The sequence below is a fragment of the Capra hircus genome (genome assembly GCF_001704415.2).
Source record: "Capra hircus breed San Clemente chromosome X unlocalized genomic scaffold, ASM170441v1, whole genome shotgun sequence".
NCBI classification, from domain to species: domain Eukaryota; kingdom Metazoa; phylum Chordata; class Mammalia; order Artiodactyla; family Bovidae; genus Capra; species Capra hircus.
This window is the reverse complement of record NW_017189516.1, coordinates 19,557,557-19,629,645: the sequence shown is the minus strand read 5'-3', so window position 1 is coordinate 19,629,645 and position 72,089 is coordinate 19,557,557. Positions and strand designations below refer to the sequence as shown.

The window sequence follows — 72,089 nt, the reverse complement described above, 5'->3', positions numbered from 1 at the left end:
TTGGGAGAACATGTGCTTATACTTGGGTTTACCCCTTTTTCCCAGTGGGTCCATCCTGAAAGGCCTCTGATGTTGTGCCACTGCTCTCCAACTTCCTCTACCCAAGAAAGAGGGCTTCTAGGTGCCTGGGTCATTATCAACAGACCAACCAGCCACAGAAGGTAGGAAGGGCCCGCTCAGAGTCTCTTATTGTTCCTGGTTTTCCTAGGATCAGTCCTGAAGGGACTCTGTACCTTCTCTGGAAGACTCCAGGGTCTACCTTTGCTAGTCTCTCCCCTTTCCTTTCTCCTCTGCCTAAGAAATGGTACCATGAAATGTTTGGTTAAGGGCAGGTGGTTAGATAGCTTTGGTGATCACTTGTGGAAGTTGGGACTTAGCCTCTTCACTGAAAATTAGAGACTTCATCTCATGACTAAGAACAAGGACTTAGATCCTGGAGCTGAAATTGGGACTTAGCACTTGGATGGGGAGTAGAGATTTGGCCTCTGGTGGAGAAATTGGGGAACTTATTGATCATGGCACAAGATGGGAGGCAGAGAGCCTGACTTGATTTCTGGCAGGAGAGGTCAGAACGTGGTCTCTGTAGGGAAAGACTGGAATCTAGTCTCTGAAGCATAAAGCAGGAGGTAGATTCTGGAACTATATTTGTGGAATTAGCTTCTGGAGGGGGAATTGGGGCAGTAGTAGCTGGCAGCAGAGGTTGGGAGTTGGTATCTGGCAGGGGGGAGACAGGATCTAGTACCTGGTATGAGGAGCTGGTGTTACTGCCTGGCCTGAGGACCCTGGACTCAGTGTCTGATGAGTGCAGATCAATGTCCAGAACTGTAAAGGGTGGCTCAGATGGTAAAAAATCTGCCTTCAAGGCAGGAGATCCACGTTCTATCCCTGGGTCGGGAAGATCCCCTGGAGAAGGGACTGGCAACCCACTCTAGTATTCTTGCCTGGAGAATTCTATGGACAGAGGAGCCTGGTGGGCTATAGTCCGTGGGGTCACAAAAGAGTTGAACATGACTAAGAGCGACTAACTCTTTCACACTGAGATTTTACCCTACTTGCAAGCTAACATGCTATCCTGTTTCAAGCAGAAGACATGAGACTCCTGGGTCAGAGATAAAGGACTTTACTATTCACAGCAAAAGCAGTAGCCAAAGAGCTAGCATAGTGTTTGAACTGGTTCTCCAAGCGGGTGATACAGGTGAGCCTAGATACATGCCTGTGCATATAGTGGAAAGGAACACTGAATTTGGGGTATTAATTGCTCCAAAAAGCAGCAACAAGCCTGCTTTTTGTCTGGAAGGAAATATTACCTCATTTCTTAAGGGAGCTTGCTGCAAACACAGCTCTGAAAAATACACTGAGTAAAGAGTGACTAGGGTCTTGCATTCTTGGCATGCCCAGCAAGAAATGTGCAGGTACCCTCAGGGATAGTAAAAAATTTCCCTTTGATAAGTCAAGGTGACCAGATGATCTGCTTTGGGGTTTGACAAGATGTTTTGATTCAGGGGTTGATCTGAACTGTGCATTTGTGAGTTAAACAGATATCTTGATTCACTGCCAAGTAGATGTTATTTTAGAAGTTTGGTTGACTAGATGGCCATCTGGGCAGCTAGCCAGAAAAGACTCAGATAGTGCAAGGCGGTTGTTTGTCATGGGAAAGACTTCCACTGCCAGGGAAGGGGGCTACAGCCTGGGTCCCACTAGGTTGAGTTTCTGGGTCTAGGGGTCTTGGAGAGAGGAGAGTCACTCTGGAAGCTTGGGATCACCTGAAATTCTAGATTTGCTCCTCAAAGTCCTTAGACAAGCCACCTTCATCCCTGGGGATCTTCTGATATTTCACCACTCTCTGATCTACCTTGAATGATGTGCCTCCTCAGCCATTCCACAGCTGCCACTCTTTGGAAGTGAATGGGTTTAGAGGTGAGCCAGCTGAATTAAGGGAAGGAGAAGGTGCCCTATTTTGTGTGTCAGATCATCCCTGGTCTCCTGATGGTCTACAATAAAGCTTTCCATACCCTTCAGGAGTGCTGGGAGTCTCCTCACCCCAGCCTAGTTGCTCTCTGAACTCCCTTGAGAAATGGAGGTAGGACAGGACCAAGCAGAGATCAGACAACTTGAGGACTGCAGTGAAGACTGGGGCAGAAGGCTGGCTGAGGCTTCAGATCCACCATGCTTGCGTGAGATCTCCAATGAAAAGGCCTTTGCAGATTGAGCTTGAGCCCAGGTATTCATAAACAACTTTATGGAGTTTCTTTCCCCAGCAACTGACCTGCACGTGCATGGATTGGATCTTGATTAAAGATCCAAAGACTAAGAACTGAGCTAATGCTGTACCTCTCCCCTGGTCCCAGACTCACCACTGGGGAGTACACACATGAGGCAGACTTGAATAACACTGAAAAGCTTGTGAAAACTGAACTGACACTGGAACCACACTTGCAGAAGATAGGATGGAACCTGTGGACTGAGCTTAACTATGAAGATTGTCTGTTAAAACAAATGTATCAACATTCTTCTGGCTTCCCTGGTGGCTCAATGGTAAAAAATCTGCCTGCCAATGCACGAGATGTGGGTTCGATTCCTGGGTTGGGAAGATATTCTGGAGAAGGAAATGGCAACCCACTCCAGTCTTCTTGGCTGGGAAATCCCATGACAGAGGAGCCTGGTGGGCTACAGTCCATGGTGTCACAAAGAGTTGGATGCAACTTAGTGACTAAAACAGAAACAGCAATCAACAGTCTTTATAGGATTTAAACAAGACCTAGAGTCTCATAATGTAATATTCAAAATGTCCAGGATACAATCCAAAATTACTCAGCATATAAAGAACAATGAAATATTTGATTCAAGTGGGGAATGACAATCAACAGGTGCCAAGAATGAGATAATGCAGATGTTGGAATTATCTGCTAAGCACTTTGTAAAAATGATTGAATGAGCAATCATGAAAATTCTCAAAACAAATATGAAAATGGAAAGCATTAGAATATAAAAAAGACATAAAATTAACCATTTTCATTTGTTTCTATGCATTTTAAAAATTTCCTCTGTTATTTATTGTTTATTCAGAAGCATGTTGCTTTGGAGAAGGCAATGGCATCCCACTCCAGTACACTTGCCTGGAAAATCCCATGGACAGAGGAACCTGGTAGGCTACAGTCCATGGGGTCACTAAGAGTCAGACACAGCTGAGCAACCTCACTTTCACCTTTCACTTTCATGCATTGGAGAAGGAAATGGCAACCCACTCCAGTATTCTTGCCTGGAGAATCCCAGGGACAGGGAAGCCTGGTGGGTTGCCATCTATGGGGTCGCACAGAGTCGGACATGACTGAAGCAACTTAGCAGCAGCAGAAGCATGTTGTTTAGCCTCCATATATTTGTACCTATGGGATTCAGTAAAAGCAGTGCTAAGGGGAAGGTTCATGGCAATGCAAGCTTACCTTAAGAAACAAGAGAAAAATCAAATAAATAATCTAACTTTACACCTAAAGCAACTAGAAAAAGAAGAAATGAAGAACCCCAGGGTTAATAGAAGGAAAGAAATCATAAAAATTAGGGCAGAAATAAATGAAAAAGAAACAAAGGAAACTATAGCAAAAATCAACAAAACTAAAAGCTGGTTCTCTGAGAAGATAAATAAAATAGACAAACCATTAGCCAGACTCATCAAGAAACAAAGGGAGAAGAGTCAAATCAACAAAATTAGAAATGAAAATGGAGAAATCACAACAGACAACACAAAAACACAAAGGATCATAAGAGACTACTATCAGCAACTATATGCCAATAAAATGGACAACTTGGAAGAAACGGACAAATTCTTAGAAAAGTATAACTTTCCAAAACTGAACTAGGAAGAAATAGAAAATCTTAATAGACCCATCGCAAGCATGGAAATTGAAACTGTAATCAGAAATCTTCCAACAAACAAAAGCCCAGGACCAGACAGTTTCACAGCTGAATTCTATCAAAAATTTAGGGAAGAGCTAACACCTATCCCACTCAAACTCTTACAGAAAATTGCAGAGGAAGGTAAACTTCCAAACTCATTCTATGAGGCCACCATCACCCTAATACCAAAACCAGACAAAGATGTCACAAAAAAAGAAAACTACAGGCCAGTATCACTGATGAACATAGATGCAAAAATCTTCAACAAAATTCTAGCAAACAGAATCCAACAACATAATAAAAAGATCATACATCATGACCAAGTGCGCTTTATTCCAGGGATGCAACGATTCTTCAATATTTGCAAATCAATCAAGGTGATACACCACATTAACAAATTGAAAGATAAAAACCATATGATTATCTCAATAGATGCAGAGAAAGCCTTTGACAAAATTCAACATCCATTTATGATTTAAAAAAAAAAACCCTCCAGAAAGCAGGCATAGAAGGAACCCTCAATATAATAAAAGCCATATATGATAAACCCACAATAAACATTATATTCAATGGTGAAAAATTGAAAGCATTTCCCCTAAAGTCAGGAATAAGATGAGGGTGCCCACTCTCGCCACTACTGTTCAACATAGTTTTGGAAGTTTTAGCCATAGCAATCAGAAGAAAAAGAAATAAAAGGAATCCATATCGGAAAAGAAGTAAAACTCTCACTGTTTGCTGATGACATGATCCTTTACATGGAAAACCCTAAAGACACCACCAGAAAATTGCTAGAGCTAATCAATGAATATAGTAAAGTTGCAGGATATAAAATTAATACACAGAAATCCCTTGCATTCTTATACACTAACAATGAGAAAACAGAAAGAGAAATCAAGGAAACAAGTCCTTTCACCATTGTGATGAAAAGAATAAAATACTTAGGAATAAATCTACCTAAAGAAACAAAAAAACTATATATAGAAAACTATAAAACACTGATGAGAGAAATCAAAATGACACAAATAGATGGAGAAATAGACCATATTCATGATTCAGAAGAATCAATATAGTGAAAATGAGTATACTACCCAAAGCAATCTATAGATTCAATGCAATCCCTATCAGGCTACCAATGGTATTTTTCAGAGAACTAGAACAAATAATTTCACAATTTTTATGAAAATACAGAAAACCTCAAACAGCCAAAGCAATCTTGAGAAAGAAGAATGGAACTGGAGGAATCAACCTGCCTGACTTCAGACTATACTACAAAGCTACAGTCATCAAGACAGTATGGTACGGGCACAAAAACAGACATATACACCACTGGAACAAGATAGAAAGCCTAGAGATAAATCCACACATCTGTGGACACCTTATCCTTGATAAAGGAGGAAAGAATATACAATGGAGAAAAGACAATCTCTTTAACAAGTGGTGCTGGGAAAACTGGTCAACCACGTGTAAAAGAATGAAACTAGAACACTTTCTAACACCATACACAAAAATAAACTCAACATGGATTAAAGATCTAAATGTAAGACCAGAAACTATAAAACTCCTAGAGGAAAACATGGGCAAAACACTCTCGGACATAAATCACAGCAGGATCCTCTATGACCCGTCTCCCAGAGTAATGGAAATAAAAACAAAAATAAACAAATGGGACCTAATTAAGCTTAAAAGCTTTTGCACAACGAAGGAAACTATAAGCAAGGTGAAAAGACAGCCTTCAGAATGGGAGAAAATAATAGCAAATGAAGCAACTGACAAAGAATTAATCTTAAAAATAAACAGGAGGAATGTCAACTATTCAACATGGAGGCGGAGGTCGATAAGCTGGAACTGATGTTCCAGAAAGCTGACTCTGACCTGGACTACATTCAGTACAGGCTGGAATATGAAATCAAGACTAATTATCCTGATTCAGCAGGCAAGAAAAATCCAGTTACACTTTTAAAGGAATTGTCAGCAATAAAGTCTCGATATCAAACTTTGCAAGTTCGCTTTAAACCAATTGCTGGGGCGCAGAAAGAGACTAAGAGCCGCATTTGTGCTACTTTCAGTAAGACTATGACCTTGATACAGGAACTGCAGAAGCAAACAGACCTGGAGTTGTTACCACTGACTGAAGAAGAGAAAACTGCGGCAGAGCAATTAAGAGCTCACCTGTCAGACTTATGAGGAAGAAATGGACTTGCAAAAAGGAACTCTGATGGGGAAGAAATCAATCCCATAAATTTAGGAAGATGTCTTGTTAACATTGATGACTATTGGTCGGGAGATGACAAAGGAGATTTGGTTTGGGTGACTGGATAGTGATGCCTTCCACAGAAGAGGGGGATACAAGAGAAGGGCAGATATTGTATTAATAAAGTTCAGCCAAAGGGGCAGAATGGAAATAAAGAGATTTTAAAAATATATGCACACATGCTTAGTAATTTCAGGCAAGGAAATCCCAACACCATTTTGTATCTGTTTTTGTATAACTGGGATAACACAGATGTCCTGACTGACCTATTGCAAAAGAATATTACATACTGTCAGTCAGTCAGATGTGAATGAACATGCTTGGGAAATTAAAGGTTAGAAAAATATTTGTACTATATTATACGTATGTAAATAATTTTATTGTTGAAGATTCTGATTGCAGATGTGGTCATCCTTATGGTGAGACTGCTAATATGTGACTTAACAGTCTCCCACAATACCTAACTTAGTAGAAAGCTGGCTTTTCTGTGACAGCTTCACTTTTATTTTTGTCCTTTTCCTTCTGCCTGCCAATGTTGAGCATGAGCTCTGCTTTCTAATGCTGTTTCTGATTGTCCCTGTCACATTTCAGGGACCTGAAATATACCTTTGTTCTCCTCTGGTCTGCATTACTGTACTTGTTCAGTTCATTCATTGGAGAAGGAAATGGCAGTCAACTCCAGTACTATTGCCTGGAGAATCCCATGGACAGAGGAGCCTGGTAGGCTACAGTCCCTGGGGTCACAAAGAGTTGGACACGACTGAGCGACTTCACTCAGTTCATTCTACTGTAAATCTCTATATATGAACCTTCAAGCTGTGAACGTTCGAAGACGTAAGCATGCGTTTTCCCCTCATCACATAAGTTAGCTCTGTTTGAGAAGGCACTGTTAGGTTTGGAGGCACAGGACCCGAATGTAGGATGGAACATGAAGGCTGCAGCAGCCATTCAGAATGTAATCCAGTGCTACTGTGGCGTCTATGATGAGAAAAAAAGAGCCGCCACTCAGACATTACTGGATTGTTCTTTCAAGAAGGTAGACAGAATTGAATCCAGCAAGGAACCAGAACCTGTGCCATTAACTGCAGGTATGAAATCGCAGCTTGCCCTGTCTCCTGTTGCTGATGCCCCTTCAGCTCTACCATCTCCCACCTCCCCTCCCTCTCTAGTCAGTAACTCTTGCCTGTTCACTCGATGCCAGCCCCTGTTGTCCTGTCCTACTGTGCTTTTCAAGATACTGTACTTTCAGATTAAAAATGTTTTATTTCTTAAAAAAAAAAAAAAATAAACAAGCAGCTCCTGCAGCTCAATTCCATAAAAATAAACGACCCAATCAAAAAATGGGCCAAAGAACTAAACAGACATTTCTTTAAAGAAGACATACAGATGGCTAACAAACACATGAAAAGATGCTCAACATCACTCATTATCAGAGAAACGCAAATCGAAACCACAATGAGGTACCTGTCAGAATAGCTATCAAAAAGTCGACAAACAATAAATGCTGGAGAGGGTGTGGAGGAAAGGGAACCCTCTTACACTGTTGGTGGGAATGCAAATTAGTACAGTCACTATGGGGAACAGTGTGGAGATTCCTTTAAAAACTGGAAATTGAACTGCCATACGACCCAGCAATCCCACTGCTTGGCATGTACACAGAGGAAACCAGAATTGAAAGAGACACGTGTACCTCAGTGTTCATCGCAGCACTGTTTACAATAGCTAGGACATGGAAGCAACCTAGATGTCCATCAGCAGATGAATGGATAAGAAAGCTGTGGTACACATACCCAATGGAATATTACTCAACTACTACAACACATTTGAATCAGTTCTAATGAGGTAGACGAAACTGGAGCCGATTATACAGAGTGAAGTAAGTCAGAAAGAAAAACACTAATATAGTATATTCACATATATATGTGGAATTTAGAAAGATGGTAACGATGACCCTATATGTGAGACAGCAAAAGAGACACAGATATAAAGAACAGACTTTTGGACTCTGTGGGAGAAGGCGAGGGTGGGATGATTTGAGAGAATAGCATTGAAACATGTATATTACCATATGTGAAATAGATGACCAGTCCAAGTTCAATGCAAGAAACAGGGCACTAAAAGCTGGTGCAGTGGGACAACGCTGAGGGATGGGATGGGGAGGGAGGTGGGAGTGGGGTTCAGGATGGGGGACACATGTACACCCATGGCTGATTCATGTCAATGTACAGCAAAAACCACAATATTGTAAAGTAATTAGCCTCCAATTAAAATAAATAAATTAATTTTTAAAATTAACCAAATGGATATTTTAGAACTGAAAAGTAAAACAACAGCAAGAACAAAAAAAATCACTGGATGGACTCAACAGCAGAATAGAGATAACAGAGAAACAAAAGCTAGTGAATTTGAAGCTAGATCAGTAAAAATTATCCAACCTGAACAAGAAAGAAAGAATATTTAAAAAATTAACTGAACTTCAGGAACTTGTGGTAAAACAATAAAAAGTCTAATATTCAGGTAATTGAAATCCCACAAAGAGGAATATGAGGCAAAAAAAATATATTTTAAGAAACAATGGATCCCCCGAACTTCTCAAGTTAGGTAAAAGACATAAACCTATAGATTTAAGATGCTGACCAAACCTTAAACAAGATCAACCCAAAGAATTCATCTTCACACACATTATAATCAAATTGCTCAAAACTAAAGACAGATTGAATAATCTTGAAATCAGTTAGAGAAAAATGACTCTTTGCCTGTAGTGGAACAATGATTTCAACAACTGCAGATTTCTCATCAGAAACCATGAAAACCAGAAGGAGATGGCACATTTTTAAACTGCTAGAAGGCTGAAAGAAAAGAACTATCAACCATGAAGTCCATATCCAGTGCAAATAGCCTTCAAGAGTGAGGGTGAAATAGACATTCTCCTACAAAGAAAAATTAAGAGAGTTCATAGCCAGCATATCTACTCTAAAAGAACTGCTAACGGAAGTTCTTCAGACAATAAAAATAATATAGGAAGGAAACTTGGAATATCAGAAATGAAGAACAACAAAAATGGTAAGTATCTTGGTAAATATAGCATTCTTCTCTTGAGGTCTTTCAAACATGCTTGAGAGTTCCCTGCTGGCCCAGTGGTTAGGATTCTGGGCTTTCATCACCGTGGCCTGAGTTCAGTTCTTGACTGGGGAACTGTGATCTCACAAGCCACGTGGCATGGCCAAAAAAAAAAGAATTGAATATGCTTGATAGTCGAAAGCAAAAAATTTAACACTGATGATATAAATATGGTATGTAGATATAGTATGTATACAGATATAGTATATAATACACTTATAACATGAAGGAAGAAGGGTAAAGGGACATCTATGGTGGTAAAGTTTATACATTCCAATTAAAGTGACAAAACATTGATTCTAAATAGACTATGAAGAATTAACTATGTATTTTATAATCCCCAAAATAGTCATAAAATTAACGTAAATAGATACAATCAAAATCATGATAGACACAAGAATAAGTTCAACTAACCCAAAAGAAGGCAGGGAGGAGCAAACAGAGGAGTGTTAAACAGGAAAAAAGAGAGAGAGAGAAAGCACATAATAAAATGACAGACTGAATTCCTACATATCAGAAACTATACCAAGTGTAAATAGTTTAAACACATCAGTTAAAATATGAGATTATTAGAAGATTTTTTAAAATGTCTCAACTTACGCCTGAAACTAACACAATATTGTAAATCAGTTATTCTTCATTTTTTAAATACTCAATTATATGCTATCTAGAAGAAACTCATTTCAAATATGATATAGGTACTTGAAAAATAAAAGTTTGGAAAAAGATATACCATGCAAATATGAACCAAAAGAAACTGACAAGGGAGACTTTGGAACCAAGAAAATTACCAGGGATAAAGAGAGACCTTACATATTGAAGAAGAGCCAATTCACCAAGAAGACATACAATTCTAAAGGTATATGCACCTAACAACAGAGTTCCAAAATACACAAGCCCAAAACTGTCAGAACTGAATAGGGAAACAAATTCAAAATTATATTTGGAGATTTCAACACTCCTTTCTCATTAACAGAATTAGAAGATAGAAGCTCAGGAAGGATGTAAAACTGAACAACACCATCAACTGAATCTAACTGACATCTGTAGAACACTCCACTCACAACAGCAGGATATACATTTTCCTCAATGCACATATAATACTTAGCAAGATAGCAATACTTACCTAGGTCCCAAATCAAACATCAATGAATTTCAAGACCTGAAATTATAGAACGTATGCTCTCTGACCATAATGAAATTAAACCTGACATCACTGCCAAAAAGATAACAATAAAGCTCTACAATCATTTGGAAATTAAGCAGCACTCTTAAAGAAAGTCTCCAAGGAAATTAAAATATTTTGAACTTAACAAAATGGAAATACAACATATCAATCTTTGTGGGCTGCAGAAAAAGCAGTGCTGAGGGAAAAATTATAGCATTAAATGCTTGTTTTAGAAAAGAAGAAATGTCTCAAGTTCATAATCTAAGATTCTAATTTAAGAAGCTAGAAAAAGAAATAGACATATATACAAATAAACATAAATAGAAATAAAGCAGAAGGAATAAAATAATGAAGACAGGATAAACCAATGAAATAAAAAATTGGTTCTTTTAAAAGATTAATAACCAGATAAACTTCTGGAAAGATAAAGAATAAAGAGAAGACACAAATAATTAGTACCAAAGGAAAAGGGGGATGTTATTACAAACCTCATAGACATTATTAAAAAATATGGAAACACTATGAACAACACATAAAAATTTGACAATTTATATGAAAATGAACAGTTCCTTGAAAGCCAGAAACTAGCAAACCTCACCAAGATTAAATAAATAATCTGAGTAGCCTTATAATTACTTAGGAAAGTTTGAAAAACCTTCTGAACAAGAAATTTCCAGGTCCAAATGGCTTCACTGGTGCATCTGCTAAGTATTTATAGAATAAATGACCATAGATAAACACCATCTTCTCCAGAGAATAGAAGAGGAAAAACTACTTTCTAACTCATTTTCTGAGGCTAGTATTATCTTGATATCAACACCAGACAAAGACAGTAGAAATAAACTAGAGACAAATATTCCTGATGAGCACAGATACAAAAATCCTAAACAAAATTTTAAAAGGTTGAATCCAGTAATATATAAAAGAATAATCCAGGGCAGGGTTTATCCCAGGAATAAAAATCTATCATAGCAATGTCTAAAATAGAAAAGCCATATGATCATATCAACAAATGCAGAAAAAATGGATAAAATCTATCCATAATAATAATAATAATAACTCTCAGCAAAGTAAACTAGAACAGAAATTCCTCAACCTGAGAAAGGCCATCTACAAATTACTACAGCTAGATAATCACGATGGTGTGATCACTCACCTAGAGCCAGACATCCTGGAATGTGAAGTCGAGGGGGCCTTAGAAAGCATCACTACGAACAAAGCTAGTGGAGGGGATGGAATTCCAGTTGAGCTGTTTCAAATCCTGAAAGATGATCCTGTGAAAGTGCTGCACTCAATATGCCAGCACATTTGGAAAACTCAGCAGTGGCCACAGGACTGGAAAAGGTCAGTTTTCATTCCAATCCCAAAGAAAGGCAATGCCAAAGAATCCTCAAACTACTGCACAATTGCACTCATCTCACACGTTAGTAAAGTAATGTTCAAAATTCTCCAAGCCAGGCTTCAGCAATACGTGAACCATGAACTTCCAGATGTTCAAGCTGGTTTTAGAAAAGGCAGAGGAACCAGAGATCAAATTGCCAACATCCGCTGGATCATGGAAAAAGCAAGAGAGTTCCAGAAAAACATCTATTTCTGCTTTATTGACTATGCCAAAGCCTTTGACTGTGTGGATCACAATAAACTGTGGAAAATTCTGAGAGAGATGGGGATACCAGACCACCTGACCTGCCTCTTGAGAAACCTATATGCAGGTCAGGAAGCAACAGTTAGAACTGAACATGGAACAACAGACTGGTTCCAAATAGGAAAAGGAGTACGTCAAGGCTGTATATTGTCACCCTGCTTATTTAACTTATATGCAGAGTACATCATGAGAAATGCTGGGCTGGAAGAAGCACAAGTTGGAATCAAGATTGCCAGGAGAAATATCAATAACCTCAGATATGCAGATGACACCACCCTTATGGCAGAAAGTGAAGAGGAACTAAAAAGCCTCTTGATGAAAGTGAAAGAGGAGAGTGAAAAAGTTGGCTTAAAGCTCAACATTCAGAAAATGAAGATCATGGCATCTGGTCCCATCACTTCATGGGAAATAGATGGGGAAACAGTGGAAACAGTGTCAGACTTTATTTTTTGGGGCTCCAAAATCACTGCAGATGGTGACTGCAGCCATGAAATTAAAAGACACTTACTCCTTGGAAGAAAACTTATGACCAACCTAGATAGCATATTGAAAAGCAGAGACATTACTTTGCCAACAAAGGTCCGTCTAGTCAAGGCTATGGTTTTTCCAGTGGTCATGTATGGATGTGAGAGTTGGACTGTGAAGAAAGCTGAGCACCGAAGAATTGATGCATTTGAACTGTGGTGTTGGAGAAGACTCTTGAGAGTTCCTTGGACTGCAAGGAGATCCAACCAGTCCATTCTGAAGGAGATCAGCCCTGGGTGTTCTTTGGAGGGAATGATGCTAAAGCTGAAACTCCAGTACTTTGGCCATCTCATGAGAAGAGTTGACTCATTGGAAAAGACTGATGCTGGGAGGGATTGGAGGCAGGAGGAGACAGGGACGACAGATGATGAGATGGCTGGATAGCATCACTGACTCAATGGACGTGAGTCTGAGTGAACTCCGGGAGTTGGTGATGGACAGGGAGGCCTGGCGTGCTGCAATTCACGGGGTTGCAAAGAGTCGGATATGACTGAGTGACTGAACTGAACTGAACATCATATTTAATGAACAAAGATTGCATGCTTTTTTCCTAAGACTGGGAATAAGGCAATGATACCCACTCTTACTATTCTTATTTAAAATAATACCAGCGGTTGTAGTCAGTGCAATAAGGCAAGAAAAAGAAGTTAAAATGTACATATTATAAAGGACAAAATAAGACTGCCTACTCACAGAGGACATGATTATATATTCAAGGAATCTCAGAAAACCTCTAGAGATAGTCAAGGAAGTAATAAAGAACTAATAAGTGAGTTTAGTAAAGTCATCGCTTGCAGGGTCAACCTACAAACACCAATCATAATCCCATAAGTGAGCAATGAACAACTGGAAACAAAAAATTTAAATAATAATGATACTTATGACAGCTCCAGAAAATGAAATACTTGGATATAAATCTAACAAAACATGTATAAGATTCGTATGCTGTAAACTACAAAATGCTGATAAAAGAAGTCAGACAGGATTAAATAATTGGAAAGACATGCCATGTTCATGGATTTGAAGAATCAAAATAGTAAAAATGCCATTTCTCTTCAAATTGTTCTACAGATTTAAAGCAATTTCAATTAAAATTGCTCCAGGATTTTTCATAGATATAGTCAAGCTGATTCTAAAATTTATATGGAAGGCCAAAGGAACTAAAAGAGCTAAAGCAATATTGAAAAAAAAAAAGGAAGTTGAAAAATCACAGTATTCAATTTTAAGGCTAATTTATAGTGACAGAAATCAGATCAGTGGTTTCCTGGGGATGGGGGCAGGCATACAGAAGGACCAAAGGAAAGACACAAAGGGACACAGGGAAGGTCTTGGGGTAGTGGATAGATTCATTATCTTATTTGAGGTGTTGGTTCCATGAATACACACACACACACACACACACACACACACACATACATGTCAAACTTATCAAACTGTACACTTTAAATATGTAATATGTGTAGGTCAATTATAACTCAATAAAGCTATTTTTTTAAGTGTTCTTTCCAAAGTGATACATTACTTTTACATCTACATCTAAGTGGCAGTTGGAACCATGCATTTTGCCAAAATGTTTTATTCTTATCCTCTAGCAATGTTTTAGTTTGTAAAATAACATATAGGAAGAGTAATATGAAGATAGGCTGGCTTTGCAGCATTTAAAACATTTTTCTGCAGCATTTTTTATATGATTATGATGAAAATAAAAAGGAACATAATCACAATAAGTCATTGCCAGACTACTGTTTATTAGTGTTTTGAAGCTTTAGGTATAGTAAGTATGGAATGCAGAGTAAAGAACAGATACAGTCTCTTCTCCCTCCCTCAACTCCACCCGCAATTTGCAAAGAATCAAGAAGCTTCATTGATAGTTAAACACCCCTATATTTCTATAGTACCTTTGCAGAAGGCCTTATAGTAGGTTATCAAGACCACCTGTCACCCCTTGTTAGAAATGCTCTACCTTTTAAAAATTGTAAATAAAAATTTAATCCTGTTAATGTTATTGCTTCGTTTTTGGTAACTAGATGGAAATTTCAGCTCCAGAATTTTCTAATTGTCCTCTACGTCTCCTCCACTAGGAAGAGGATGTCACTCATCCTGTGTAAGGATAGGGAGGAATTCCTTTGACTCCTAGGCCAGTTATCTGTTAAAAAAAGAAAAGAGAGAAACTCTGATACAAGGTAATTCACAAGTATTCTCCAAAAGCCTTTTTATGATTCACAATAGTATATTTAGCCAACTATTATCCTTGTTTTATTTCCTATAATAAAAAAGAATTATTTGATTAGGTATTTATGGTCCAACCAATTATTCACATGATAATAATTCAACTAGCAACCATTTACAATTGGGATTGAAAGCTGAATTTATTACTATCTTCTTCCTATCTGTTTAGCAAGGGATTTCTACATTTCTTTTCAACTCAAAAGGTCTATAATTTTTACCAGTGTTTATTTCACTGCCAAAAAGTTAAGAACGTGAAAATATTCTTGTAACATCAAAGCAATCGACTAATCTTATCAGCACGTTTTAAACATTGATTTTCTAAGCCTATTCTACTGATTTATAGAATTTAGACAAACACTACTGAAGCAAAAAATATTTTAAAGTACTGTCCAAAGTAAGCTAAACACATTGTCCTGGACTTCAGATAACTTAAGGTCTGTGGTGGTGGTAGTTTAGTCTCTAAGTTGTGTCCGATTCTGTTGACCCCATGGACTGTAGCCCGCCAGACTCCTCTGTCTATGGGATTTCCTAGGCAAGAATACTGGAATAGGTTACCATTTCCTTCTCCAGGGGATCTTTCCAACTCAGGGATCTAACAGGGATCTTGAACCCACGTCTCTTGCATTTCAGGCAGATTCTTTACCACTGAGCCACCAGGAAAGCCTAACTTGAAGTCTAGAAAATCTAAATAAAATGTTTTTAAGTCTAGCACGATGAGCTTAAAATGCCAAGTAGAATTATGTTTGGAAAGTACGGAAAAGCACTAATTACTGAGTTACTTAACTGAAAATCTCACACCTCACCCTCAAAATATAAGAGATAGCCAGATCACCTTGAAAATTCCACCAGCCTCAGGTTGCTGCAGAAGACCCTTGGAGTCCAACCCATCCCGGGCACAGGTCACGTACATTTCAGAGTAATCCTTCCCTCCGAAGCAGCATGAGGTTGTTTTATCAACAGGCAACTTCACAGTTTGGAGTCTTTTCCCTAGATCACCAAATATTTCATTCAAAGTCTAGCTCTAGCAAATCTCCAACTACACAACCTTTTGGGACCCCTTGTGGAGCAATAGGAAAGTTCAAAGAAGATTTGAAGGTCAATTCTCCCAGGAGTTTCACCTATCTTTCCTGACAATTTCTTTTGAGAAAAAAGATTTACCTCTACAGATAAAGGAGTTCTGACCATAACATTTGCTTTATCTTTGGCCTTTATTTACAAAATCATCCAACTGAGACCTTTGAATATATTTCTCTATAACTTCATTAGTAAGGAAGTTTCTCTGGCCCCTAGTGTCTGGTGTTTTCTAGACATGGTGGGAATTTATCATTTTGCTGTGGGCCTACCTGTCTCAGGATCCAAACGGATCACTCTTCCTCCATTGTAACAGGCCACCCAGAGCTTCCCCTCAACATCAATACACATTCCATCTGGGATTTGTTCTTCCTTCTCCAGCTTGTAAACACTTCTGCGGTTGGCTATGGTAAAAAAGAAAACAAACCAAAACAACACCAAACCACACTCACACATACACGCCCCCCCCCCGCCCCCGCAAAACCACAGGTCACTCACTAGTGAGCATCAAACAATGAGCAATCAAGTTGATTATAAATACCGATTACTTCTGCTTATCCAGGGTCTGACAAGTGGGTGCCACAGGCAGGATGATTCAGGAGGATTCCTAACTCTAAAAAACTTTAGAAACATGAGTGGGCATCCTTCAATGAAGGATTTTTCACTATAGGATTTGGGGTGGATTTGCTCCCTTCAGTCTGCATACAGACACGGCTCTCTTAAGCTTTCAGAGGAGGAGAGAAAAAGGAAAGCAGAATTCTTAATAAAATACCAAAAGACCTTTTTGAGACTTACCTGAACTGAAGCCCTGCCTGCCCACCTCAGATACACTTCAGTCTATGGTTAAACCTTTGCCGTTTTACTTCCAAAATTGCCTGCTTTGTGGAATTCCCTGGCCGTCCAGTGGTTAGGACTCCATGCTCTCACTGCCGAGGGCCTGGGTCTGATTTGCAAATAGTTCATGCACAAAAACTGGCAAGACGTAAAGGCTCTGTTTCTGCCCAATTAAATGCTCCAAAATCACCTTATTGAAACTAAATATTAGAAGGGCTTGTTTCTGAAAAAAGGGGGTATTTTGAAACCAGCTGGCTGGCCTTAAAGAAAATAATAATATACAAAATAAAACAAACATCAAAATTCAGAGGAACTTTACACTATACAATCCAAGTCATTACAGTAATCAGATTGAGGTATAATGGAAGGAATGTTGAAACCATGTGTAAGTAAAATGGGTAAAAACAGTCATGAAATAGGGCACTACATATTTCAAAGCAAAACATCTATGCTGGAAATTTTCTGATTAAATCTGTATAGACTCTTAGGATATTTTTCAAGTCATTTTTATGATTGGTTTTGCTCTTGTGGTCTGGCACCTTTCATGAAAGTTTCAAGCATGCCCTTTTAAATTCCTCCCAATAATTCCTTCCATCCCAGCTTCCAACTATGGCTCATTTAGAGCCCAGTGGTAGAGTTGAACAATCTGTAACTACCTTTTTAATTTTTCCATTTTGAACGGTTGTTAATTTGTCTTTGAGTATTTGCCTTTAGTTAACTAAAGTACAAATAAGAAATATCAACCCCAAACTCTGATTTTCTGTTCTTTTGTCCCATTCGGCTGTATATTATTTGACTTTAAACACTGGCCGGCAGAACAGGATCCGTTTTACAAGACAGCCTCTTTCTAGTGATGGTTGCAAGAAAAAAGATTGAGGACCCAGCCATCTTATGACAATAGCGGCCATACTGAGTTGAGAGCTAAAGCCATGAAAGCCGTGGCTGAGAGCCAGGGACTGAACCCAGGTCTCCTGCTGACAGCCATGGCTTGACGGGCAGCATAGTCAAGTCTGGTAATCATTACAGTATTGGAATTATAACATTGGGCAATTCTCTGAAAAGTAAGGACCTTTTCAAATGGATTAAGGGAGCAGCAGCTGACTAGTCATATGCATGTGAAAAAGATACCACGAAAAAGAATGAAAAGGCACATACAGATCTTTCCCGTCTGCAGGTCATAGTCAAAGGCATCCACGGAGTAGGACAGGCTATCTATGTAATAGAAGATTTTGTGGTCCATAGACCAATCCAAACCGTTGGAGATGTCCACCTGGTCAAAGTACTTTTCCACATGGTGGTCAGGAAAGAGGGAGTACAGGGACCCTTGGCGGCGCTCCAAAACTGCCGGAGCTGTTTCCTCAGCCATGGTACCTACAAAACCCAAAGAGCATGGAGCTCAGCCACACAGCATCCTGCCTGTGCACGGTGTCATCTTCTCTCACCAGGGCTCCTTCCTCATGATGAAATCAAGGAAATGAAGATACAGTCCCAATCTGGGTCCTGTGCTTTGTTTTTTTAATGGCAACTACCTTGCTTGCCATGCTAATTAAAACTACCCGGAGAGGTTTTAGTTCAAGACATCTGCACCAACCTCATTTTCTCCCACTGAGCAAACTCCAATGTTAGGTGCTCAGTCATGTTGCTCAGTCAGTCATGTTGCGAACCCATGGACTGCAGCCCACCAGACTCCTCCATCCATGGGATTTTCCAGGCAAGAATACTGGAGTGGGTTGCCATTTCCTCCTCTAGGGGATCTTCCCAACCCAGGGTCGAACCTGGGTCTCCTGCGTTGCAGACAGACTCTTTACCGTCTGAACCACCGAAGCAAACTCTAAGACTTGGACAAAACACACAGCGTAGTTTTTTGAGAACTCTGTGATGTAAGTCGGCTCAGAGAAGAACACAGAATTTGAAGTATCACCTAACCAGTGGCGAGGTTTCAAGTTCTCCATTTTATCCTCCAGTGAGGGACTAAACACAGCACAGCACATGTCCCGGCCTGAACTCAACCCAGCCTGAAACGTGGAAGTGAGCGTTGTGGTGCAGGCAGAACGAGGTCCAAGAGAAACCTCCGAATCTGGCACAAGGAGCAGAAAACACTCCTGCGGCTCAGAGAGAGAGAGAGTGGAAGAAATCCCCTGCTTATATTCCACTCCCTTTTTTCCATTTTCTCATGCATCAGCCCCCAGGCAATTTTGCAGCTAGGGCAGCAAAGGCAGAGAGCCGTCAGCAACAGGAAACTACAGGAATCAAAGGTGCCATTCCTCTCCATTTAGTGAAGCTTCAGGGACAAAAGGGCAGCTCCAATGCTGTTGCTTTCAAGTTCTCTCTCTCTCTGCCTGCCACTTGACCCTGGAGGCAGAATAATCATAGAAGTGGGTGGTTTCTGGCTGGAGGAATGAAAAGGAGAGCTCCAGGAAGCTGGAAAGTACTAGAAGCTAGTGAAGAGGGATGATGCTCAGGAATGCAATCTCATAAAGTTGTTTGTGATCTGCTTGTCCATGCACGCATCTAATTCTAATTAGCATACTAAAAGACTTGGAGAATGGAGCTAATGGATGGAACTCTTTCTGATTCTCAGACTGACCACTGAGGGGCACACTTAATGCCGCCTAATAGAAAGCAGGTTGGAACTGGTGGGTGCGTGTTTGCTCAGTCGCTTCAGTTGTGTCTGACTCATATTGCAACCCTGTGGACTGTAGCCCACCAGGCTCCTCTGTCCATGGGATTCTCCAGGCAAGAATACCAGAGTGGGTTGCCATGCCTTCCTCCAAGGGGTTTGATTGATTTCCTCCTCCAAGGAATTGATGCTTTTGAACCGTGGTGTTGGAGAAGACTCTTGAGAGTCCCTGGGACTGCAGGGAGATCAAATCAGTCCATCCTAAAGGAAATCAGTCCTGAATATTCATTGGAAATACTGATGCTGAAGCTGAAACTCCAAATCTTTGGCCACCTGATGAGAAGAGCTGACTCATTGGAAAAGACCCTGATGCTGGAAAAGATTGAAGGCGGGAAGGAGAAGGGGATGATAGAGGATGAGATGGTTGGATGGCCATGACTTTGAGCAAACTCTGGGAGATGATAAAGGACAGGGAGGCCTGGTGTGCTGCAGTCCATGGGGTTTCAAAGAGTTGGACACAACTGAGCGACTGAACTATGAACTACCTCCAAGGAATCTTCCGGACCCAGGGATTGAACTCGCGTCTTTTATGTCTCCTGCATTGGCAGGAGGGTTCTTTACCACTTGCGCCAACCTAGGAAGCCCTTTGAGAAGCTGAATAAACCTCAACAGGATCAGCCCAAGGAACCTATACCTAGACACATCATAATTAAATTTCCAAAAACTTAGGTTAAATAGAAATCCTTAAGATTAATAAAAGAAAAATTACATACTACCTATAGGAGAATAATGATTTCAATGACTATTGATTTTTCATGAGAAACTGGAGGTCAGAAGGAAGTGATGAATATTTAATTTGTCAACCTAGGTAGGATTCTATATTAAGTGAAAATACCCTTGAAGAAGAGAGGAGAAATAGACATTCTCATGTGAAGTAAAACTAAGAGAATTCATAGCCAGCAGACTTGCTCTAAAAGAATCACTAAAGGAAGTTCTTCAGATAGAAAGGAAATATTGAAAGAAAAAAATACCAAAAGGAATATCAGGAATGAAGAAAGAGCTATAGAAATAGTAAATGTATGAGTAAATATAATAGAAAGCAAAAATTACATTTTCTGATGGGATTTTTAACCTATGTATATAAAGACAACTATAACATAAATGGGTGATTATCAACTGAAGTGGTAAAATATTGGTTCTAGATAGACTGAAAAATTAACTATATATTTGCAACCCCTTCAGGAGCCCTTAAAAAATTACACACAGAAAGATATGATGAAAATCACAATAAATAAATTGAATTCTATAAAATACTCAAATAACCTAAAAGAAGGCAGGAAAAGGGAAACAGAATAACAAAAAAATACAGCGGGAAAGAAGAGAAAATAACAAAATGGTAGCTCTAAGTCAAAGCGTGTGCTTGTGTACTTAGTCGCTCAGCTGTGTCTGACTCTTTTGTGACCCCATGGACTGCCAGGCTCCTCTGTCCATGGGATTCTCCAAGCACGAATACTGGAGTGGGTTGCCATTTCCAACTCCAGGTGATTTCCCCACCCAGGGATCGAACCTGCGTCTCTTGCATCTCCAGCATCGGCAGGCGTGTTCTTTACCACTAGCGCCACTTGGGAAGCCCAAGATACATACTATGCAAATACTAACTTAAAAAACTGCAGAGGCTATGTTAATATCAGATAAGATATACTTAGAGCAAAGGAAGTTACCAGGGATAAATAGGAGTACTATATACTGTGAAAATGGTCACTTTACTAAGCCGACATAATAATCCTAAATGTTCCTGCTCTTAACAACAGAGCTTTAAAATACACAAAGGAAAAGCCAGAACTGAAGAGAGAAACAGACAAATCCATAAATCTGGCTGGAGATGTCAGCATCCCTTTCTCAATAATAGATCCATGTAGATAGAAAATCAGCAAAAAAAATAGAACTGAACACCATCATCCAACTGGGCCTAAGTGACATTTATAGAAAACACTCCACTAACTCAAGTGCCCATGGACAATTCACTTAGATTTGAGTGTGATCTCCAGGGACAGAGTAGAATTTCACATAATGTAGAAATTGGAAAGCTCATTTACTGTGATACACTACATCTGAAAGAAGAGTAAGTGAGAGCAAAATGGACTGAAACTGGGAAGCCTGAATAGGAAGCTGGACAGGGTAAATCCTTCCTCCCTATTTTCTGGCTATAAGACAATTGGGCTTGTTTCGTTACTCTTCCACTGCACCCCCTCCCCAACTCATCTCTTTCCCCCACTACCTGCCTCACAGAAAGAGATGTCTGTAACATGAAAGGGAATCCCCCACTGCTTGGAAAGGGCTCTTCTTTAGTGGGAAAGAACAACCTGGAGCCCTGGTTTATGCATCACTGTCTAGTAGTGAGACCCAACAGGTGAGAACATGGGTGTTGGGATACCTTCAGGGTACTACCCACCACTAAGAGACCCCATCCAGATTATCAGATGATCTCACCCTTTTCTGGGCCAGGGACAGCTCTCAACACCTGCCGAAAGCTATGAACTCTCTGTAGAAAAAGGTTCTTCGATGCTACTGAGAGATGCACACGACCAGTGTGTATACTCACACTGATGCCTACAACTTTATGGGGTCTCCAGAGGGCAAAGGTTAAGAGCTAGGGACTGGGGACTCCAGGCTAAGAAATCAGGCCTCTGAGGACATTATAATTTTGTCTCACCAAATGCCACAGAGCTGTACACTTATAGCTAAGAGGGAGAGAGAAAATCAATTTCAACAGGAGGCAGGGTATCTGATCATATTTCTTCATCCCACAGAAATTACTGGCTGAAGGGCTTCCAATGGATTCTCAGCTTTAATCTTTCAACCTGTCTTGGACTAAATCTGTGGTTGTATAAAGTCCAGGTAGATGGGAAACTATTCACACCACCTGCTCAGGTCTTACCTACCTTCAATGTTGAAAGTGAATGAAGCCAGACAGCATGGCTGATGATGTGAGGGGCTGAGTGGGGAGTGGAAACAGCAGGCATTTAGAATCAACTTTGGCTAATTATTGGGCTTCCCTAGTAACTTAGACATAAAGAATCTGCCTGCAATGCAGGAGACCTGGGTTCAATCCCTGGGTCGGGAAGATCTCCTGGAAGAGGAAATAGCTATCCACTCTAGTATTCTTTCCTGGAGAATCCCATGGATGGAGGAGCCTGGTGGGCTATATAGTTCAGGGGTTTGCAAGGAGTCTGACACAACTGAGCACCTAACACTTGGCTAACTATAGGGTTGTTATGTTGGGATGAAAATGAGAACTAAATATGAAACGCATTATTAATTTCAACATAGACTTAAAATTCATTTTAAGCTGTGTATAAGTCATTCTGCAGCCATCTTCTTAAAGATGGCTTCAAGCAAAAATCATCAAGTAACATAAAACCTAAGGGAGAAATTTTGAAGAGGACCAGGATATTTTCTTGGACTTAAAGTGTCTCCTCATGTTGTAGCCAGTCTCTAGGATGGCCCTGAATGATCCCTGCCTCCCAGTATTCACACCCTTGTCTAGTCCCCTCCATAATTATGTGGCCAATAGCACTGGCAGAAGTGATGCTATGTTATTTCTGAGATTGCTTATAATAGGACTGTAGCTTCCACCTTGAGTGTTTTCTCTCTTTCTCTCTCTCCCTCCCTCCCTCCCTCCCTCTCATCACCGGATCTAGGGAAGCCAGGTCCTGAGCAATCTTATGGAGAGGCCCACGTAGTAAGAAACTGAAACCTCTTGCCAACTGCCATGTGAGTGAGCTCTGAAGCAGATCCTCCAGACCCCTTTAGAGACTCTAGCCTCCTCCAAGGCTATAGCCCCAAACAACAACTTGACTGCAATTTCATGACATAGCCTTGAACCATCCAGCTAAGCCAGATTCAGGTTTTGACCTTCAGAAGATAATAGATGTTTGTTATTTTAATTACCAAATTTCAGGGTAATTTGTTACACAGTAATATATCACTAACAAACCCCACAAGCTGCTTATAAATCTCAATGAAAAATAGTAACTATGCAGTAGAGAAATCTAAGACCTCAACTGGGTGATCAAAACTAATATCATTGATGGAGGACAGATGGCACCCAGATGGGAACCCTGAGAAGGAGAGAACTATGCAGTGATTCCAGCCATGAATGTATGCTGCTGCTAAATCGCTTCAGTCGTGTCCGACTCTGTGCAAACCCATAGACGGCAGCCCACCAGGCTCCCCCGTCCCTGGGATTCTCCAGGCAAGAACACTGGAGTGGGTTGCCATTTCCTTCTCCAATGCATGAAAGTGAAAAGTGAAAGTAAAGTCGCTCAGTCGTGTCTGACTCTTCACGATCTCATGGACTGCAGCCCACCAGGCTCCTCCATCCATGGGATTTTCCAGGCAAGAGTACTGGAGTGGGGTGCCATCGCCTTCTCTGCATGAATGTATATATAGCATCAATCTAATCACAAGGAAACAGTAGACAAATGCAACAACATGAGGAATGTTCTATCAAAACAGAGGAGAGTTGGGTAGGACTATAGTCTTCAGTACTTTATGGCAATGTCATAAAAAAAAAGAAAGGGTATGTTCTGTTCTAGAAGAAAAAAAATGAAAGAGAAATGACAACTAAATGCAGTACATAATCTTAGACTGGATTCTGTACTAGAAGGAAAAATACTACTCTTAAAAACATTTTTATATAAAATGTTTATATAAACTATATAAATATAATATTATACAATTATATATTTTAATATATATAGCATACATTTTATATAATATGTTATATATTTAATGATAAACTATATTATATATAAATAATATATATGTAAAAAGGTTGGTGAATTTGGTGAATTGACAATTGGAATGTAGGCAGTGCATCAGCTAAAATTGTTATATAATGTTAAACTTGTTTGAATTGATTACTGTACTGTGGCTATGTAAGAATATATCATTTTTTTCTTGGGAAACTCACAGGGAAGTATTTTAGAAGTAAAGATACATGATATATACAACTTACTTTCAATGATCCTGGAGAAAAATGTTTATATGTACTAAGAACAGACAGAACAAAATGCTGTTAATAGGTGAGTCTTCTGCTGTGCTGCTGCTGAGTCGCTTCAGTCGTGTCCGACTCTGTGTGTGTGAGTCTAGGTAAGGGCTATCGCAATGGCACCCCACTCCAGTATTCTTGCCTGGAAAATCCCATGGACAGAGGAGCCTGGTGGGCTGCAGTCCATGGGATCACTAAGAGTGGGACACGACTGAGCGACTTCACTTTCACTTTTCACTTTCATGCATTGGAGAAGGAAATGGCAACCCACTCCAGTGTTCTTGCCTGGAGAATCCCAGGGACGGGGCAGCCTGGTGGTCTGCCATCTATGGGGTCCCACAGAGTTGGACACGACTGAAGTGACTTAGCAGCAGCAGCAGGTAAAGGCTATACGGGTGTTGTTTGTGCTGTTCTTACTTTTTTTTTCCTGTAAATTTGAAATTATTTCCAATTTAAACAGCAATCACAGTATAACCCTGTCTTAAAACTTATTTAAACTACACAATACCACACAAATTTAGGCTGCCTCAGACAGCAATTGAATGGAATATCTATGAAGTTTTTCTCATGGGATTTTTTTTTTTTTTGGATACAAGTGACTTAAGTAATAAGAAAAGAAGAACCCAAGACCCATTATGGATACTTCTTTTACCACTGCAGCTGTGAGACTTTTATAAGTCATATTCTTCTGTTTTTTTTTTTAAGTCATTCAGTCATGTCTGACTCTTTGCTACCCCCATGGAGTGTAACCCTCCAGTCTCTTTTGTCCATGGCATTTCCCAGGCAAGAATACTGGAGTGGGTTGCCATGCCCTTCTCCAGGGGATCTTCTCAACCCAGGGATCGAACCCTCATCTCTTGCATCTCCTGCTTTGGCAGGGGGGTTCTTTACCACTGAGCCACCTGGGAAGCTCCAAATCTCAGTAAGTAGGTTTTAACAATAAATCATACCGGCAAAGTATCTCCCAGCGGGATCCACCTTCCCATCATTGAATCGATTGTTTTTCTTCTCTTTATCTACTGTGGCCAAGACAACTGCTGACTGATCTTCCCAGTTCAAAGCACAGAACTTTGTTCCAACTGTGGCAACATAGCCTCCCGACTGGCGAAGGGCCACAGAGCTGACAGGGGCATCTGCAGAGGCAAAAGCAGCAGTTAGAAGGTAGCCAGCAGTCACACTGCAGCCATCACACTATCCCGCACATCCAGGTGTGTGCAGCTCTTTGACAATAGGAGTGCTCCCTCCTTTCTGTTGAACAGTGAAGGCTACATAACCGAGTATATTCATTGAGCATGAACTCTGTGTGCTGCTCTGGGCATCAGGGATGGAAAGATGGATGAAGTCCAGCTCCCAGCCTAGTGGGCGAAGCAGAGAAGTCAAACCACAGCAGTCACCATACACTGGGGCAGGCACCAAAGCAGGTTCAGAGGAGAGGTTCCTAAGTGTGTGTGTGTGTGTGTGTGTGTGTGTGTGTATGTGTGTGTGTGTGTGTGTGTGTGTACCAGGACAGTTGACACAGAAGAAGTGATACTCAATTTGCTTGATCTTCAGGAAATTCAGAGACAAAAATTGTGTTTTGTTCTAGCAAGAGGGTTTTGCATCATCTCTCTCTCCAAAAAAGGGCTTGTCTTGTTTTTCTTTTTAATTAGGACTTATCTTTTTTTAAGGGACATATTTTGTATACTTTTAATTGAAATTTTCTTTTCAAATCCTTTTTGGTAGTAAGCATAGTAAAAAAAAAAGAAATGTAGATACAGTGATTTAAAACTCACATTGTCTTTATAGTACTCTATTTTGTATATTTAAATTTTAGGTTTCCTGGGTTTAATATTTTTCCATGGAAACTTTTTTTTAAGTGGATAAATTGATTACTGTGGTGACTGCTCAAGGGAAACAAATTGACAGAATTTATGGTGAAAACATTTTGCAAGCAGCTATTCTGTACAAATTGGTGCTTGGGAGCATCTGGGTGTTTGGGAAGGGCTCTTAGCTAAAAGCCCTGCAAAGTAGTGGATTCCAGCCGTGAATTGTCCCAGGGAACGTGTGTGCGCGTGGTCAGTGATGTCCGACTCTTTGTGACCCCATGGACTGTAGCCCGCCAGGCTCCTCTGTCCACAGGATTCTCTAGGAAAGAATACTGGACTGGTTTGCCATTTCCTCCTCCAGGGGATCTTCCCAACTCAGGGATCGAACCTGTGTCTCTTACATCTTCTGCATTGGCAGATGGATTCTTTACCACCTGGTGGCGCTAGCGGATTCTTTACCATCTGATGGTGCTAACGGATTCTTTACCACCTGGTGGCGCTAGTGGTCACTATTGCCTTTAGCCACAGTCATGTCCCTGAGTGTATTAAAAGCTGTTCCCTCTCATTAAAAAGAAAAAAAGTCCCCAGTTCTGAATTGAGAGAGTGTCCTAAGGTCACAGGACCCTGGTATCTCTTTCCCACCAGCACAATAAGGAAAAGAAACTTCTTTATTACTTCTGAAGCCCATACCCTTGGGCCATAGAAGGTGTTAAACCCCTCCTTGGGAAATCACAGGGCCATTAAAAGGCGCTTGAAACTCTCTTGTGAATCCCATTTAAAACAACAAACAGAAAGTCCAGGTTTGTGCTTTCTAAGTCCAAAAGCTCTTCTTTGCACATTCAAAGAGAGGATATATCTGCTGTTTATTTGTTTGCAAACTGAGGCTTTGGACTGACCCAAGGTAGATAACCTTTGCTGTGCCACAAACTGGGTCTCTAACTTTCAATGCTGGTGTTTGAAGGTATTAAGGAAAGAGCCTACTTTCTTGGACTGTGACTCACCATCCCAAACAAGATAGGGAATGTGGCACAGCACCCACAGGGGAAGAAGAAAGTATTGACTATCCAGATTTTACTCTTGGGTCAAAGTGGGGGATCCAGAAAGGGTGACAATGCAATAGTTTTCAAGCATAAGCTTTAACAATCAAGTCTCAGAGGAAAAACACACTAGGTGACTGCCCCTCCCCAGGGAAGAAATGGCTGTGTGGGCAGATCCAGGCCCATCCTTCATCCTTACCCATGGTCACTCGCTGCACTTGCTTGCTGAGAGAATCCCACCGGCAAACCTTTTTGGCAGGAATATCTACGAAGAGCAGAGAGTTGGACGCCTCCTCCCACACTGGAGACTCACCACAGCGGCAATTCTCCCGCAAAACACACTCAATCTTCATGGAAGACATTGTCATGGGGGAGACCTACTGAAGGCAACAGAGATATGTCATCGCATAGAGCAAATTCAGTAAAACACCTGACTTAAGACCCTGGTAAGATCCCAATAGAGGCTGTTTTTAAAATCGGAACTGGAAAGGCTGGACACAGTTTCTCCAGGTAAGAACAAAATATGCAATGTGGCAGGAGGAGATACATAAAAAAGAAAAAAAGCCATAACACAAGACATCTTCAATCAACTTACCAGTGTTTTTTTTTTTCAAGGTTTCTGTAAAACAGAGAACAAAAACAACACTCCAACATCCACACCTTGGCTCTAGCTGACTCCCAGAGAGAGCTGGCTGGTTGGACAAGGCAAGGCTGCTTTTATGCCAGCACCCAAGCCCCCAAGGCTGGTCAGGGGGCGGAAAGTTCCCTCATTGGGCGTCTGCAGGTCACCTTCTTCTCTGCCCTTCAGATCCGCCCATGGTGTCGATTGCCTTCTCTCACTGCCCAAAGGCCAATCTTCCTTCTCTGCATTTTTAGAAATGCACTAAATACACTAAATTAGAACTAACATCCATTTTCTTTTTTAAAATTGAAATACAGTTGACTTACAATGTTAATTACTGCTGTACAGAAAAGTGATTCAGTTATACATATATATGTACATTCTTTTTAAAATATATTATTTAACACTATGGTTACTCTTAGGATATTGAATACAGTTCTCTGTGCTGTACAGTAGGGCCTTGTCTATCCATTCTATATATAAAAACTTACATCTGTTAACGCCAATGTCCCACTTCATCCCTCCTCCAAACCTTCCCCCTTGGTAACCACCAGTCTTTTCTCTATAACATTCATTTTCAAATTCAGACACCAGAAAAGGGGGGAGAAAAAGACCTCTCTGGGGTACCCTTGTAGGAAATGACAGGCCCTTAGCTATTCCTTGCTATCTAGGAAGACACCCTGCCAGTTTGGCAAGGATTCTTGAATTCCACAGGCAGGAACATTTTTTTAAATTTATTTATTTTAAATGGAGGTTAATTACTTTACAATATTGTATGTAAGCCAGGAAGAAAAACACCAATACAGTATACTAATGCATATATGTGGAATTTAGGCAGGAACATTCTATGCTGGGACTTTTAGGCCAGAGGCTGTGACTGGTGAACTGGTAGAAGAAAAAGAAAAATTATCGGAAAAGAAAAAAATCCTTACTTAAGCAACTCATGTGGGAGAGGAAAGACAACTTTTCAGAGCCTTCTCTCTTTCCCAAACTCTGTCCTAATGATAATCAAAATTGCCTGCATCTTTATCCTTTTTCCTGACAGCTATCTGATTTGAAGTCAGTGGTTCCACACACAGATGGGCAAATTGACAGGGGGAAAAAAAAGAAAAGTAATCTTTGGTTTAATATTTCCTTCTATAAAGTTTTTTTTTTTTTTTAAGAAACATACAGCTCAAATCGTCCTCACGGCCTGTCAGCGCTGTAGCATCTCACCGGTTGTTCAAAATTGGCAGAGGTTCCAAAGGCCTTCCTGCTATCAATTTGAGATAAGGCCCAAGATCAGACGCGGGACTTTTGCAATCGCAACTTTCAGCCCCACGCTCCGTGGCGCAAGCTGGGTGATGCTAATAACCCCTTTCCGCTCGGGCTTCAGAGAGCAGGGCGTGAGAGGCCATGGCTGTGAATGGGTGGCCCGCCCGGCGGGGACACGACGTCATATGGCCGCGCTGCGCGGGGCCATCTGTGCGGGCGAGGGGGCCTCGCCCCCGCGCACCAGCTGGCGGCGCGGCTGCGGCCTCGCGTGACCGCGGGAACGCTGAACGTTGCGCCTGCCTCGTCCCCAGCCCCCGTCGGCCCCGTGGGGTGCGCGCGGGGCGCGGGTCCCCGGCGTGGCAGAGGCGATCGGTCTTCTTCCGGCCGCGCGGGTTTGTGGGTGGGGGTGGCTGTTGCCAGATGGTGCCTCTCCAGGGAGGGGGCCGGGAGGCCGGCCCGACCCGGGGAACTCACCAGGCTGATGACTAGGAGGAGGCTGGAGGTCAGATGGACAGTCGCCAGGCCGGGGCTGCGGGTGGGGGTGGGGATCGGCTCCCTCCACGCCGTCCTCTACTCTTTGGCTGCAAGAATCTGGCAGAGCTACCGGGGGCAGGGAGGTGGGGCAAAGGCTTGGGGCCCAGTGAACCCAAGCTTTGGAGTTTGGACGGATAGCTAAAGGTTATCTCTGACTTAACAGAAAAAAAGATATTGAAATGCCTCAATGAGAGATTGGGTCGAGGGTCTGATTAAACACAAATAGGTTCAAAAGGAAAGTTCAAAGCGGTTAAACAAACCTTCAGTTTTCCTAGTGGAGGCCAACTCTTGCAAAATGGTGGTTTTTTTTTTTTTTTTGGTTGGGGAAGAGGAGAGGCTTTAGTTGATGTGAAGTGAAATAAGCCAGACCGAGAAAGACAGATACTGTGGGATCTCACTTATAGATGGAATCTAAAAAATACAACAAACTAGTAACAAAAAGAAGCAGACTCACATATAGAGAACAAGCTAGTGGTTATCAGTGAGGAGAGGGAAGGGGAATGGGGTAAGAGACAGGGGTAGGGGATAAAGAGGCACAAACTATTATACTATGTATATATGTATAATATACTATGTATAAAATAAATAAGAGACAAAAAATATTGTACAGCACAGAATATAGCCAATATTTTATAATATCTATAAGTGGAATATAACCTTTAAAAATTGTGAATCAATGTGCTGTACACCTCTCCAGATGTTGAGGTTCTCTTGTGTCTTCTTCCTACCCAGCAGCTTCCTCTAACTCGTCACTGCTGATGACTCCCCCAAATATATCTCACCTCAGATGCCTCCCCTAAACTACCGTCTTGTGTCTCAAACCCTCTACTTAACAGCATCATTGAGCTGTCCAAAATCAAGCCCTTTCTCTGCACAAACCGCCTGGGCACTCTCTTGGTGACTGGGACCATGGTCCAACCAATGGTGTGTCTAAGAAACTCGGACACTAGACCTCGCTTGTTCCTTGCCTCAAGTCCAGTTAGTCACCAGGTCATAAATATTGTCCCTTCAGTGTCCTTCTAATTATGTTGGCACTGCCCTAGTTCACTCAGGCCTTCCCCGCTTCTTGCCCAAATTGTTGTAATCTTCTTGGAGATCCTGTCTCACACCTTTGGATCTGCGGCCAAGATGGCCTCCTAGACTGTGAGTCCAGTAGGGTATGGGAGCATCTTATTCACTCTCACCTCCCCAGGTCCCACCACAGTGCTAACACATAGAACCTTTCAACTACATGCTTTTATTTATTTATTTTTTGGTAGTTCAGTTCAGTTGCTCAGTCGTGTCCAACTCTTTGTGAATCCATGAATCGCGGCACGCCAGGCCTCCCTATCCATCACCAACTCCCGGAGTTCACTCAGACTCGCGTCCATCGAGTCAGTGATGCTATCCAGCCATCTCATCCTCTGTCGTCCCCTTCTCCTCCTGCCCCCAATCCCTCCCAGAATCAGTCTTTTCCAATGAATCAACTCTTCGCATGAGGTGGCCAAAGTACTGGAGTTTCAGCTTTAGCATCATTCCTTCCAAAGAAATCCTAGGGTTGAGCTCCTTCAGAATGGACTGGGTGGATCTCCTTGCAGTCCAAGGGACTCTCAAGAATCTTCTCCAACACCACAGTTCAAAAGCATCAATTCTTCAGTCCTCAGCCTTCTTCACAGTCCAACTCTCACATCCATACATGACCACTGGAAAAACTATAGCCTTGACTAGATGGACCTTAGTCAGCAAAGTAATATCTCTGCTTTTGAATATACTATCTAGGTTGGTCATAACTTTTCTTCCAAGGAGTAAGCGTCTTTTAATTTCATGGCTGCAGTCACCATCTGCAGTGATTTTGGAGCCCCCAAAAATAAAGTCTGACACTGTTTCCACTGTTTCCCCATCTATTTCCCATGAAGTGATGGGACCAGATGCCATGATCTTCATTTTCTGAATGTTGAGCTTTAAGCCAACTTTTTCACTCTCCTCTTTCACTTTCATCAAGAGGCTTTTTAGATCCTCTTCACTTTCTGCCATAACGGTGGTGTCATCTGCATATCTGAGGTTATTGATATTTCTCCCGGCAATCTTGATTCCAGCTTGTGCTTCTTCCATCCCAGCATTTCTCATGATGTACTCTGCATAGAAGTTAAAGAAACAGGGTGACAATATACAGCCTTGACATACTCCTTTTCCTATTTAGAACCAGTCTGTTGTTCCATGTCCAGTTCTAACTGTTGCTTCCTGACCTGCATACAGATTTCTCAAGAGGCAGGTCAGGTGGTCTGGTATCCCCATCTCTCTCAGAATTTTCCACAGTTTATTGTGATCCACACAGTCAAAGGCTTTGGCATAGTTAATAAAGCAGAAATAGATGTTTTTCTGGAACTCTCTTGCTTTTTCCATGATCCAGCGGATGTTGGCAATTTGATCTCTGGTTCCTCTGCCTTTTCTAAAACCAGCTTGAACATCTGGAAGTTCATGGTTCACGTATTGCTGAAGCCTGGCTTGGAGAATTTTGAGCATTACTTTACTAGCATGTGAGATGAGTGCAATTGTGCGGTAGTTTGGGCATTCTTTGGCATTGTCTTTCTTTGGGATTGGAATGAAAACTGACCTTTTCCAGTCCTGTGGCCACTGCTGAGTTTTCCAAATGTGCTGGCATATTGAGTGCAGCACTTTCACAGCATCAACTTCCAGGATTTAAAGTAGCTCAACTGGAATTCCATCACCTCCACCAGCTTTGTTCGTAGTGATGCTTTCTAAGGCCCACTTGACTTCACATTCCAGGATGTCTGGCTCTAGGTGAGTGATCACACCATTGTGATTATCTGGGTAGTGAAGATATTTTTTTGTACAGTTCTTCTGTGTATTCTTGCCATCTCTTCTTAACATCTTCTGCTTCTGTTAGGTCCATACCATTTCTGTCCTTTATCAAGCCCATCTTTGCATGAAATATTCCCTTGGTATCTCCGATTTTCTTGAAGAGATCTCTAGTCTTTCCCATTCTGTTCTTTTCCTCTATTTCTTTGCATTGATCGCTGAGGAAGGCTTTCTTATCTCTTCTTGCTATTCTTTGGAACTCTGCATTCAGATGCTTATATCTTTCCTTTTCTCCTTGGCTTTTCACTTCTCTCCTTTTCACAGCTATTTGTAAGGCCTCCCCAGACAGCCATTTTGCTTTTTTGCATTTCTTTTCCATGGGGATGGTCTTGATCCCTGTCTCCTGTACAGTGTCACGAACCTCATTCCATAGTTCATCAGGCACTCTATCTATCAGATCTAGGCCCTTAAATCTATTTCTCACTTCCACTGTATAATCATAAGGGATTTGATTTAGGTCATACCTGAATGGTCTAGCGGTTTTCCCTGCTTTCTTCAATTTCAGTCTGAATTTGGTAATAAGGAGTTCATGATCTGAGCCCCAGTCAGCTCCCGGTCTTGTTTTTGTTGACTGTATAGAGCTTCTCCATCTTTTGCTGAAGGGGTAATTGTATTTTGACAAAGTTGCAGTCTTACAGAATAGTTACAGAAATAATATAAGGAATTCATGACTATCCTTCACCTAGATTCCCCAAATATTAACAGTTAACCACATTTGCTTTATGCTTCTTTCATTTACATATATATATATATATATATTTTTCTGAGCAGTTTTCTAAACAGTTTGAGAGTTAGTTATGGACATGATTTTCCTTTTCCTAAATGTGGTGCACATTTCCAGAAGACAAGGACATTTTCTTATATAACCACAGTACAATTATCAAAATCAGGCAATTTTTTTTGGGGGGGGGGCTGTGCCACATGGCTCCTGGGAATCTTGACCAGGGATTGAAACTGAGCCCTCAGCAGCAGTGAGAATGCAGAGTCCTAACCACTGGAACACCAGGGAATTCCCAAGATCAGGCAATTAACATGGACATAGTATTATCTAGCTGAGTTACATCAGTTGTCCCATTGACATCCTCTCTAACAAAAGAAGAAAAGTATTTCATTCCCAAATCCAGTCCAGGGTAAAGCATGGTGTTTAGTCATGTTTAGTTTCCTTGAACCTGGAACAGCTTCTCAGCGTTTTTTGTTTGTTTGTTTCATGACATTGATATTTTTGAAGTTCAAAATGTAGAATGTTCCTTAATTTGCAATCATTTAATTTTTCCTCAAGGTTAATTCAATTTATGCCTTTTTTGCAATACAACAAAAGTGATGCTGTATCCATCTTAACATCTGGAGGTAAATGATTTTTTAACTTTGATCACAGTATGTGGTTATTGAATCTTCATAAAATACAATTTAATCCTACCACCCTTCAGTGGACCTAAAAGCATATAAGGCCCAGAAGACTTGTTGGTAGTCCCTGCTTGACCTCAGCCATGGTCTAGTTATATACTCTCTCTGCTTCTTGCCTTTGAGCTTATTACTCTCTCTGACTAAAACATTATTTTCCTCCCACTGAATCCAACCCCTGCCTCTGTACTGGGCTAACTTCTACCTAAGATTCACCCTAGTTTCCCCTGTCCCAGAAAGCCTTCACTGACACCCCTGGCTCTGATATGTCACTTGTACAGCATCCTGTCTTTATGTTTTATTATGATATTCATCACACTGACTGAGAACTGTTTCTTTGTCTCTCTTGCTACATCATGAGCTCTTAGGGGGCAAGTCCTGGATCTTTTATTATGATATAAGTCCTTTCATTCATTAATTTGTTCATCCAGTCATGCAAATCTGAGTTCATTGATTCCTTGTCATGAGGGAGAACATACATACCACGGGATGTCTCAATAAGAAGGTGTTAGATTCTTTTATGGGATGTGGCCTCATATAAGGCGATTTGTGGGGGAGATTCCAAGGATTGGAGGTTCTTAGAAAGTGAGAGTGATTTTATGATTGGGTATATTAATTCTTATCTAGAAAGGTGAGGCAAAGGGAGTGATTGACAAAGAAGCAGCACCCATTTATTTATATGAGCTAGGAGAGGGTAATGTTTAGTCATTTTGGGAATTTGGACAATGTTTATTAGTCTAGTTTTGGTCTTGATCCATTAGTCACAGAGTGGCCTTGTCTGATGTTGGGACTCTGTTCAACAGGAGAGCACCAAGGCCTTGTGGTGAGTGCCAGGCCAGCTCCTGCATGTCAGGGGCTGCATGTCTCTCTTGCTCCTCCCTTTCATCCAAGGCCAGATGAGGTCAGGCCACAGGACATGAATCTATGTATTCTAATCATCACCATTACTGAGATTTTGCTGATCTAGAGGTAGCACTGAGAGAGCTGTCTGCAAAAGGACTTGGGCAAGTCTCTCATGCTCCTTTTATTGCAGGATGAAGTGCTGAATCTTGTGATGTGACAAGGGCTGCTCAATGGCATTTAAGACTCTGGACAGGCTCTGCCCCAAAGCATCACAGGCAGTTACCAGAAACAAAATGATGATCATTCATCCTTGTAATAGACCCTGGACATAGAAGCCTAGGTGACCTAACCCAGGCCATGGAAACATGCCCTATGGTTCAGCTGGTCTCTTGTAGACAGCCCGGTGCCTTTTTCTTTTAGCCTCGTCAGAAAATTGTTCTATTGACCTGTAGTATTTATGTAAATGCATCAAGAGGTGTTTGCTAAAGGAGAACCCTTTCCTCTGCTAGCCAAGGAAATCAAGGGCTATAAGACTGCTAGTGACAATCTGGCTAATTAATTTAGACATTTTTTTGGGGGGTGAGGGGGTCTTCTTGAGTGGAAGTTGTGTCGTTTATGGCATCTGTTAAGATAAGAGACAGGTTTGGGGCCACATTTTCACCAGTGTGGGAACTGCAGCTCACAGAGAATGCATGAAGAGTCAGTTACTTTTCTGGGAGCTGTCCAGATTCTGCTGTTTCCCTCTACTTTTCATGAGAATTTGATCCATTGGAAGACAGGTAGTTTTAAATATCTGAAAATTTCTAACAATTACCTCAAATATATTGGATAAGTTAGTGTGTGGCGGGTGGGCATAAGTCTGATGATCACAAAAGAAATGGTATCCTAATGGAGCACAGACCTTATTGGAAGTATAAGTATCATTTTGCGTGAGCTAATTATATGTCCCTTAAAATGGGTGGATAATGTGAGTGGAAGTAAACAGTTCCCCAAAAGAACGTTTCTGAAGAGAAAAGTATTTGTACCCTTGGTTGTCCAATGGTTAGAACTCCGTGCTTCCACTGCAGGGGGCCTGGGTTTGATCCCTGGTTGGGGAACTAAGATCCTGCAAGCCTTGTGGCGAGGTTAAAAAAAAAAAGGGAAGCCTGGTGTGCTGCAGTCCATGGGGTCACAAAGAGTCGGACATGACTGAGCAACTGAACAGCAAGCCTCAGTAGAAGTATTTTGTTGATGTGAGGTCAGTTTTTTTAGTGGCCTTGATTCTTATTTTTCTTTATCTGGAATTCTACAGATTCTAAAATTTATCAATTGATGCATCCTTTAAATAAACAACACCAGTCTTGCCCATTGATCAATTAAAATTTGACTTTCTCAGTTCTTAGTTCACAAGTTTATTATGAAAAAACACTGCAGTGCTCTTGTGCAGTAACATCATTTTATAGGAGGGAGAAAAAAAAAACTCCATTCAAAACAAATCACCAGGTTCTGACAGTAACAAAGAACAATATGAGGCCAAGATTTTAGAAGCGGAGATAAATTGAGGGCAGACAAATCATATGATTAAATCAAATGGTATCCCTAAAAATAAACAAAATGATTTCAAAACTCACAAATAGAAGGGATGCTTTGGTACTTATTTTTAAAAATGTTCATTAAGCTCCAATGATTGCTGCTATTCTTATCTACAGGCATACTGAGTAAAGCTATAGCTAAATGGAATTTAAATTGTATTCACAAGGTGTTAATGTTTACATCTTATATCTGCAGTTTCTCAGAGAAAGCAAAGTAACTACAAACAGCGCTAGGACAGAAACTGGTCTCTTGACCAACAATGTCGCTTCAGCATGCAATGAATTGGTTCATTCTAAAGTGGTCATGGCTGTTGATGACAAGTTCAGTTCAGCCTCTCAGTCGTGTCCAACTCTTTGTGACCCCATGGGCTGCAGCACACCAGGCTTCCCTGTCCTTCATCTCCCAGAGCTTGCTCAAACTCATGTCCATTGAATCAGTGATACCATCCAACCATCTCATCCTCTGTTGCCCCCTCCTTCTCCTGCCTTCAATCTCTCCCAGAATCATGGTCTTTTCCAATGAGTTGGCTCTTCGCATCAGGTGGCCAAAGTATTGGAGCTTCAGCTTCAGCTTCAGTCCTTCAGCTGAGTCCTTCATCAGTCCTTCCAAGAGGCTTTGTATTTTTATATGGAACATCTTTTTGGTCCATGTGAAAACAAGTTTTTTTGAGTGTTGACTGTTCTCTGACACTTGTGGAGTTGCTCTTCCCATATCCATTGTATGGCATGGAAAGAGCAAAACTGTACAAGTTTAAAATTTCATTACAGGAAGCAGTCTAGGGTACCATGAGTAACATGTGGCTCAGTTCTGCAAGGTGCTGGGAGTATTTTCAAACTGCAAGAAAGAGTATTTTAGAATATCAAGTTCCATGATTGCAGCTTGGTTACCACAAGGATAACAACAGTCTGGAGCACTGAAAATCGTTACTCCATTTAGGTCATGGCACCAGTTATATTCCTCCATCACCAGCTGATGAGCTCTAGACACCAAAGTGAGGCCATTGACATGATTAAATGTCTCAGAAATATCTTGCCCCAAGGTGTAACCAGCTCCTCGAGGAGATATAACCCAACCTCCACCGTTCATCTGGATCTGACCACACCAAGTCACACACTGGACCCTAATGGAGAACTTCTTGTAGATGACCAAGTGCTCTGATGTGATCCAGTGTTATCTATGGCTGCTGAGTGGCCACCATGTAGACAGATCTGCCCATCCAGTAATAGGAAGTGATAGCCTATTCAGTGAGAGGAAGATAGTCAAAAAGATCTGTAAAATATTTCTAAACATTTGCATTTCTGTAGTTTCTTAAACACTCATCATAGAAACCATATACTTGTGTGATCTGTCTGCACTCATGATTTCCCTGAAGAAAGGTGATACTTTCATGGTAATGAACCTTAAGAGCTACAAGCAGAGTAACTGTTTTCACTGAATGATATCCTCTGTCAAAATAATTGCCCATAAACAAGTAATTCGTATCTGGTGATGTGCCGCCGATTCTAAACAATTCCATGAGATGGTGAAATTTCCCGTGCACATCTTTACAGACAGTGACTAGACATCGAACGACTTGCACGTTGGATTCTTTTGTCACGATTTCTTTAGCCTCCTGGTGGAGGCTCCTGACCTAGGACTCGGACAGCTGATTGCACTTGTTCAGCTGCTTGGTCCACTGGTCAGCTCCTTGGTGAACACCTTCTCGTCCATGATGCCACCAGCCCGAACCGCGCTCCTTCCACACCGCCACCCACACACGGGCCACAAGCACATGCCGTCGCCAGTTCCCAGGGTACTTGTGCAGGTACTGGTGGTTGCTTGGTGCTAGCGCTGGCCCTCTAGCTCGACCCTCTGTGCTTGGCCACCAGCCGCTGCCCTCCTCCACTTGCTCTAGCTCCAGAGCTCTGCTCTCTGTAATGGTGGCTGCTGGTGTAGTGACGCCATGCACAGTGTCAGGAGGTGGTGGGATGCGGAGGAGTAGAAAGGCCGGAACCAGAGCTGCAGAACTGGAGGCCAGTTACTATATGACCAAAGTTTGGGATTAATGATGCAAGGGAAACTTAAGAACCAGACAAGTGTGTTAGTGGCTTAGTCGTGTCCGACTCTTTGCGACCCCATGGACTGTAACCCACCAAGCTCCTCTGTCCATGGGATTCTCTAGGCAAGAATACTGGTGTGGGTAGCCATTTCCTTCTCCAGGGGATCTTTCCAACCCAGGCATCAAACCCAGGTCTCCTGCATTGCAGGCAAATTCTTTACCATCTGAGCCACCAGGGAAGCCCAGAAGAACCAGAATGGGCCTTAATAGGAAATGTATCTTCTCAAGTGTTTAAAAGAAAAATGATTAAAATTTTGTTAGCAAACAGTTAAGTTCAGAGCAGTAGTTTTGGTTTGAGAAAGACCTGTCAGGACGTTTTACTTTTTAAGTGGCAGAAGGTCGTATAGGGTCAAAAGTCGCAGGATGAAGGTAAGGGAGAACATATTGAGAAGACTTACTGGGGAGTGTAAAGTACAATAACAGGCATGATGAGTGGTAAAGGGAAAGAAAAAGGCCGCTGAAGAATGAGATTAACCTTGGGCAGAAGCTGTCCACTTCTGCAGTCAGCAGTTCCTGGAGGGATCCTAAGAATAGTGTTAAATTGTGCCAATGGAATGGCCATCCAGTATTCAGGATGAAGTGATATATGTCTTTTAAGTCGGAAAACATAACTTCAATACTTTGGAGTTTTGTTGGGTCAATTGCTAACAGTACCTGAAAATCTCTTTTCCACTGAGGCTCAAGGGCAGTTTTTCTTTGATGCCTCTTCAGGAAGCCAAGGCTTCAGGTTTGGGATCATGCAGAGGCTGCTTAGGTGGGTGTTTCAAAAAACACAGCTGTACTTGTTGGTGATAAACTGAAGGTATGCGTCCCCTGCTGTAATTAGTGATATCAGTATGTCATAGGGTAGAGTCTAAGATGGAGAGTACTTTCCAAATCCGTGGGGCAACCCGTTATTTACTCAGAAGGAGGTAACTTGTGGATCCTAGAGGAGACAGATCTTACTGCTATTAAGGATAATGACAAGACTTTAGGCCATGGACATTCAAGGAGTTTCTGAGAGCTTTAAAATTTTTGGTTTTGAAATCTCATTAGTTCTCTTCACTTTTCCTGAATTTATGGAAGATAAGGACAGTGCTGTTCCAGGGGATAAGAATAAAAAATTGTGTTCAATGACCAGTGTTTTGTATCTGTTTCTTACATAGTAACTGTCCAGACAGCCAAAGATTATTTATTAATTAACTTAACCTTTTATCTAAGGCCTTAAAGGTAGTCAGGATGTGGAAATTTCAATTTTAGCTAATATGTTAAATTTTTGTGATTTGTAGCAACTTAAGAATTTCATAAAATTAAACTCTTTAAAATGCATTTGTTATTGTCATTTGTTTGTATATATATTTTCTCATAAAATTATGGAGACAATGGTAACTTACTTAACTCATAAAACCAGTGTAAGAAATTTAGAAAGTTTAAATAATTTAACCTTGGTTTTGTACAAACCAAAATATTGTGGTGACATTATTTTTAAATGGTAAACTAATTTATAAAGACTGTCAATTGTATCAAAATCTCTCCTTCATCTTGGAATTAAGTTCTTTTCTCATAATCAGAATAACAAAGGCTATTATGTAAGTACACTTTTCAGTGTCGACAAAAAGAAGCATCATTAATAACAGTTTCTTTTCTTGTTTTTAGACATTTTGATGGCTTAATTTGGACTAGAAAAGTGTACATACACATAACAACTGAATGTTTTTTGATCAGTTAATCTTTAAAAATTTCCTAAAGAGGTAAAACAGAGAGAGGGACAAAAAAAATTTAGGAGGACCCAGCTTCAGACACAGAGAAGGCAATGGCACCCCACTCCAGTACTCTTGCCTGGAAAATCCCATGGATGGAGGAGCCTGGTGGGCTGCAGTCTATGGGGTCGCTAAGAGTCGGACACGACTGAGTGACTTCATTTTCACTTCCATGCATTGGAGAAGGAAATGGCAACCCACTCCAGTATTCTTGCCTGGAGAATCCCAGGGATGGGGGAGCCTGGCGGGCTGCCGTCTGTGGGGTTGCACAGAGTCAGACACGACTGAAGCGACTTAGCAGCAGCAGCAGCAGCAGCAGCTTCAGACAAGATTTCCCAGGTGGTACAGTGGTAAATAATATGCCTGTCAATGCAGGAGAAGCAAGAGATTCAGGTTCAATCCCTGGGTCAGGAAGATCCTCTACAGTAGGAAATGGCAACCCACTCCAGTATTCTTACCCTGAAAATTCCATGGACAGAGGAGCCTGGTGGGCAACAGCCCCTGGGGTTGCAAGGTGTTGGACATGACTGAGTGACAGCATGCACAGCTTCAGATAAATGTGAAATTTTACTTTTTAAAGGCTATTTATGTTGCTTTTTTGAAGGAGAAGAAAGAATGTATTGATACAGAAACCACATTTTGACAAACAAAAGAAAGAGAAGGAGATAAACAGATATATAGATATTGAGATTACAGCTGGTTGGACAATAACTCAGGCCACTGACAATTTTACCAATCTAAATAAATCTAAAGCTACCATTCATTAATCCTTGAAGTATAGAAACAAAGCTAATATAGTCTCTTATGTTAAAAATATTCTCTTTTTAAACAATTTCCTCATGAGAGTTTCTTCCCTTTTTGTTCTAATGTACTTTTTTTTTTTTTTTGGCCATGCCACAAAGCTTGTGGGATCTTAGTTCCCTGACCAGGGATTGAACCTGGGGCCCTCTTAAGTGAACAGTCTTCATGTCAAAAATTCCCCAATGTGGCCATGGTAATTTCAAATTGACCCTAGAGAAATTATGCCAGGTAGAGAGTATGCTAGTAGGAAAATATGAAGGAGCGGGTGTGTAGCATGGAAGAGTTGCAGTTTTAGATTCAGAAGACCCCCATGAGAACTTCATGAGCCGTCAGGTCGGTGCTTGTGCAATCTTGTGTCTTTAGAGCCTGGCTGAAGCCCAACCATTACCCATCAGAAGCTAAATAAAACCTCCTGATTCCAGGCCAATGGAACAAAGTTCTTAGGGGCACAGAGACATAATTTAAGAAGTCTTTTTTTTTTAAGTCTTTCTAAGGTTTTATTTTAATAGCTTTATTGATGTATAAGAGACATACAATAAACTGACATATACAAAGAGTATAATTTGGTTAATCTCAACATATGCCTGAAGCCATTACCACCATCAAGATGAGGAATATATCCATCACTCTCCAGAGTTTCTTCTTGCCCCTTTATTATCTCTCTGTCCTACCTCCCTGTGCTCCTAACTCCCAGGCGACCACCGATCCACTGTTACTCTAGATCGGTTTTCATTTTCTAGGTTTATATACATATGGAATTATACAGTATGTTTTCTGTTTTGTCTGGCTTCTTTTACTCAGTATAGTTATTTTGAGAATCAAACTATCCACCCTGCTGTGTGTGTAGTTCATTTCATTTTGTTACTAAGAGATATTTCACTGTATGTAAATACTACAATTGTTTTTCCATTTAAGTGTTGGTGGACATTTGTGTTGTTTCTAGTTTGGGCAATCATAAACAAAGCTACTATGAACATTTGTGTTCTAATTTTTATATGAACATTTGCTTTCATTTCTCTTGAGTAAATATTTATGAGCAGAATGGCTGAATCTTACGGTAGATGTATGTTTAACTTTGTAAGAAGCTTCCAAACTGTTTTCCAAAGTGGCTGTGCCATTTTACATTTCCTTCTCCCATTATATGAGAGTTTTAGTTCACGGGGTCTGGTGAGTCTTTTCAATTTTAGCCATTCTATTAGAAGTGTAATGGTATCTCATTGTGGTTTTAATTTTCATTTCCCTAATGACTAATGGGGTTGAGCATCTTATTATGTGAGCATTTGCCATTTACTGTCTTCACTAAAGTGCCTGTTTAGATGGCTTGCTCATTTTTTTAAATTTATTTTTAATTGAGGGATAATTGCTTTACACTATTGTGTTGGTTTCTGCCATACATCAGCATGAATCAGCCATAGGTATACATATATCACCTCCCTCTTGAACCTCCCTCCAACATCCCATCCTATTCCACCCCTCTAGGTTGTCACTGAGCACTGGGTTTCCCTACATCATATAGCAAATTCCTGTTTGTTTTTAAAATTTTTTGTAAGTCTTGATTGAATTTGTTACAGTATTGTTTCTGTTGTTTTCTATGTTCTGGTTTTTTGGCCACAAGGCATGTGGGGTTTAGCCCTCTGACCAGCGATCAAACACACACACCCTGCATTGGAAAGGCAAACTCTTAACCACTGGACTGCCAGGGAAGTCCCCTTGCTCATTTTTTAATTAGATTATTTTCTTTTCCTTTTTTGGCTGTTCCAGGTCTCCGTTGCTTTCTGAGGGCATTCTCTATTGTGGCGAGTGGGGCCTGCTCTTCATTGCAGTGCGCAGGCTTCTCATTGTGGCTTCTCTTGTTGTGGAGCACAAGCTCTAGGAGCTTGGGCTTCAGCAGTTGCAGCATGTGGTCTCAGTAGTTGCAGTGGAGGAGCGTAGTTGTTCTGTGGCATGTGGAATCTTCTCAGACCAGGGATCAAACCTGTGTCCCCTTCACTGGCAGGAGGATTCTTACCCACCGTGCCACCAGGGAAGTCCACAGTTAGGTTATTTTCCTGTTATTAAGTTGTAAGTATCCTTGACACATTCTGGATACCACTCTTTTATCAGATAAGTGATTTGCAAACCTTTTTTCCCCCAATCTGACTTCATTTTTCATCCTTATAACAATGTCTTTCAAAAAGTAGTTTTAATTTTGATGAAGTGTAATATAAGTATGTTCTTTTAAGGAAAGCACTTCTGGTGTCATATCTAAGACATTTTTACCTAACCAAGATCCTAAAGGTTTTATTTTTGTCTAGAAGTTTTATAATTTTAGATCTGGCTGTTTGACTCATTCTGAAATTAATTTTATGTATCATATGAGGCATTCATAAGAACTGTTTTACTTTTTACATATGGATATCTAATTTTTCCAGCACATTTTTTTTGTGTGTGTGGCACTGAACTGGGTCTTCATTGCTGCACTCGGGATTTTTCCAATTGTGGCAGCGAGGGCTACTATCTAGTTGTGGCACTCAGCCTCCAGAGTGTCTAGCACACTTCTAGGGAAGAGGATTGTTGAAGACTTCTCTTTTCACTAAATTGCTCCACACCTTTGTTGAAAAACAGTTGCTCACATATATGAGCCTACTTATAAATTTATTCTGTTTCACTGAGCTATATGTGTATCTTTACCGCAATCCCACATTGTTTTGATTTGTTGTTGTTCAGTTGATCAGTCATGTCCGACTCTTTGCAACCCCATGGACTGCAGCACGCCAGGCTTCCCTGTCCTTCACCATATTGTAGCTTTATAATTAAGACTTGAAATCAGGTGGTGTCAGTCCTCTATAACTTCATTCTTTTTGTTCTAAGCAGTTTTGCCTATCCTAGGTCCTTGCAATTTCATGTAAATTTTAAAACGAGTGTATCAATTCTCCCCTCCCTCAAAAATCCTGGTGTGAGTTTTAAAAATTTATTTATTTTAAATGGAGGATAATTACTTTACAATATTGTAGTGGTTTTCGCCATACATCGATATGAATCAGCCATGGGTGCACATGTGTCCCCCCATCCTGAACTCGCTCCCACCTCCCTCCTCACCCCATCCCTCTGGGTTGTCCCAGAGCACCAGCTTTGGGTGCCCTGCTTCATGCATCGAACTTACACTGGTTATCTATTTTACATATGGTAATATACATGTTTCAGTGCTATTCTCTCAAGTCATACCACCCTCGCCTTCTCCCACATAGATCAAAAGTCTGTTCTTTACATTTGTGTGTCTTTTGCTGTGTTGCATGTATGATTGTTGTTACTATCTTTCTAAATTCCATATATATGTGTTAATATTCTATTGGTGTTTCTCTTTTTTACTTACTTCACTCTGTATAATAGGCTCCAGTTTCATCCACCTCATTAGAACTGACTCAAATGTGTTCATTTTTATAGCTGAGTAATACTCCATTGTGTATATGTACCACAACTTCCTTATCCATTCATCTGCTGATGGATATCTAGGTTGCTTCCATGTTCTAACTATTGTAAACAGTGCTGCAATGAACATTGGGGTACATATGTCTCTTTCAATTCTGATTTCCTCAGTGTGTATGCCCAGAAGTAGGATTGCTGGGTCGTATGGCAGTTCTCTTTCCAGTTTTTTAAGGAATCTTCATATTGGTCTCCATAGTGGCTGTACTAGTTTGCATTCCCACCAACAGTGTAAGAGGGTTCCCTTTTCTCTACACCCTTTCCAGCATTTATCGTTTGTGGACTTTTTCATAGCGGCCATTCTGACTGGTGTGAGATGATACCTCATTATGGTTTTGTTTTGCATTTCTCTAATAATGAGTGATTTTGAGCATCTTTTGCATGTGTTTATTAGCCATCTGTATGTCTCCTTTGGAGAGATGTCTGTTTAGTTTGGCCAACATTTTGATTGGGTTGTTTATTTTTCTGGAATTGAGCTGCATGAGCTGCTTGTATATTTTTGAGATTGTCAGTGGTTTCATTTGCTGTTATTTTCTCCCATTCTGAAAGCTGTCTTTTCACCCATTCTGAAGGCTGTCTTTTCACCTTGCTTATAGTTTCCTTCATTGTGCAAAAGCTTTGAAGTTTAATTAGGTCCCATTTGTTTATTTTTGTTTTTATTTCCATTTCTCTGGGAGGTGGGTCATAGAGGATCTTGCTGTGATTTGTCAGAGAGTGTTCTGCCTATGTTTTCCTCCAAGAGTTTTAAAGTTTCTGGTCTTAACATTTATATCTTTAATCCATTTTGAGTTTGTTTTTGTGTATGGTGTTAGAAAGTGTTCTAGTTTCATTCTTTTACAAGTGGTTGACCAGTTTTCCCAGCACCACTTGTTAAAGAGATTGTCTTTTCTCCATTGCCTATTCTTGCCTCCTTTGTCAAAGATAAGATGTCCATAGGTGCGTGGATTTATCTCTGGGCTTTCTATTTTGTTCCATTGATCTATATTTCTGTCTTTGTGCCAGTATCATACTGTCTTGATGACTGTAGCTTTGTAGTATAGTATGAAGTCAGGCAGGTTGATTCTTCCAGTTCCATTCTTCTTTCTTAAGATTGCTTTGGCTCTTTGCGACCCATGAATTGCAGGCCTCCCTGTCCATCACCAACTGCCAGAGTTCACTCAAACTCATGTCCATCGAGTCAGTGATGCCATCCAGCCATCTCATTCTGGGTGGTCCCCTTCTCCTCCTGCATCCAATCCCTCCCAACATCACATTCTTTTCCAATGAGTCAACTCTTCGCATGAGGTGGCCAAAGTACTGGAGTTTCAGCTTCAGCATCAGTCCTTTCAGTGAACACCCAGGACTGATCTCCTTCAGAATGGACTGGTTGGATCTCCTTGCAGTCCAAGGGACTCTCAAGAGTCTTCTCCAACACCACAGTTCAAAAGCATCAATTCTTCAGCACTCAGCTTTCTTCACAGTCCAACTCTCACATCCATACATGACCACTGGAAAAACCATAGCCTTGACTAGACGGACCTTTGTTGGCAACGTAATGTCTCTGCTTTTGAATATGCTATCTAGGTTGGTCATAACTTTCCTTCCAAGGAGTAAGCACCTTTTAATTTCATGGCTGCAATCACCATCTGCAGTGATTTTGGAGCCCCCCAAAAATAAAGTCTGACACTGTTTCTACTGTTTCCCCATCTATTTCCCATGAAATGATGGGACCAGATGCCATGATCTTCATTTTCTGAATGTTGAGCTTTAAGCCAACTTTTTCAGTCTCCTCTTTCACTTTCATCAAGAGGCTTTTTAGTTCTTTTTCATTTTCTGCCATAAGGGTTGTGTCATCTATGTATCTGAGGTTATTGATAATTCTCCTGGCAATCTTGATTCCAGCTTGTGTTTCTTCCAGTCCAGCGTTTCTCATGATGTACTCTGCATAGAAGTTAAAGAAGCAGGGTGACAATATACAGCCTTGACGTACTCCTTTTCCTATTTGGAACCAGTCTGTTGTTCCATGTCCAGTTCTAACTGTTGCTTCCTGACCTGCATACAGATTTCTCAAGAGGCAGGTCAGGTGGTCTGGGATTCCCATCTCTTTCAGAATTTTCCACAGTTTATTGTGATCCACACAGTCAAAGGCTTTGGCATAGTCAATAAAGCAGAAATAGATGTTTTTCTGGAATTCTCTTGTGTTTTCCATGATACAGCGGATGTTGCCAATTTGATCTCTGGTTCCTCTGCCTTTTCTAAAACCAGCTTGAACATCTGGAAGTTCATGGTTCACGTATTGCTGAAGCCTGGCTTGGAGAATTTTGAGCATTACTTTACTAACGTGTGAGATGAGTGCAATTGTGCGGTACTTTGAGCATTCTTTGGTATTGCCTTCCTTTGAGATTGGAATGAAAGCTGATCTTTTCCAGTCCTGTGGCTGCTGCTGAGTTTTCCAAATGTGCTGGCATATTGAGTGCAGCACTTTCAGGGCATCATCTTTTAGGATTTGAAATAGCTCAACTGGAATTCTGTCACCTCCACTAGCTTTGTTCGTAGTGATGCTAAGGTCCACTTGACTTCACATTCCAGGATGTCTGGCTCTAGGTGAGTGATCACACCATCATGATTATCTTGGTAGTGAAGATCTTTTTTGTACAGTTCTTCTGTGTATTCTTGCCATCTCTTCTTAATATCTTCTGCTTCTGTTAGATCCATACCATTTCTGTCCTTTATCAAGCCCATCTTTGCATGAAATGTCTCCTTGGTATCTCTAATTTTCTTGAAGAGATCTCTAGTCTTTCCCATTCTGTTCTTTTCCTCTATTTCTTTGCACTGATCGCTGAAGAAGGCTTTCTTATCTCTTCTTGCTATTCTTTGGAACTCTGCATTCAGATGCTTGTATCTTTCCTTTTCTCCTTGGCTTTTCACTTCTCTCCTTTTCACAGCTATTTGTAAGGCCTCCCCAGACAGCCATTTTGCTTTTTTGCATTTCTTTTCCATGGGGATGGTCTTGATCCCTGTCTCCTGTACAATGTCATGATCCTCCATCCATAGTTCGTCAGGCACTCTATCTATCAGATCTAGGCCCTTAAATCTATTTCTCACTTCCACTGTATAATCATAAGGGATTTGATTTAAGTCATACCTGAATGGTCTAGTGGTTTTTCCCACTTTCTTCAATTTAAGTCTGAATTTGGTAATAAGGAGCTCATGATCTGAGCCACAGTCAGCTCCTGGTCTTGTTTTAGCTGACTGTATAAAGCTTCTTCATCTTTGGCTGCAAAGAATATAATCAATCTGATTTTGGTGTTGACCATCTGGTGATGTCCATGTGTAGTCTTCTCTTGTGTTGTTGGAAGAGGGTGTTTGCTATGACCAGTGTGTTCTCTTGGCAAAACTCTATTAGCCTTTGCCCTGCTTCATTCCGTATTCCAAGGCCAAATTTGCCTGTTATTCCAGGTGTTTCTTGACTTTCTACTTTTGCATTCCAGTCTCCTATAATGAAAAGGACATCTTTTTTGGGTGTTAGTTCTAAAAGGTCTTGTAGATCTTCATAGAACTGTTCAACTTCAGCTTCTTTAGCATTACTGGTTGGGGCATAGACTTGGATTACTGTGATATTGAATGGTTTGCCTTGGAGATGAACAGAGGTCATTCTGTCATTTTTGAGATTGCATCCAAGTACTGCATTTCAGACTCTTTTGTTGACCATGATGGCTACTCCATTTCTTCTGAGGGATTCCTGCCTACAGTAGTAGATATAATGGTCATCTGAGTTAAATTCACCCATTCCAGTCCAGTTCGCTGATTCTTAGAATGTCGACATTCACTGTTGCCATCTCCTGTTTGACCACTTCTAATTTGCCTTGATTCATGGACCTAACATTCCAAGTTCCTATGCAATATTGCTCTTTAGAGCATTGGGCCTTGCTCCTATCACCAGTCACATCCACAACTGGGTATTGTTTTTGCTTTGGCTCCCTCCCTTCATTCTTTCTGATGTTATTTCTCCACTGATCTCCAGTAGCATATTGGGCACCTACCGACCTGGGGAGTTCCTTTTTCAGTATCCTATCATTTTGCCTTTTTATACCATATTGTTTTGGGTAGTATACTCACTTTCACTATATTGATTCTTCCAATACATGAGCATGATATATTTCTTCATCTATTTGTGTCATATTTGATTTCTTTCATCAGCATTTTATAGTTTTCTATATATAGATCTTTTGTTTCTTTAGGTAAATTTATTCCTAAGTATTTTATTCTTTTCATTGCAATGGTGAATGGCATTGTTTCCTTAATTTCTCCTTCTGTTTTCTCATTGTTAGTATATAGGGATGCAAGGGATTTCTGTGTTAATTTCATATCCTGCAACTTTATTATATTCATTGGTTAGTGCTAGTAATTTTCTGGTGGTATCTTTAGGGTTTCTATATAGAGGATCATGTCATCTGCAAACAGTGAGACTTTTAGTTCTTTTTTTCCAATCTGGATTCCTTTTATTTTTTTTTCTTCTGTGATTGCTGTGGCTAGGACTTCCAAAACTATGTTGAATAGTAGTGGTGAGAGTGGGAACCCTTGTCTTGTCATGTTCCTGATGTTAGAGGAAGTGGTTTCAATTTTTCACTGTTAAGGATAATGTTTGCTGTGGGTTCATCATATATGGCTTTTCTTATGTTGAGGTATATTCTTCTATGCTTCCTTTCCTGGTGTGATTTTGATTGGAATTGTATTGAATCTGTAGATCAACTTGGGGATGAATGAAACTGTAATAATATTGAGCCTTCTGATCCATCAACATGGTGTCTTTCTCCATTTATTTAGGTCTCTTATTTTTCTCAGTAATGTTTTAAAAAATTTTAATTGGAGGATAATTGCTTTACAACGTTCTGTTGGTTTCTGCCATACAATACAAATCAGCCATAAGTGTATGTATGTATGTATATGTATATATCCCCTCCCTCTTGAACTGCCCTCACCCTCCCATCCCACCCCTCTAGGGAGCACCAGGCTGAGCTCCCTGTGTTGTATAGCAACTTCCCACCTCTGTAATGTTTTAATGATTGTAAAGGTCTTTCACATCTCTTGTCAGATTTATACATAAGAATTTCACTTTTTTGGATGCTGTCATAAATGGTATTATTTTTATTATTTTATGTTGCATTTGTTTTTAAATTGGAATATAATTGCTTTACAATGTTGTGCTAGTTTCTGCTGTACAACAACGTGAATCAGCTGTATGTATACACATATTCCCTCCCTCTTTAGCCTCCTTCCCACTCTCCCATTCCACCCATCTAGGTCATCACAGAGCACCGAGCTGAGCTCCCTGTATTATACTGCAGCTTCCCACTAGCTATCTATTTTACACATGGTAGTGTTTTTATATCAATTCATCCCCCTTTCCATCCCCCACTGTTTCTACAATCTGTTCTCTATGTCTGTGCCTCTATTCCTGCCCTAAAAATAGGTTCATTGGTACCATTTTTCCATGTGTGTGTGCGTTCAGTTGCTCAGTCATGTCTGACTCTTTGTGACCCCATGTACTGTACCCACCAGACTCCTCTGTCCATGGAATTTTCCAGGTAGGAATCCTAGAGTGGGTTGCCATTTCCTCCTCCAGGGGATTTTCCTGACCCAGGGATCAAACCCATGTCTAGATTCTATATATGTGCTGTGCTGTGCTTAATCTCACAGTCATGTCTGACTCTTTGCGACCCCATGGACTGTAGCCAGGCTCCTCTGTCCATGGTGATTCTCCATGCAAGAATACTGAAGTGGATTGCCATGTCCTCCTCCAGAGGATCTTCCCAATCCAGGAATCGAATTGGGGTTTCCTGCATTGCAGGCGGATTCTTTACCAGCTGAGCTACCAGATCCATACATATGTGTTAATATATGATACTTTTCTCTTTCATAAATGGTATTATTTTAAAAATTTCAACTTCTGATTGTTCTTTGTTAATATATAATAGATTTTTGTATATTGACCTTTTATCCTCCAGCCTTGCTAGACTGACTTACTAGTTTTGGTAGCTTTTTTTGGGCGAATTCCATGTGATTTTCTACATAGAAAATCATGTCATCTGAGAATAAAGTAACAGTTCTTCCTTTCTAATAAGGATGCCTTTTATTTCTTTTTCTTGCCTTAATTCACTGACTAGAAATTCCAGTATAGTGTTGAATTCTTACTCTCTGTATTGAGTACAGATACTCTTGTCTTATTCCTGATCGTAGAGGTTAAACATGAAGTCTTTCACTATTAAATATGATGTTAGCTGTAGGTTTTTCATACATGTCCTTTATCAGGTTCAGAAAGTTCCCTTCTATCCTTAGTTTGCTAAGCATTATCAGGAGTGAATATTGAAGTTTGTCAAATGCTTTTTATGTATCTTTGTGATACAGCAAATTACATTTTTTTTTGAATGTTAACTCAATCTTGCACTTCTGGAATAAACCTCACTTGGCCATTGTTTGTTTGACATTGACTGAAATGTTTGTGTGTCCCCAAATTCATTTGTTGAAGCCTTAGCCCACAGTGATTTGGTAATTGGAGGTGGAGTCTTTGGGGGAAAACTAGGTTTAGATTAGGCTAGAAGGGTGGCCTCATGAGGGGATTAGTGCCCTTATAAGAGAAAGAGATGTCTTTCTCCATGAGTAGGCACCCAGGAAAGGCCATGTGAGTACACAGTGAGAAAGCAGTTGTCTACAAGCCAGGAAATGGGCCCTCACCAGACATGAATCTGATGGCAACTTGATCATAAACTTTCCAGCTTCCAGACTGTGAGAAATAAATTCCTGTTTAACCCACCCAGTCTATAGTCTATAGGTTTTTTTGTTAACTTTATTCTATTTTGGTCAGAGAAAACATACTTTGTTTTTGAATTGTTTTAAATTTATTAAGACTTGTTTAATGGCCCCAAATATGGTCCATCTTGGTGAGTGCTCCACTTGCATTTGAAAAAAGATGTATATTTTCCTATTGCGGGGTGGAGTGGTATCAATTAAACCTAGGTAGTTGATAGTTTTGTTCAAATCTTCTATATCCTGTTTTTGTGTACTTGTTCTATTAATTAGACATAAACTGTAATTGCAGGTTTGTCCACTTCTCCCTGAAGTTCAAATCGCTTTTCCTTAATGTATTCTGAAGTTATGTTATTAGGTGCATAAACATTTAAGGCTTTTATGGCCTCTTGATAAATTTGCCCTCATGTGATACTAATATAGCCACTCCAGCTTTCTTTTGGTTAGTGTGAACATGGTATTCTTTTCCATCTTCTTACTTTTAACTTATTCATGCCTTATATTTAAAAGTGTTTCTTATGGGCATTATAGAGTTGCATTCTTTAATCCTCAAACTCTGCTCAGGTCCCTGGGACCTTCAAGAACTCTTAATTCTCCCGGCTACCCATCTCCTTATAGGAGGCTGTGATAATTAGAGCATTGTTCCTCATAATGAGAGCCCTGCCTGCCTTCTATCACTTCCCTGCCCTGCCCCCCGCCCCCCCGCCCCCCAGGAATAGCAGTGAATTGTTTCCACTTCCCCAGGACAGTTTTTCAGACAACATGGACATCCAAACCTATGGCAAGTCCTTAGGCAGTGCCAGATCCAGCCACACTGGATCAAGCAGGCCCATGGAAGATTACCCAAGGCTACTTAAGAAGTACCAAAGGCTACCTTGGAAAAAGTAAGTGTGGGGGAGAAGGAGAGAGAAAACTAATTTCTAAGAGGAAGGATTTTATTGACTGAAAAAAACCACCTGTACTTTTTACATTTCCAGAAAGTGTTTCAACTAAGATTGAAAAAACAAGACCAACCTAGAGTGCTCAGCTGCAGGCCAGGCGGGCCCTTTGGTGAGGAGGAATGTGCTCCTGAAGGATAAGCAGCACTTGCTCTCTGCCTAGTGTATTAGTTTCCTATTTCTGTTGTTAATAAATTACCACAAATTTAGCAATTTAAAACAGCACAAATTTATTCTCTTATAGTTCTGGAAGTCAGAAGTCCAAAATCATGGTGTAGACAGGGCTGGGTGCCTTTTGGAGACTTCAGGGGAGACTTCATTTCTTTTCCTTCTTCAGTTTGTAGAGGTCACCTGCATTCCTTGGCTCATGGCCCTTCTTAGCATCACTCCAACCTCTTGCTTCCATTATCACACTCCTCCTTCTACTAATGCTAATCCCCTTTGCCTCCCTCTTAAAAGTGCCCTTATGATTATACTGGTTGGGTTCACCTGGACAACCAAGGATAATTTCCACATTTCAGGTCCTTAACCTTAATCACACCAGCAAAATCCTTTCCGGCTACCCAGGTAGCACTAGTGGTAAAGAACCTGCCTGCCAATGCAGGAGACTTGTAAGAGATGTGGGTTTGATCTCTGGGTCAGGAAGATCACCTGGAGGAGGGCATGGCAACCCACCCCAGTATTCTTGCCTGGAGAATCCCACAGACAGAGGAGCCTGGTAAGCTATAATCCATAGAGTTGCAGAGTCAGACACGACTGAAGCAACTTAGCATGCATGCAGAGTGCTTTTTATCATGCAGGGTAACACATTCAGATTCCAGGGATTAGAAGGTGGACATCTTTAGGGGGCCATTATTTAGCCAATTACAGGTTAGACTAGCTATGGAGAAGTCAAGTTCACCAGGTCCTCGCTCTGCCACGAGGCCTTTCGAGTCCAGATTTGTGTGAATTATCTTGTTCTTTGAATGTGAGCCTTTGAACTGTTTGCCTTTGTGTTAGATGACTAGTCCAATCATCTGCCCATAAGGCAAGAATCAAGTGGTACAGAATTCATGAGTAACTCCCTCTCAGGTTGCTTTCTTCAGGGAGAAGCTGAGTAGAAACTTGCTATAGCAAGTACAGCTTAATCAGCCCAATTCCATCTTTTTAGTTAGTTTATAACCTGACAATCAGTTAAAATAAAATGAAACTGAGAAGGTAGGGTGGGAAGAATAGTCAGGGGAAGAGAAATTAATGCTTGGGAGTGTCCAGGACTTGAGGTTGGAATGCTCACACCCAAACTCACTTGAACAAGATGAAAAATGATGGATGTTCTGTTTATTAAGATAATGTATTCAGGGAGTGTCAAGGCAAAGAACTCATCAGTGACTGGACAAGGCAGAAAGGTACTGGTCTGGGGTGTGACCACCCCCTTCATATTGGTTCACTTCAAGGATAACTGTCCTCATGGTAGGTCATGCAATTCGTTCCAATCCACGAAGTAAAATGAACTGAATTCACAGAAGCCTCCCTCAACAGAGGTGAACTATTACAGAGCTCCATGTGTAGGAGAGACAGTCTCAGGGTAGGCCTTTATTAAGTTATTTAAAAAATTAATATGTAATTGATGCTTTTCATAAAACTTGAAAAATGTGAATTAAGGTTATGAAAATCTAATGAATATTTGTTATAAATAAGATACATTTTTGAAAATATTACATGAAAATTATTCAGTGGTGAATTAAGTTTTAATCCTATCATGTATTTTCCTTCCATTCTTAAGGGTCAGCAAGCATACTGAGGCCTGTAAAGTCCTGGAGGGGAAAAGCCCCAGGACTGTATATCCTCTAGTTTATTCTGTGAATTTGAGTTTCTTCAACGTAAAAACAAAGGTTCATCTCTTATTAGAAATACAGACATCAGCATAAACCCAAAGCTTTTGTTGGCTAAAAGAGTGTTATTCGTAGTTTTGGTACCACAACATTTTACCTAGAAATTTACTGAATCAGAAGTTATCTAAAAAAAAAAAAAAAGAAGAGTTATCTATGAATGTGGTGTTGGGGAAAATGCAAGGGGAGGGGAAGAAGGAGGGGAAATGAGAAGGGGGAGAGAAACTATAAAAGATAGTTATCTTTTAACTATCTTCACTAATGATTTACCCAGTGACCTTTACCAAATACATTTTGCAAACATAATGAAAATGTTTATAATGCCCTCAAAATCCCCATGACACGAAATAACCTTTATTACATTAATATATTCACATGACTCCAAATAGAATGAATATTGTAAAGAATGTATATTTAAAAGTGAGGCTTGATCTAAGCCCTCTGAGCTTTGTGACTTTAGATAGGATCCATTTCCCTAGTGATTTCTGTCGACCCTATGGTTCCATCTTAACAGCCCAGTGAAATTGTGATTTCCAGGTAGAGTCCAATTCCTCAGAGTTCTCTTTGGTCCCTAGTATTGACACAAATCATGAATTTGTGCTTCTAAACATTCAATCGCTCCTTCTTCTTCCTTTCCCCTTACCATCTGTTTTGTTTAATGAATACGATTTTTTTTATATAAAAGGCACATATGTAAGTTTTTCAAAAGCCCAGATGCCCAAATAAAAAATTACCACACTGATAGCAGTTAGCAGTTTTCATAATTTAATGAAAAAGTATTGGTAAAAAGGTGACATTTGAAAAAAGACAGTTTGTCTTTGAAAACTGGACTATATAAGACAAAATGAAAAAGATTTAACAAGAAGGTTAAGAGGTAATACTTCAAACAACAGCAAAATGTAACAAATACATTTTGGGGCAGTTGAAATGTATACAGCTGAAGGCTCCTTCATTTATTTAGGAAAATTCTGTAAAAATATTACAACTATATTTCCCTGACTGAAATTATTTTTGTCAATACTATCCCAATGGCATTACATATATGGAATTTGGCTGAAGCACTTTTTTCAATGTTTGCTTTTCTTCCCACTCACTCAGAATTGAAAGGCATGAAAGGACACAGGTTACTGTACTGGCCTTTAACAGAGGAGTTTATAACATAGCTCCACTAGAATGTCATTACCATGAAGGTGTCAAATTATTATCTAACCCAGGAAATGCAAAGAAAAAGTACAGAAACCTAGTGCATAAATTGGAGAAATTCTCTTCCTCATTTGGATAATCCATAGCCTTTCCCTTTGTATTCAAATGAAATACAGGACACAGATCACACATGCTATGGCATGTTCACACATGTACACAGGCACAAAAGAAACATTTTGAAGGTGTAGCCAAAGGAGAGGAAAAACACAGAAATTTTCAGAAAAGGAGGAAGAAATAAAACCAAAGAAGGCTACAGAAACAAAAGTGGGAAAGAGGTTTTGAAAACTACTGAGTTTCCCATATTTATGGAGAGAAGGGCCCCTGCCTTTACTGCAGCTGGGATATTTCACCAGGAAGCAACTTCAAAAATCTAAAATGGCCTCATTGTCTGAAAAGTCTCACTACATGTTCCCAAAATAGAAGAAAGAGAACATTAATTTAAGGCTAAGAAAAGTGAGCAGAGTATATATAGTTGGCTTCACATTTTAAAAACTGTAACATTTTCTTCTTCTTTAAATGGGAAGCAGGTATGTTTTATCCTCCACCAACCTAACTATTCTCTTCCTCCCCAGAATTAATCAAGGCTGATAGTTTGGGAACAGAGTATGAGCAACTTCTGAAAAACAGCTCCAGCCTTTTTGTTTTGGAATTGCCTTGGATTCATAGTTGGTACAAAGCTAAATTATATCCATGTGTTTTTAAACACATGCTTTCAAATTCTGTTTGACAATAAAAATCTGTTTCAAAATTAAAGCAGATAAGAATATTTAACTTCTCTGCACTTTATTATCTTTTAATTATACCTCAATAAAAACTTTATAAACATTAAAGCAGGCATACAAAAACTGTCAGCCAAACTTATTTAAGCCAAACTTATTTGAAAACAGTTAACACAAAAACCCTGACCTGATATAAATCCCTCAGAAATGTTCTCACTTTGGGAAAGGCTCTGGGATCCTTCACAAGCGCCTAAACTGAGAGAATCAGAGCATTTTCCTTGAAAGTATTACTTTTGTAAACACTATCCACAAGTTAGCTTTTTATGCTTGTTAGCTGGGTGAAATAGTTACGAGTGTGTCCCCAACAAGCAAGTCTAGGAACAGGCACTGAACACTTATAAGCATTAGGTGTATTGACTTGGTAAATTAAGATACTGTGAAAGGAACTCAACCTTGTGCAGAGCAAAGGAAGAGGGTAGTGAGTTTGACAGTATCTGAAATATTGGTCCCTGGTCTCTCCCTGAAGAGTGTTTCCAGGTACCAGTGGAGTTAGAAACTTCCTACAGACACCAGGTCTGGGAGTCACATGCTGTAGCTTCAAAAGATAAATAGTTTTAGTGTCTGATAATCATGGTCTCTTGCAAATCCATTAACAATGCATGGACTCTTAATATGTATGTATATCAATGTGTTACTATAATTGGAATGCTGCCCCCAAAGTATTTACTGAGCAAATTACTCTGGTCCCAGCTGTTCTCACTGGCCTCTGGCAAAAAAATCCACAACCACCCAAACTTTTGGACAATATGTAATCCCTATAATGTGCTTGTAAAAACTAGACTTGATACCAGTTCAAAAACTGTAAACCAATTTAGTGTGGAAAAATTTATTCCATCTTACTACAATTCCTCCCAACATATACTATAGTCATTTTGGTGTATGAGTTTTCCCCAATATATGGGGCAAAGGCAAAGATGGAGGTTTTCTTGGAATTTCTAATCACCTCTGCATTGAACTGTGGGAAAGAGGATATGTCTTGCTTTTACCATGGCAATCCCGTTTGGAATCATGGGGAGGATTTTCCCTGTCTGAACTCTCTCTCTTTACCCTGACTTTTTCTTCATTCCCATCACTTTCTGTTTCTGAATCACTCAGCTCCACATCTGGGCAATACCCATCATTCTCCTGATATGGAACTCTCCCTGCAGAACGCCTAACAAGTTGCTTGCCCCAGAGCTGCTCTTTGGGGTTAATATTCTTGGCTGCCTTCACATAGCGCTGGAGGCTCTCTGTGGTCTTCATCCACTTATTGGTGGCCTCCTTAAAGGACCTGCTGGAGTGCTCTACAGTAGATTTTCTAAGGCTGCCCTGACTACCCAAGTGGGAGCTGAGCATGGGCTCCTGGTCAGAGAACATCTCACCTGAGCTGTCTTTTTGGGTGACATCCCCAGACCAGGTACCCTCTAGGCCATTGGATTTGGCAAACTTGGGGTTAGGTTGATTTTTCCCATTCCCAATGGAAGACTGTCCATGCAGGGCAGCCTGAAGGACCAGAGGCTTTCCCAGAGACTGCCCATGATAGAACTTAGGAGATGGAGGTTTGCAAGCAGGACTGGGATCCTCTGCTTCACTTCTATCATCGCTGGGATTGGTCAGTAAACAGTCAGTCTGGCTCTCTTGTGGATGCTTTGGGTAGGACTTCATTCTCATTTCCAGTGAATCTTGAGCCACCTGCATGCTCCTCATATTACAAACAGGGGAGCTATCATCAGGAGAGAGAGGTCCATGATCAGGCTCTGTGGAGCTGTTACTGCCATCTTCTGTGGCTGATTTGGGCATTTTTAACTTTAAGGTAATTCTTGGTGGTGGGTAAAACAATGAATTTTCTAGTGCATTTGTCACAGGAAGTCCTGAGATTAAAAAAAAGAAAGGTTTATTTTAACAACCAATCTAAATAACAGCATCTGTTTTCATGCAAATGGAAATAACAAGAAAGTGGGGGCAGCAATACTCATAATTAGACAAAGTATACTTTAAAACAAAGTCTATAACAAAGACAAAGAAGCACATTAAATAATGATAAAGGGAGGAATACAAAAGGAAGGTATTACACTTGTTACCACATATACCCAAATAGAGGAACAACAAATATAAACAGCAAATACTAACAGAGATGAAAGAGAAATTTACAATAATACAGTAATAGTAGGAGACTTTAACGCCCCACTTACATTAGTGGACAGATCACCCAGACAGAGCATTAACAAGTAACAGTGATCTTAAATGACACAATAGACAAGTTGGACTTAACTGATATCTATAGGATATTACATCCCCAAACAGCAGAATACACATTCTTTTCAAGTGCACATGGGATGTTTTCCAGGATATATCATATGTGAAGCCACAAAACATTTCTTGGATTATAAGAATTAACATTGTTAAAATGGCCATACCACATTTTTTACAGAATTACAATAAATAATCCTAAAATTCATATGGAACCACAAAAGACCCTGAACTGCCAAAGCAACCTTGAAATAAAAGAACAAAGCTGGACGTATCATGTGCCCAGACTTCAGACTATACTATAAAGCTACAGTAATCAAAACAGCATGGTACTGGTGCAAAAACAGACACACAGATTGATGCAACAGACTAGAGAGCTCAGAAATAAACCCACACACCTGTGGTCAGTTACACTTGCCTGCAACAAAGGAGGCAAGAATATACAATGGAGAAAAGACAGTCTCTTTAACAAGTGGTGCTGGGAAAACTGGACAGCTTCATGTAAAACAGTGAGATTAGAACACTTCCTCACATCATTTACGAAAATAAACTCAAAATGGATTGAAGACCTAATATGTAATACCTGAAACCATAAAATTCCTAGAAGAAAACAGAACACTTTTGACATAAATCACAGTGGTATGTTTTTTTTTGGCTCTGTCTCCTAAGACCAAAGAAACAAAAGCAAAAATAAACAAATGGGACCCAATTAAACCTAAAAGCTTTTGCATGCAAAGGAAACCACTGACAAAATGAAAAGACAACCTATAGAATGGGAGAAATTTTTTGCAAATGGTACAACCAATGATGAGTTAATATCCAAAATACATAAAACAGTTCATACAACTTGATATTATAAAAATAAGCAACCCAACTAAAAAATGGGAAGAAGACCTGAACATTTTTTGGAAGACATATAGATGGCCAACAGGCACATGAAAAGATGCTCACCATTAATAACTATTAGAGAAATGCAAATCAAAGCCAGAATGAGATATCACCTCACACCTGTCAAAATGGCTATCATCAAAACGTTTGCAAATAATAAATGTTGGAGAGGATGTGGAGAAAAAGGAACACTTGTACACTGCTGGTGGGAGTAAACTGCTGCAGCCACTATGGAAAACAGTAGGGAGGTTCCTCAAAAAGCTAAAGTTAGAACTACCATAGGACCCAGCAATTCCACTCCTGGGTATATACCTGGAACAAAACAAAAACACTATTTCGAAAAGGTATGTGCACCCTAATTTTCACAGCAGCACTATTTACAATAGCCAACATATGGAAGCAACTGAAGCGCCCATGAACAGAAAAATGGATGAAGAAGAGGTGAGATATATATATACATACACACATACACACAATGGACTATTACCATAAAAAGAATGAAATTCTACCACGTGCAGCAACATGGATTAACCCAGAGAATATGCTAAGTGAAATACGTCAGCAGCAAAAGACAAATACTTTATGACATCACTTATATGTGGAATCTAAAAAATAATACAAATGATTATATATGCAAAACAAACAGACTCACAGATATAGAAGACAAACTAGTGGTTAGCAAAGGAGAGAGGGAAAGGGGGAGGGAAAAATTAGGGTATGGGATTGAGAGATACAAACTAGTATGTATAAAATAAACAACAAGGATGTATTGTATAGCACAGGGAATTATAGCCATTATCTTTTAGTAACTTTTAATGGAATACAATCTGTAAAAATACTGAATTACTATGCTGTGCACCTGAAACTAATATAATTTTGTAAAGCAACTATATTTCAATAAAAAAAATAAATAAAGGCATACATTCTTACAGCAGTGTTCACATACCCACTCTTCCAAATACTGAACAAGTACCTATGTTTGATATGTGCATATAGCAGCTGAAGTTAGCTGAACTAGAGGTTAGGGTGGGAATTGCTACAGGTGGAAAACTTAGCACTGCCACTTTTTGCTGTGTGACTCCCAACCTCTTCACCTCTGTTCTCCTAGTCTGTAAAAATAATCACAAAGACTAGTGTGATGCCTCATACATCCTTTCTGCTCCTTCTATTTCTGAAAAGAATGTCACTAGCAATGGTTTAGAATAGGGCCTTCCTATTTGTGTGTCTGTACATGTGCATGAGTGGGTACCGCATAGCATTCAGAACTTGCCTTAAACACAGTCGGGCTTCCCTGGCGGCTCAGATGATAAAGAATCTGCCTGCAATGTGGTAGACCTAGGTTCGATCCCTGGGTCAGGAAGATCCCCTGGAGGAGGGAATGGCACTCTGGTATTATTGCCTGGGAAATCCCATGGACGGAGGAGCCTGGCAGGCTACATACAGTCCATTGGGTTGCAAAGAGTCAGACACGACTGAGCGACCAACACTTTCCCTTTCTTTTACTCTGAACATAGACATTTCAGATCACACCTTCCAGTCTTCCTAAAGCAAGTAAAATACAAACTCACAAGAATGTAGTACAGGTTTTGGTGGTTCCCATATATTTTATATCCTTAACTTAAAATAATTTCTTCACTATGAATGACCACCATGGAGGTGTGGGGCAGGTTTTGTAGTGGCAAGGCCCCCAGAAAAGATCATGATGTTTCTGCCAATCATAATATTTCTGCTGTTATGGGCTTGGCCTTGGGAGTACTGGTAACAATTACCTGGTTATATCAACTCTATAATCATATTTAGGACAAGTCTTCCTCTCTCTATTATTCTGAGTGTTCTGAAATCAAAAGGGCACTAGTATCAAACAATTTATTTTTGTATAAGGACTTGTCCTTTGCCCATTACCATCTCACTGCAGCCTCACAAAGATGACATACAGAGAAGACAACTATTAGGTGCCCCAGTGGACATCTGTTCCCTCAAGGTCCAAACTGAACACTCAGTCCCCACTTCTATCAGGGCCTGCCATCTGTTGCTGCCACAAGCAGTTATGGGGCTGGGTTCCACTAATCAGAAGCCACATGGTCTAGGGGCCAATTTCCTTGGCACCATGGAGGCTCTTCCTGCTGTCCTCTGGTTCTCCTTGTCTTGTCTATCATGGTACTCTTATGGCTGAGCAGCTCTGCTGTCTCCTCCTACACCATTGTGCTGTGGCCTCTGATTCTCACAACTTTCCATAAGACTTTGACACCTACCTGACACCTTATTTCTGGGTGTCTCTCTTGCTCTATAGCTGGCCCTTGGCAGAAGCTGGGTTCTGCACACATTGCTCAGTGACCCCTAGTTGCCCAGGCTCTGCCACTGACCTCTGTATTAAATGAGGCAAACGGAGGTTACAAATATCTCTGAATATGACTGTCATCATTACAGCCAAGCTCCTATGCTTAGAGTACTGTAATTATGTTCACTTGTTTCTCTCACCAAGTGGGCAGAGTTCTCTGAAGGAAGGAATTCTGTCTTGCTCGCTGCTCTATCTTCTAGCTCAGCTCTTAGTTCATAGGAGGTGCTCAACAAACATCAGTGAATAAGAGAAAAGATAAGAACCCAGATCTCCTACTAAATTCTGGCTAAGGATTTGTCATTAATATAACAGATTGTTAGGATGAGTAACCCTGGAATTAAATGTTTTCCAGAAACTAGGATTAGATCAGATCCTACTGATTTCTAAATTAATCCAATGATTTTAGAATCATTTCATGGCTCCAACTAACAGCCTCCAATATCTGTCTGGGACGTAAGTTATCTGTCCTAGATTTGCAACTCCACCAACTCTACCCTGGGATTTCTTGCCTCATGAGTCAACAGTGAAATGGGCCATGTTACATCATGGTTGGACTAGAACAAATGAATTTAAAAGATTTTTAAGTGAAACAATTGATACAAAATTTATACAGCTTACCTGCAGCAATTTCCTCATTAGCAAGCTTGACTTGCAAACCAAAGATCTGTTCTTGTAATTTGTTGTATGATAGTTTCATTTTTTCTCGTCTGCTTATCATGTAGCACAGGTTTCGGACCTGTAAACCCAACCCCCAACAAATAAGAGAGTTTTGTCATGTTACACAAACCTGACAACTGAACATTGTTTAGCTAAAATTAAGACAAGTTAACTTTAAGTTACATGGGGTGGGGGGCTGAGGAGAGAAGACAGAACCTAAAAGCTGCATAGAGAGCTGCTACATAGGTATTCACATGGCACGGTCAATGGTGGGATCATGGTTCCCGTATCAATCAGCAGCACAAGCAAAAGCTCCAAAGCTACCTTCTCAAGTCTACTATTCCTGTCGTGTCATGGGCTTGATATTTATCTGTGCAGTCAGGCTGGGGAACTGAATGATGACTTAACAGTTTAGCTTTCCCTTTAGATCCCTGAGTAAATGGTGGCAATGCTGGATCCAGTATTCTAATGAGTGCTGGACCAGCAGGATAAAAGTCTGCTGGGAAGACTGGAAGTAGCTGTTTTGCTCACACTTTCAGCTCAGTCAAGTTTCCATAGCCACAAGGGTGAAATCCTCACTCTCTCATGCTCTCCCATCTGGACAAGTTACTCAAACTTTCTGTGTCCCAGTTTAATCATCTGAAAACAGGGATAACTGTACCTTCTTCATATGCATGTCAGGATTATGAGTTAATATTTACAAAATGCTTAGAAGAGTGGTACCACATAGTAAGTGCTATATATGTGTGAGTTAAATTTTAAAAAGTGAGTAAAATCAACCGTGCAACACTGGAAGGACTGAAGCTGAACCTCTACTACTCTGGCCACTGGAAAAGACCCTGATGCTGGGAAAGACTGAAGGCAGGAGGAGAAGGGGATGGTAGAGGACAAGATGTTTGGATGGTATCACTGACTGAAAGGACATGAGTTTGAGCAAACTCTGGGAGATGGTGACGGACTGGGAAGCCTGGCGTGCTGCAGTCCATGGGGTCGCAAAGAGTCGTACATGACTGAGTGACTGAACAACAAAAAATCTATTAGTTCCTCTCCAAATTCTGGTAGCAGAGAAAAAAACAAGCCACCATTACACTTGATTATAAGATTCTCTAGGGTAAACACAGGACCTAACATCTTTAAATCCCTACAGTACCTAATTTTGTGTGAGTGTGTGTGTGTGAGTGTGAGTGTGTGTGTGTGTGTGTGTGTGTCTCATGAGTTACACTGAATTATCTGGCACAGAGGCTCTCAACCAGGAGTAATTTTTCACCCCTAGATGGCATCTGGTAATTTGGGAACATTTTTGGTTATCACAATTGGGCATGTTGGGGGTTTGCTACTAGCATCTAGTGGGTAGAGGCCAGGGATGCTGCTAAACATTTTACAGTGTCCCCCACAACAAAGAACCATCCAGTCCCAAATGTCAACAGTACCAAGTTTAAGAAACTCTGATCTGGCACTTTCCTAAGCAAAATTCATTCTTTCTTCAGCCTGCAGTCTCATAAGTGTGTCAGTAAAATATAGCTGAGCCAATTTAGGTTCAACAGTGGAAAAAAAGTAAACCAAGTGAAAAATTTATTTCATATTTAAGGTTCATAAAGCATCTAAGTGAGGATAGACTCTTCTATTCTCTGATGTGTCTAGTAGAATTTCAACTAAGCCCAACATTTGGGGCCACAGTGAAATCAGAAGATAAGCAAGGGCACAGAAGCCTATACTACAACTATAAATGGTTGTTGTTGTTTTTTAATCTAGAAGTGTGGCCTCCATTCCTATGCAGACCAAGACGTATACACTAGGTCATAGTTGGTCACCTTACCCTCTCTAGGTCTTGCCGTAGGTGCATAAACATTCTCATGCGAGTGTGAATACTCTCTTCTCTTGGCTGTACCAGGACATTTTCTTCTTCCTCTTTTGGAGGAAATAATGGCTTATTGAAGTTACTCTTCCGCTTCAGCTTCCAGTAGTTATAGATGAAGTCCACAATTAGCATGGGCAGCCCCAGCTCTGTGGCCACATCTTCCACATTGACCATGGAATAGAACTCCTCCTCCAGCTCCCGAAGCTTCTGTGCCCGCAGACTGGTCTTCTCACTCTTGGCCTGGCTTTGCTCTGAAGCCCTGTGTAGGGGGTACTCAGACTCCCTGAGCTTTTGCCTGCTTTGGCTGTGCTTGAGGCAGTATGACTTGAACTTTACTTCATCCCCCTTATCTAGGATGGTCTTCATTTCTAGGCTGTGCTCGAAGGCACAGGTGACATGGAAGGCAGTGATGCAACTTTTTATTGAGCACTGTGGGGAGAAAAGATGTGTTAAGGCAGTAGGGCTGTGTGGGGAAGAGGAAGCTCTATGTACCTGGGCCTAAACTGAGAGCTCATAGGAAGCAAAGAAAAGACAGGGAGAAAGTTGGTCTTAAACTGACTATGACGGACACCTTACAAGAAAGCCCGGAAATCTGCTCTTTTACAAAACAGTAAAAACAGAGGCAAAAATTTTTTTTTTCAAACTCTTCTTTAAATTTTAGCATAAGCATTAAGTTTTTCTGAGAATTCTTCTTTGGCCCCTATAAAGAGTCATGCTGTATTTTTTCTGTGACCCCAATATCACCTAATGGTCCTTTTAAACTATACTTAGAGCATAACACATGTAAAATTCCTGACCATGGTTCTTAAAGACAGAAGCTGTGTCATTCATCTTTGCATTGTCATCAACTGTTGAACTAGCAAGTGCTCAAGAAATGCTTCTGAACAAATGAAAGAAAAACAGAAGCAATATTACTGCCAGAACAGCTACTGGTTCTAAAAAAAGTCACAGGAACTCTAATATTTAAGTAACCTAACTTCTTGAAATTGGTCTTATAGAGCTGTGCTGTCCAACATGGTAGCTAAGGTAGCCAACTGGCTATCTTAAATTACATATAAAATAAAATTAAAATTACATACAATTAAAAATTCAATTCCTTAGTCACACTAGCCACATTTCAACCATACTGGACAGCACAAATTTCCATCACATCACAGAAAGTTCTACTGGACAGTATGGTTACAGACAATCTGGAATTAAGTTTATAATATTCTTCCATTCATAGATGTAACACATTTCTTAGGTACCATTATGGGACATGCACTGAGGATTCACAGGGAGGCAAAGAGAACCTAGCCCATGACTGCTAGACTCTTGTGCTTCAGTTAGTTTCAATTACCATTTGTTATGGCTATGTTACAGTTTTCCTCCCAAAGATTTAACATGCACATGTATTTATATTTTTATGAAAATAAAAGAAGGAAAGCAATGGAGGATCTGTTTCAAAAGATATAGTGGGAATTCCCATGATTAAAGCCAAGTCTCACATCTTTTGGAAGCATACATCTGGAGGGCAGACTGCTCAATTATCTATATGTTGGGTTTTTGATAACAAAACATAGAGAATGACCTTGGATACGAATAAAGACTAAAAAAATGAAAAACCTGGTAGGCTTCCTTAAAGATTGAGAAATTCAACACTTGAAAATACTGGCAACACAAGAAAAGATATTCAACATCGCTTGTTATTAGAGAAATGCAAACCAAAATAATAGTGAGTTATCACCTCATGCTGGTCAGAATGGCCACCATCAAAAAATTTTACAAAGTATAAATGCTGGAGAGGATGCAGAGCAAAGGGAACTCTCTTGCACTGCTGATGAGAATGAAAATTGATAAAACCAGTAAGGAGAACAGTATGGAGATTTCTTTAAAAACTAGGAATAAAGCTATCATGTAACTCAGTAACATATAACTGAGTAATCCCATTACTGCGCATGTACTCTGAAAAACTGTAATTCAAGACACATGTACCCCCAATATTCATTGCAGCACTATTTATAATAGCTAGGTCATGGAAGCAACCTAGATGACCATCAACAGATGAACAGATAAAGAAGTTGTGGTACATATATACAGTGGAATATCAGCCATGAAAATGAACAAATCTGAGTCAGTTGAAATGAGGTGGATGAACCTATAGCCTGTTATACAGAGTGAAGTCAGAAAGAGAAAAACAACTATCGTGTGTTAATGCATATATATGGAATCTAGAAAAATGGTACTGATGAATCTATCTTCAGGGAAGGACAAGACGTACAGGACTGTCTTGTGGGCACAGTGAGGGAAGGAGAAGGTGTGAGGAATCGAGAGAGTAGCACTGACATATATACACACTACCATGTGTAAAATAGACAGCTAATGAAAAGCTGCTATATAACACAGGGAGCCCAGCCCAGCACTCTGTGACGACCTAGAGGGGTAGGATGGGGGGCTGGGAGGGAGGTTCAAGAGTCAGGGGATATATATATGTGTATACACACATACAAACACTTATGGTTGATGTGTTGTATAGCAGAAACCAACACAACATAGTAAAGCAATTATCCTCCAATTAAAACAAAGAATACTGGCAACCACCAAAGCTTTAATGGGAGCAGATTCCACTTAATCTAATTTCACAGGATAAAGAATTCCAAGGATGAACAACAATTCAAAGATCATCTTATCCAACCTCATACGTGTTATTACTTGTGAAAGTAGTGAAAGTGTTAGTTGCTTAGTCGTGTCTGAATCTTTGCGACCCCATGGACTGTAGCCTACCAGGCTTCTCTATCCATGTAATTTTCCAGGCAAGAATATTAGAGTGTGTTGCCATTTCCTTCTCCAGGGGATCTTCTTGAACCTGTGTCTCCTGAATTGCAGGTGGATTCTTTATTGTCTGAGCAACCAGGGAAGCCCATTATTACTTGTACTTCCTGTAAAGTACCCGATTTTCTACCTAAACTGCCCCCTACCCTCAACTCCTACTTTTCAGTTAAGTGGTACTCTAGCCACCTACTGCATTCCTAAAACAGCCCACCCCAACTTAGCTTAACTGGAAGAGTTTGTTCCATTACACTGAAATTTGTATCCTTAAGAAAAGCCTCATGAAAACAAGGACGATGAAAAGCCCAGACTATACTTTTATCTGGATACCTTCTGTTATCCCTTGACTAAGAAACTAACTGGTTGTTTAAAAAACAAGTAGCAAAAGGCATTCCATAGGAAAAGGTTAAAAATGTTGGGCATAGTGCTCTTCTGCTGTTTAATAGACAAAAATGAGGGAAGAGAAAGCAAAAGGAATGTTTTCTGTTCAAGGAGATGAGTGTGTGACATAAAACTACTACTGATGGGAAGCTAAAAACAGATCTCTCTCAGATCAAATTTATAAAATGTAGAGACATAAATATAAATTACTCAAAATAAAAGACAATAACATGAACAAGAATTGGGTACATAGATGAAAAATGAAATGTCCCTAGGAAATTGCCATAAAATCCATCTAGTTTCAAAAAAGGTCATTCTAAGGTCATACTCAAAGCTGGAAGTCCACATACTTATCTTGGTGATAAAGGAGAAATGCTAACCAATCAAATAACTTTTTACTTTTTTCCAAAAATATATATTTGGCACATTCTATTAAACAAAATGCTTTTGTAAATATCTCATTTCTACTGTAATCACTTAAGGTGACAGGGGTGGTGGTGTTTTAATGCCCATTTAAAAAGAACAGCTTTATTGAGATATAATTTACACACCACAAAACTCATCAATTTTAAACATTTCAATTTAAAATTTAAATTAAATTCAATTTAAAACATTTCAATGTTTTTAGTGTATTTACAGAGTTGTACAACCACCACCACTATGTAATTCCACTACATTTTCATCACCCCCAAAAGAAATCTCATTTCTATTTGCCACTCCCTGTTCCCAATCCCAGCCCTGAGCAACCACTAATCTACTTTGTGTCTCTATAGAAATGCCTAGTCTGGGCATTTCATGTAAGTGGAATCATAGGTGGCAGTTTATATCTGGTTTCTTTCTTAGCATGTTTTCAAGGTTCATCCATGTTGCAGCATGTATTAGAATTTCATCCTTTTAAAAATATGGCCAAATAATATTCCATTATATTGGATATACCACATTTGTTTATCCATTCTTCAGTTGATGGACATTTAGACTATTTTTACTTTTTAGCTATCATGAAATAATGCTGCTATGAAGATTTGTGTACCAGTTTTTGTGTGGACATATGTTTTCATTTCTCTTTGGTAATGTGCAATAAAAGATTAACTTTGCCAAAGAAAACTTTGGCCCTTTGCCTCTAGCTCCTGAGAGGTAACCTCTTAACCTTCAGAATGTCCTGCCTGAGTGTCTTTATTTACCTGGAGGCCTTGGGCCATGTCAGATAGTCTCTGCTAACAATGTGATTTATGGTGGAGGCTCTGAGTCATGTGGTATCAGCCTGACTTTTGGAGGGACTGGAGAGACTAGAGACTAAGTCCAGCTATGCAGGTGGTCAGTCATGTCTACGTGACCAACTCCTAATAAAATCTCTGAACACCAAGGTGGTTTTGCTGGTTGGCAATACTCTGTGTATTATCATACATCAGTGCTGAGAAAAATAAGCACTGTCCACAAGATTCCTCTTAGAGAGGAAACTGGAAGCTCTGTGCCTGGTCTCTTCTGGATCCTGCTCTATGTACCTCTTTCTTTTGCTGATTTTAATCTGTATTCTTTCACTGTAAAAAACTATGACCATGAGTATAATTTTTTTTTGAGTTCTGTGAGTCCTTCTAATGAATTATTGAATTTGAGGGTGGTCTTGGGGACCTCTAACTTGTAGATATATACTTAGAAGTAGAATTACCAAGACATATAGTAACTCTATGTCTAACTTTTTGAAGAATTGCCAAACTGTTTTCCACAGTAGTTATGCATTTTACATTCCCACCAGCAACACATAAGTGTTCTAATTTCTCCACCTTCTTGCCAATAACTGTTATTGTCTGCTTTTTTGATTATTACCACCCTAATGAGTATGAAGTAATATCTCACTGTGGTTTACTTTTAAAGGGGTTAAGAAGAAATAATTTTCTACTTATTTTTCAGAAATTACAGAAGAGAAATGAGTTTTTGAAATACTTTCATTAGAGGGAAAATGCTATCCTTACATGTTCACATTTGTAAGGGGAGTTGGAGTTTCTTGTGGGATGAGAATTGAATCAGATAGGGTGGTTAGAATAAAAATCTTTGAAAAAGAACACCAGAGACTGATTTAGGAATTAAATTGTTTCTTGCCTCTTTAAAGAAATATTTTATTCCTCGCCCTAAAAGAAAACAGTGTGTACTCCTCAAAAGCAGATAACATCTGCGCTAAACACCATGGGCCTGGTGCATTTGTCCTCAGCAGTTTTTATCCTGCTGCAGGACAGTGTCCATTTGGTTGCCCTTAATACCCAGTAATCTGTGAACAGACAAATGGGTGATATCAGAGCAATTTTCTCAAAGTCTGGTCACTGACACCATGTCATAAATGGTTCAAAGTCAGCCTACAAAACTTATTTAGCTGTTATGTACTTAAACTCTAGCACCAACAATAGCCATCAGTCCTTCTGATCTCTCATCCCTAAGGGTCTGCAAGGTCTGATGGGTGATGTCACTTGAGTGTTATTTAACTTTTCTCATGTTTGTATCTGGTCTCCCTTAATAGACTATATATGCCCGAAGGCAAGAACCAGAAATATCTTAGAACAGGAACAATCTGTACTCACAAATAAAATTTGGAATATATGAAAAAAATATTAAGGTGCTTTCCCTCTTATTTTTTTTTGGTGCCCTTTAATCTTAATATTTAATTTCCTTCTCTACTAGTACCACCTTTAATAGTCACTGAGTAGACATACTTGCATTTCCCCACTTGTCAAAGATTTTCACTTGTTTTAAAAAAGTTCACTTCCCTCATAGTCAAAAGCTGTTTACTGTTAGCCTAACAGTAAACTCCTGGCTGCCCACCAATTTATTCTGACTTCAATATACATGCATGTAACTCCAGACATGCCCACATTCCTCTACTGTCAAAAGGGGCACCTATACCAGCACCAAATGTTTAATGATTCTATTCAGTTTGGCTGGATGAATGCCAGGACTTTACATCAACAAAGTCAGATTGATGCCAGGAAATAGTATTAATATGAACAATAACAACAAGTACAATTACTAGTACCACAAATATTTACTGAGTATTCAGTATCTGTTAGGCACCGTGTTAAGTTCTTCACCACCTCCTTAAGTAGGTACTATTTTATCATCTCCATTTGTAGTTGTGGAAACTGAGGAACAGATCTGGTAGGTAACTTCCTCAAGACTACATAACAAACAAGAGATGGAACCAGGATTTGGACCCCAGGAATCTGGCTTCAAATGTCATATTTTTGACAACTGTTCTTTCTTTCTTTTTCCCTCAAGGAAGGCCTAAAACATCTAGATTTAGGCTTAATGGGGCTTGAAGATAAGATACATAAGGACCCTAAAGGAATTCTGGAAAGGTGGCAGATGGACTGTATGTCCATGGTCTAGGCAAAATTTGGAGCTGTCTGGGATATCTGTTTAGAACCCAGTCTTTAGGATCTGTTCCAGGATTACCAGAAACTTTCATCCTCAGAAGAAAGGTTCTAGCTCCCAGATATGGAGGCTGTAGATAGTGGCTAGTCTAGACCCCAAAACCACCAGTGTAATATTCTATCCTTGCCGAATGAATGTTTCCAAATCCAAAGAAGGGGAGAGATGTGGGTATTCCCCACTGCTGGAAGGTAGGAAGAATAAATACAATTCACAGTGAAGAAATCTCTATGAAGAGTTTATAAAGCAAAGTACTCGAAATGTGTGACTAATCACAAATACCCTTAAATAAACCTCTGAAAAACAATGATGCTAATAAAACTTGACCCCCACCCATATTCGGCTTATACTAATAGAGTGTGCTTTGTTTTCCATAGCTGACATCTAGTTTTACTGTGGCAAGTGAAAGTGAAGTCGCTCAGTCGTGTCCAACTCTTTGTGACCCCGTGGACTGTAGCCCTCCAGGCTCCTCCATCCATGGGATTCTCCAGGCAAGAATACTGGAGTGGGTTGCCATTTCCTTCTCCAGGGGATCTTCCCGACCCAGGGATCAAACCCAGGTCTCCCGCATTGCAGGCAGACGCTTTAACCTCTGAGCCACCAGGGTTTTAGTGTGGCAAAAGAGACCAAAACCCCTTTTCCCTTTTAAGCCACCATTAAGTTAATTCCAAACTGGTAAGTAATTTAGAATCGTGTTTCCTGTATGGGAATCAAAAGCAGTAAACAAATACAGTTTATTGGTATAAGCAGAACATAGGTGGAGAAAAACACAACCACACTTCACAAGGTCACCTGCAGTTCACTCTCCCTCACCTCGGGGGAAGATCTTTAACGCAGCCTGGCACTTAAACTGCACTTTCCCAAACCAAAACACTATTTCACACCTCTTCTCTCCCCAGACTGGAGACTGCACCCACATCCTAACTCTCAGCTGATGATTCTGTTTCCTGCCTCACTGAGGAAATTACAACAATCAAAAGAGCACTATGCAGATTCCCAGCAGCACACCTACTTAATACTGTGCCTACATACCCTGCCTTTGAGTCTGTTACCCGGGAAGAACAATCTGTGCTCTTACCTGAAGCCGCCCCTCTCTCACCTACTGAAAAACCTCTATCCAACAGTTTTTCCTCTGGGTCACTCTCTTTGCATGCACACTGTTACGTTCTATATGTTAACAAGCAAACATACAGTGTTAAGTGTTAGTCGCTCAGTCGTGCCCAACTCTTTGTGACCACATGGATTGCAGCCCACCAGGCTCCTCTGTCCATGAAATTTTCCAGGTAAGGATACTGGAGTGGGTTGCCATTTCCCTCTCCAGGGTATCTTCCCGACCCAGGGATCGAACCTGGGTCTCCTGCACTGCAGGCAGATTCTTTACCGACTGAGCTACAGTAATACACAGGGAACTGGTTCTAGACTTCCTGTGGGTACCAAAATCCATGGATGCTTAATCCCTTATATATTGATAAAATGGCGAAGTATTTACATGTAACCTATGCACA

The 72,089-nt window shown here is 40.3% G+C and overlaps 2 protein-coding genes and 2 pseudogenes across 8 annotated transcripts in view; 1 reads left to right on the top strand and 3 right to left on the bottom strand.

Annotated features, from left to right (window-relative positions):
- Positions 1 to 5,693: 5,693 nt before the first annotated feature.
- LOC108634358 lies at positions 5,694 to 6,499 on the top strand (annotated as a pseudogene). Its single transcript, XR_001917582.1, has one exon. The product of XR_001917582.1 is annotated as a spindle and kinetochore-associated protein 2 pseudogene (transcript).
- Positions 6,500 to 14,328: 7,829 nt separating this feature from the next.
- RGN (regucalcin) lies at positions 14,329 to 29,704 on the bottom strand. Of its 5 annotated transcripts, none has more exons than XM_018043994.1 (7): positions 29,600 to 29,704; positions 27,449 to 27,626; positions 25,358 to 25,540; positions 17,890 to 18,105; positions 16,173 to 16,304; positions 15,662 to 15,816; positions 14,329 to 14,746 (listed from the first exon to the last, which is right to left on the bottom strand). In XM_018043994.1, exons 2-7 carry the CDS (start codon positions 27,615 to 27,617, stop codon positions 14,696 to 14,698), a joined length of 906 nt encoding a protein of 301 aa, XP_017899483.1. In that variant the 5' UTR covers positions 27,618 to 27,626; positions 29,600 to 29,704; the 3' UTR covers positions 14,329 to 14,695. The 5 variants fall into 5 exon arrangements, with proteins under 5 accessions (XP_017899483.1, XP_017899484.1, XP_017899485.1 ...); XM_018043995.1 differs by having other exon boundaries at positions 27,449 to 27,629; positions 29,600 to 29,688; XM_018043996.1 differs by lacking the exon at positions 29,600 to 29,704 and adding an exon at positions 29,043 to 29,286.
- A 7,391-nt stretch (positions 29,705 to 37,095) lies between these two features.
- On the bottom strand, positions 37,096 to 38,044 carry LOC102173375 (annotated as a pseudogene).
- Positions 38,045 to 54,774: 16,730 nt separating this feature from the next.
- JADE3 (jade family PHD finger 3) overlaps positions 54,775 to 72,089 on the bottom strand; it is a 113,362-nt gene continuing 96,047 nt past the window's right edge. For both annotated transcript variants that reach the window (XM_018043969.1, XM_018043970.1), the window contains exons 9-11: positions 63,937 to 64,407; positions 62,082 to 62,199; positions 54,775 to 57,858 (exon numbers count right to left, since the gene is read on the bottom strand). In XM_018043969.1, coding sequence (XP_017899458.1) covers positions 56,948 to 57,858; positions 62,082 to 62,199; positions 63,937 to 64,407 — 1,500 coding nt within the window. In that variant the 3' untranslated portion in view covers positions 54,775 to 56,947. The remainder of the gene's footprint in view (positions 57,859 to 62,081; positions 62,200 to 63,936; positions 64,408 to 72,089) is intronic.

Excerpts from the sequence above, each read along its gene's own strand:
- RGN (XM_018043994.1), bottom strand. The coding sequence starts at position 27,617 with ATGACAATGTCTTCCATGAAGATTGAGTGTGTTTTGCGGGAGAATTGC. Across the intron at positions 25,541-27,448 it reads AGTGCAGCGAGTGACCATGG|ATGCCCCTGTCAGCTCTGTG; the intron begins GTAAGGATGAAG and ends TTGCCTCTGCAG. Across the intron at positions 14,747-15,661 it reads AGGCTGGTGGAATTTTCAAG|ATAACTGGCCTAGGAGTCAA; the intron begins GTGATCTGGCTA and ends TTTTTTTAACAG.